This window comes from Boleophthalmus pectinirostris, unplaced genomic scaffold (assembly GCF_026225935.1).
Source record: "Boleophthalmus pectinirostris isolate CB_2022bp ecotype Guang Dong unplaced genomic scaffold, ASM2622593v1 HiC_scaffold_2, whole genome shotgun sequence".
In the NCBI taxonomy this organism is placed as follows: Eukaryota; Metazoa; Chordata; class Actinopteri; order Gobiiformes; family Gobiidae; genus Boleophthalmus; species Boleophthalmus pectinirostris.
Genome location: NW_026571152.1, coordinates 8335816 through 8407904, shown reverse-complemented (window position 1 = coordinate 8407904; position 72089 = coordinate 8335816). Strand labels below are relative to the sequence as shown.

Genomic DNA, 72089 nt, shown 5'->3' with positions numbered 1-72089 from the left:
GGGCTTCTTTGTTTTGAAATGTTGCTGCTAAAATGCCAATGTTAAATGAAACTTAATTTCATCAGAAACTTAAAAAAAAAAACATGTGTAGCTGCAATTTAATGTGTTGTTGGAAGCTGTTAAATATATTGATAGGCAGGAATAAGATATAAAATATATGAATACTTGTCAAAATAATTACATTGTAGAAGTCAAAAGAACAGAAAGCCATATCCATCCACATACCTCTGAGACTTGAACTCTTTCATTATGTCCAGAAAGTCATTGTAGACCTGAGGCTGGTTTCCAAACTGCAGCTTCACTTGGTCCAAGTAGGACAAAGCATCTTCCACCTTTGGGAGAAAAAAAATTAAGTTGGAGTTACATAAGAAATTCAATTCATTATACCCAATTATCTGTCTAAGCTCTAGGTGCAAGGCTTTGTTTTAAATTACATAGTTTCAAAAGTAAAAGAAAGCAGTGTGCTTAATTCTCCCCCATGAAAATTTTCTGCTCACCTCAAAACGTCAAACTATTTTGAGACTGACAAAAAGGTTTGACACTCAATACTACTTTTCTATAACCAGAGTAAGTTTAAAAAAAAAATATTATCATTTATACTAGTACTGATACAGATCTAGACAATTCCAAATCTTCAGAAGAGGTGACATCTAGGAATTGATTTTTTGACAGTCCTAACCTGTCAGCAATGCATTCATACACAGGGAGACCATACAAACGAGAATGACCCCACCCAGCTCGGGAATTGAACCCAGAATCTTCTTGTTGTGAAACCAGACAAACGACCACTCAGTCACCATACTCTTCATGCGAACACTGAGCGCAGAATAAACTTTAAAACTGCAAAATCATCCAATCAGCCTGTTTGTTCTCATCCCTCACAATAAAAAATAATGGCTCTATAAAGTAAAATAAATCTATAAAAGTGATATAGAGAGGATGCCATCTGTTCACACACGTCAGTCTGACCTTGAGCCTCTGAAACTGCTGCTGGCCCTGCACGGAGGCCTGGGGGGGAGCGGTAGGATGGGTGTGCCCAGAGATGAGAGCTGGGCCGTGGGATTGGACCGCAGGGCTATGGTGGTGAGACCCGCTGTGCACCGCGGGGCTGGGGGCGTGTCCATGTCCACCGCTGTTCTGAGCCACAGTGGGCACCTGGAACAAAAGTGAAACAAAAGATTAAGTACAAGGAGGTGTATATTAGGGCTGCACAATATATATCGGAATCAAAATAGTACTTTGAGTTTTGCGCAATTGCTGCAGCTCATATGCCGTTTGGCAGCTTGTGGCTTTGAGACTATTGTGCAACACACAAGTCTTAACTCAAACAACTGATTTGGCATTTCTGCAAATTAAAAGCAAAAGAAAAACAAAAACATTGTGCCTTGTTGTATTAAATGGCTCTACCGGCTTGTCACAACCTGATCTCGTCAGATCTCAGAAGCCAACCAGGGCAAGGCCTGGTTAGTACTTGGATAGGAGAATGCTGGGAAAATTAGGTTCCACAGTGGGAACAAGCTCTTGTTGTGTCCTTAGGCAAGACACTTCAACCACATGAATGTGATATGTGTGTTGGTGTTTGCTGAAGGGCCGATAGTGTAGATTGGATGCCTTGTTTCCGTCAGTCAATAGTAGCTTTTCACCACTGAGTGTAAAGTGAATTAATAATTCTTTGAATTTATTCAAATGAGCTATATAAGTCCAATACATTATTATTATTAAATAAAATACATGACACAAACACCACGGTTACCTGGTATCCTTGAGGGACGGAGTACTGCACTCCGGCTGTGGGCTGCATGTTTTCAGACACTGCCTCATAAACAGCAGGAGCAGGTGGAGCCGGGGCGAGGGTGCGATGCTGGAAGGCCTCGGCGTTACCAGCAAGGCGCCTCTGCTGGGACGCAAAAACTGTGTCCTGATCCTCCAATCGCCTCTTCATTATGAACTCATACTCGTGAGAACTGTCAGACCTACGACAAGGAGAGACAAATGGTATTTTATTAGTACACTATAAGTACATAATTTGATTTTTAGAATTAAGCCTGTCACAATAACTAATTTTGAAGTGTGATATATTTCTTAAGTAAATAAAGACAATATATGATAGTAATGAAACCAAACCATAAAACAGAATTATCCCACAAAACATATTCTAAATATTATATATTATATAATTATGCCTTATTTGACACATGCCTCTTGCTATCTTTTTGTTACTTATTTACAATTTATTATTACTGTCTATATATGTTTTTTACTCTTTATTATATTACATTGTGATGAGTGAGCTACTGTGTCCAAATAATTTCCCTTGTGGATCAATAAAGCTTGTCTAAGTCTAAGTAATTTTCTTCCTCTTATTGCACCAAATGAAATCCAAAATTGTGGCATTTGTACTTCTTGTGATAAAGGCATCACCAGCAAAAAATAAAAGGCCAAATCTGACACTTGTTTCAACTTTAGAGTCCTGCAGGGTCAACAGAGTGATCAATGTCATCACATGATAAATGAGGAAAGATCTCACGTTATTGTTCAAATTAGTCCTTTAACTTTGTTTTACTGAATTACATTGATGAAATAGGCTTTTGGGGACAACTTTATTTAAGACATTAAAAATAGTTATTTTGTGTTAATTTTAAAAATACTTGTATTTGTTCATATCAAAGTCCTTAAAATCATGGCACAGAAAAATGTTTGATTTTGTCAAAATTTCTGCAGACAAATTATTATGTTATCACTAATTCTACATGTGACCCTTTCACTGAATGATACTTCGATGCTTTAAACCTATAATATACTTTCAAATTTGACTTCTTCATCTGAATGCATATTGGTACAACTAAAGTGATATAAAACAAATAAATGTAAACAAACAATGTAAACCTTTATACATTAATAACTAGAACTTTTGTGGCTTTTGGACACAAAAATGTCTACGTAAAGTCACTGGCCTTTATGCGTTTTGTAATGACATGTTGCTCCACAAATAAAATACACAAATTCATTAACAAATAGCATAAATATACATATAAATTAAAAATAAAGGAGAAAATCCAGTGCAGTGCGTAAATCTGTCTTCAAACCCAGCTGACAGGGGAGGGCTGACCGTCCGAGCTGCAGCCAATGGAATCTATAGCAACCTTACGTCACCATCTCAACAAACAGGTGCTGAGGAGCTCCCTTCGCCATTCACAACTTCCTCACGACAACAGCCGCTTCTGAGCCGCTAAATCCATGACTTAAACCACACCAAAAAGGTAGTAGAGGGGTTCAAGCGTCCAATCGAGCAAAGTTACTCAAAATCAATCCGAAATACGATGGTTTGGCAGGTCCTGTTTAGCTCCTGACAGTGAAGCTATGCGCGGTGACGAATGGTCGCTCCGAACTGCCACAACCAGCGATCAAACTATGGTTACTCCTTTCAAAACGCACACAGACACGGTATAAGTAGTTTCTGTGTTATAGTAATCATATACACTACATTTAACCAGTCTTACGCCGTGCATTACTTGTTAGAACGTCTCGGAGGCCTAGCACAAGCTCCGACCTCGAGGTAGCGTAGTGACTCCCCGCCCGCCATTTAGCGTGGCAGAGCCGTAGCCAACATGTCAGAAATGTAACCACGTCAAATGTATCTAACATTTGCACATGACTGAGGTTTTTTATCGGCACTTTCCATTCTGAATGCACACATATAAACAGTTTGAGAAGTTTTGCAGCCAGTTGTTTTGTCAGACGCGGCTGTATGTTGCGTGCTAAGTGCTAGCTAATGTAAACAACAAGCAGTGTCCACGGTTAGCTTCCAAGCACATGCAGCTAAAGGCTAACGCTGCAGCTGAACGGGCGATCTGCAAACACTGTTCTCACTTAACTCTGCTCTTTTCAGATGAAGATACACACGCAGGCCACAATGTAATGACGGGAAACATATTAAGAAAACACAGCCTCAGATTTGTCATTAGATCGCTTTGATTACTGAATGAATTCTTGTGAACTCACCCCTCTCCTAAATGGCAAAAACTCAAGTTAGTAGATTAACCTTCGGTAACAATGCGATCTGCGGATGGATGCCCGAAAAGGAAACCGCGACGTCGGTGCAAAAAGTTTGGTAGCGATTAGAGATGTATTAAATAAACATTTGAAGCAGTGGGCTGTGAAGTAAAGACCTCCTTCGACAGAGGAAAACAATCTCCGTTCGGTTAGCTGTAGGGGCGTGTCATCCGCGCAGGTCCCGCCCGTTCGAGAAGTCAATTGGTTAATTTAAGTTAGAAGAAGGGGGGGTGGATGCTGACTGGTTATTTAAAATGTCAATCGAGGCATAATCCCACAGTAGTCCCGCACACCCATTTTGAGTTGAAGCGCGACCGTGGCTGAGTGAGTGTGTGAGTATGCTTTCATAGAGTGACCAGATGTACCTATTTACCCGAGACAGCCCCAGTTTTGAGGCCTGTGCCCCCTGTCCCAGCAAATTTATCCAAAACCAGTGATTTGTCCCAGTTTTATACAAGAAATGACCCAGGTGTCCCTATTTTTGACCAATCTGATACCTGCCAACAGTAAAGAGAAGCAAACATTGACATTTGTTTAGGTAAAATACAGGTAAAAATAAGCAAAAGCTAAGAAAATGTGACTGTACTGACTCACATGTTAGTCATGAATGGTCTCTGCATAACAATTTTCTTAAATTACAGGCTCATTTCACAATTTAATTATTACCAACCACCAGAAAACTGGGGATGTCCCAGATTTTTATTTTGAAATTCTGGTCATCCTATGCTTTCATAATCAGAAAACATGTAATGTCGGGGATCTGTTAGACTTTCATACAACTTCTGACAGTATATAAGAACATACGTCAACAATGGTAAAATATTGATTTACAGATACAGATAGCACTGCACTCTAAACTTTGATTGTTCCCTTTATGATAGACCAAACAGGCAAACTCAACGACTGCTACATTTAAGTCTGAAATGGTAAACATCAACTTACATTGTTAGTTTACAGCACGCCAACCTGTCACAATCCTCTATTTTATTGAAAGAAGCATGTTTAATTTCTCATTTGAGTACCAAATGCAAAACTGTACAGGCAATAATATAGTTGAAATGTATTTAATTTATTGTAAAACTGTCCCTGTGCAGGTGCTGCCCTACGTGCATATTTTTCATTTTGATTTAGAAGTATCACAGTTTGAGAAAGTGTCTCAGACAAGCAAGAAAGATCACTGAGAATAAAAACTGTAGAAAAGAGCGCAGTATGTAATCACATTAATCTTGCACTGAATGACGTTGCATTATGAGAAATTACTGAATAACATATCACATTTTACATCTCTGCAATGCATTCTCTACATGTTGCCTACTTCCTGGAGTTTGGTGACACGTGACACCGAGCGTCTTGGTGCTTTACGCGTTTGCCACGCCCATTTGAGTACACAGTAGCCAATCATTTGACATAGTCTTTATTGCAAATCCAGAAAAGGTGGAACTTCCAAAATAAACCCTCGCCCACGACAGGCGGAGCTGTGCAGAGGCAGCCCGGGATTCCTCCTCAGAGAACCAGGCGCAAGACTCAGCGGCGACCGACAGCTGCGACGCACGGCAGCCGTCTCCTGCGCTTCGTTCGACGGCTTTCCCACCTATTCAAGCCCCGCTCTTTGCACACACAGGCTGCAGTGTCGTTTTAACACACCGCATACGAGCGTTTGACAGCTTTGAATCTTGTTTAATGCAAAACAATCCAAGAGACAACGCAGTGCGGGCAGGAAAACCCACTGCTCCGGACAAACGGCGAGGAGGAGCTAGCGCCAACTGCTCCCTTCGATCGACGTGGGCTCTACTCTACCCCCTCCGTACATCCAAATAACACGATCAAAAACACTTAAACCGAGTAGCCTGAACATGTCGCTTTGTTGTCGCGAGGGATCAATGCACTGGGGGCTTTAGGAGCATCTATTCGTGCTGCAAAGAGCTGATCCAGTTGCCCTTTCCAAACAATGCCAAAGTCAAACCGAACGGAACTGTGGCTACGCAAAGGCGCCGCGGAGCCACGCCAACCTCCCCGACCCCGAAACACCGACCAAACAGCCGCAAATCCCGTCGTTTGAGTGTGCACATGTGCGCCTTTCGGTACATATTCTTTGTTTACCCCTTTAGCGGGGAGTAAAATGTCTAACCTGTCTCTCACCACAACAACTCTCCCTCCCCCTACATTAGCCAAGCAAGCAGCGTTACATGCACCGTTCACACTAACACCACACATGGTCACAAAGCACATTTTAACACTTCCAGAGAGCGGGATGCTGCAAAATGTACCAATAAATACATCGTTAACAACCAACATTTAGCCCTTTACGCGCCCGAGCTGTGCTGGTGTTTACGACGTGAAAAACCTCCCTCCAATTCATTTAAGGCACCGTAATACACAGAAAGCCACTTGACTCAAAATGGACGCCGATCGTTTACAAATGCAACCCAAACGATACGATTATTTAGTTTAAACAGCTGTTACATACCCAGGAAAAAGACTTCTTACTCCGGATTCGTGTTTGTAACAAAATAGTTGGAGACGCCCCCCTCCGCTGGCATTGGCGCACGCTCCGAGAAGCGTCACGTCACTTTGAATATAACCCGCTAAAACTCAGGAGGAGTCAATTCAACATGCACTGCTTAAAGGTTCTAGATTACGCAAAATTGACTCTTGGGAACTTAAATCATGTTAGAATGTTGTTACATCATCAACAAACATACTAGGGGTTGTATTTTGTTTGATTCATCCATGTTATCATTTATTATCAGTCTGTCTCCAAAGCTCAAAATGCTCTGTTCCACCTTGTGATGTCATGAAGTCGTAGTTTTCAAGTTAACAGCTACATTTTACCTTTTATTCAGTAGAGATAGGTAATTCCAAGGCTGAAATTCTAGTGATGGTGTATGGAGTTTAAAAACATAGCAGATCACTTCCTGTAAGTCTATTATCACATGACATCACAAGGTGGAACAGAGTGTTTTCCATTGGAGAGACGAACTCAGCCTAAATATGCAGGATTTGTGTGTTAAACGTGTGAATAAAACAAAACACAACACCAGGTCTGTTTATGGTGAGAAAACAACACTATGGCAATGCAATATGAGCCTTTAAATGCAAAAAATACTTTGTACTACAATTCTTATTTCTGTAATATGAGAATGCTTTGAAACTTTAACATGTTTCTAGAGAAAAAACTTTTTTTTAAAATTCCAAATAGCCTATTATATGAACTATATGACTATGAAGAGTGGCCTTTATGATGGCCTTATCTAAAACCTTGTACAGACCAGAGTTTATTTCTTTGTTGTGTTTGGTAACCTGTCATTCTTTATGGCCTACACTAACTAATGTATTTGTTAATGTTAAGCAGGTTGCCTTCAATTCTTGAACTGAACTGCTTTTTATTTTAATGGGCATGAATAATTGATGCTATAGGCAAGTGTAGTCCTGGTTAAAGGTCCTACGTATATTACCCAAAGTGGACTCTCGTGAGCTTTTAGCCGTGTTAGAATGTTGTTACCTCATCAAAAGCTTAAACAGAGTTGTGTTTAGTTTCATTCACAAATGTTTAAGTAATTCTACATTGTAACATAGATCAGAAAATGGCGTAATATGGGGTCTTTATCAAGCTCCAGAAAGTTAGATACTGTAGCTTTAAAGTTAAGAGCATACTTTCTCCAAGAGTTTTATGCCAAACTGGAATTATTTTATGATTTTTATAAAGGACAGTACATAAAAAGCATCATCAAAAAATCTAAAACTGGTGGCATAACGTTTTCTAGTGTAGACCTATAGACTGTATATAGCCTGTGGACATAACTAACCTGCTAAATGTCACATTCCAAAAAGGAAGTGAGCATGGGCACGCTTCTGCACTGAAAAAAAAAGGTTGCTGGATTTGCATAAAAAAGTTCTGGAAAGCGGTTGCACACAATAAAATTATGTTTAGGCTTTGAAACTTTTTTTGAACCCCTCTACACATATTTATCTCAGAACATGAACATCACTTTTTCATGTTGATGAAATTTGAACAAATCATGCTGAATATGCATATTTATCTTATGGTACCTTATCATGAAATGTATAAGTATGTATAATTTAATTTAATTGATCTAATTCTGTAAAAGAATAAAAAAACAGTCTTTAGTTTTCTACAGATCTGTATTGTCTTAAACAGAATCAAACACAAAGAGAGCACAGGGACAGAGACACACAGTTTGGAGCTGGACAGTGTGAAGATTTATTCCAGTGAAGACGCTGTGCTGCTTTTCTTCCTCTAAACGCAGTAACAGGGAGGGCATCTGATATAAAGTCCTCCTAATGCCACATCACCCTGTAGAAGCACGATAACTGTTTCAATAGGAAGTTCATTTTGAAAAATTTTAAAATAATTTTAGTTGGTTTACTTACTTTGTTCATCTGTGCTCTGTGTTTTGTTGGTTCTCAAACATCTTCCTTTTTTCTGAAACATCAGCTGTAACATTCATGAACTTCCCCACAGCTCCAGCAGAGCTCTGGACGTCACTCTTTGTTTGTAGACGAGTCTGGAACAAACACATTCAAATCTGAGTACAACTGTCACACTCTTGTAGATGGACAGTCAAAGACAATTTGTTTCAAGGAGTCCTTACATTAACTCTAATTTCAAATAAAACACCACAAACATGTTTTAACAATGAAAACATTCTAGGCCGGAGAAGCACATAATAAAATCTTTAAAAAGTCTTACCTCCAGATCAGCTCTCATAATCCTCCTGCTCCACACTGTGTGTCTCTGCTCCTGGATCTGTCCTGTTACATTTGAATTTTCCCTCCAAAAGTTTTGGGGAGGAGGATTCCAGAGGGAGGAGCCTCACCAGAGATTATAATAAAGTCATGTTTCCTCAACCTGATTAAAACATGCAGGTCTAACATCGGCCACAATCAAGCGACCTTTGTAAGATTTAAACATGCTTGACAGAGAAACGTAGAAAAGTGATGTTATTGTTGTCAAATTAGTTTTTGCAATTTGAGCAACCCCTCTCGGACCGTTTTTTCAGTGTGGCTCCACCTCCAAATCACTCTGTATTGAAAAAAAAACATCGCTCCTCTTTCTGTAACTGCTGCTGTCAGGTTCCTCATTTTGGTCTTAAAATGTTCTTATTAACCTGCTCTACAAGATCATGGTGTATTTATTTTGCTATTTTGTCCGTATATAAATTCCTATTCCTAATGCGAAATGCTGCTTCAAATTCCTCCTATAACCGTGAACCTCAATGAGCTTCATTTGACTGGCTGAGTGACGTCGTGGTCCCTTAGTCCACTTCATTATAAGCTACAATAATCACCGTTCAGGAAGTTCTGTGGTGGCCTGTCTCGGTTTTACCCACCTCGTAACTGATTTAAATGTAACAGTTAAGTCTTCCCAGAGTGTCAAAGGGAAGTGTATATCTCCTGCGCTTTATAACAACAACTACAATGCCTATTCACGTATAATCGTATTTCACAAGTGAGAGTTCCAATGGTATGAGCGTTTCCCCCGAGGACACCCACACCCACAGATCACACACCGCACTGGAACGGGAAGACACTTGGCTTAGGTGTCTGAACTGTCTATTGTTTCCATTATTTTTACCTTATAATGCACTTGTAAGGCCCCATTATGAGCTAAATGGCACATAATGTAATGGATACTATATGAAAATTGTAATCAACTTCATCTTTATTTTGGACACATGGTCCATTTTAAAACAGATAAGGACAGTGACAATACAAAACAATAAACATTTATGTTTTTAAAAGACAGTCATACCAGTGTCTCCACATATTGGACTGATATCTTATTGCACTGAATCTCATATTTGTGAGTGACATTATTATTCTTTTTCCTAAAAACTTTATTTAATAACAATTTCTAAATATCAGCATAAATATATTCACCAACTCATGATAAACATGTACCAGACCAGATTGAAAAAAGACAGATAGACAAAAAGTGAGATAGGAATCAAAGACAAGAGTGAAAAACATCAATCTGGAACCGAGGGAAAATGAACAGACTCAACAAACTGAAAAAATGGAACCCATGTTTTCTTGACAGTCTTCAATGACCCCCCAAGAGTACATCTTACTTTTTCCATGTTCACAAAATATAGAATGTGGGTGGAGCAGGAGACTGAGTGACATTATTATTTCATGGTCTGATTTGTTCAGTCTGTACATTAAAATTCTAAGTGCAGCTTGCAAAGTGTCCACTCGTGCAGTAACAAACATCTCCGTCGCTCTCGTCCAGCTTGGCCTCCTCAAAAACATCCGTAAAGCGTCTTGGGAAGCCACCTGCGGTCTTTGCAAACTGGCTTTTTTATAATTAGTCCAGAGGTGAGCTGTGTACAATGGTGTACAGTATGATTTAAACAGTAACAACTTTACATCCTTTGTACAAGAACCAAACTTACACAAACATAAGAGTATTTGCCTGAGCATAGAGCATCCTACACTGTCTTTACATATCATCATCATCTGTCATATCCACGGTGATGATATGCCCAAGATATTTGATTTTTGTTGGAACAGACAACACAACATTTGAGAGGCAAAAGTGAGGAAATCTCATGTGTTTATCTTCTTTGGTTTTACAGATCATGACCATACTCTTGGTTGCATTACACTTTATATCGTGCTCCACACCGTAAGCTGAAAAGATGTTGAGTAGCTGTTGGAGACCAGCGGTGCTTGGGCTGATGTAATGTTTCTTGTTGTGTATTGTTCCATTTGCACATGTTTAACACACAAACTCTTCATATTTAGGTCGAGCTCTTCGCTCAAACTGAAAACACGCTGTTCCACCTTGTGATCATGTTATAATACAAGAAGTGCTCCACTGTGGTTCAAACTTCTTACGCCTTCACTAGAATCATTCGGATGATTTCAGCCATGTAATTGCCCATCTCTACTGAACAAAAGGTAAAAAGTAGCTGTTAACTTGAAAATTACTGATTCATGACTTCCAAGATGGAACAGAGCAATATGAGCTTTGGAGATATAGACAGACTAATAAAACAAAATGTGTGAATGAAACAAAATACAACTCTAGGTATGTTTCTGATGAAGCAACAGCATTAAAACATGGCTTAAGGACAGTTTATGTAATATAGGACTTTTTAAAGAGGGGTATTATGCCAAATCTCGTGTTATAACGTTGTTCCCTCATCAAAAACATGCCTTAAGAGGTTTTCGATGTCATCCATGAATGTACAAGCCTCCCACATGACAATTCTAAAAAAATATAACAAAAGCATGATACAAAACTATACCCTGCAACTTCAGAAACCAAGTGCAGTAGTTTCATTAGAGAGATGAACGTTGAGATGAGAAGCAAGAGGATTCAGAGCTTCAAAAATGAAACTTGGACAATATTTACTACTAATAAAGTGTATTATTGAGGAAAGACTTCTGAAATTTAGATTTTAAAAAGTATTTCTTATTAAAGGTCTTTCGCTGCCTATGTGCATAGTTCTGATAACAGTGAAGATAATCAAAATACGACATGGCTATGATGTTTCCTATTGTTTGCATTATCTTTTCTTATAAAGTACAGTAAGATAAGATAAATAAGTGCAGTGGTGGAATGTAACAAATTAATAGTAGAAATGTACTGTATTTAAGTATACATTTTAAGTAGCTTTACTCAGAGATGGGACCAAGTCGTTGTTTTGCAAATCTCAAGTAAGTCTCAAGTCTTTGAACTCAAGTACAAGTCAAGTCTCAAGTCAAATACAGGAAAGTTCAAGTCGAGTTTAGAGTTACTGGTCCATAAGTCCAAGTCAAGTCTAAGTCTTCTGCTTTGAGCTTTAAGTCATTTCAAGTTTTTAAACTAAAGTACCAAAGACAGCTTAGATTTTTGCAATTTATATGAATTTTAAGCTAAACTGTGCTTAAAAAAATCATACTAATTTATATATGAGTATTTATAAAGTATGTAACAGGTGTAGAAATGTCCATTTTTCCTTTTTAAATGTCTTGACAAGATCTTAGTGTGAATCATTACGGTCAGAATAGAAAGAATTCAGATTTAAGTCTTCTCAAGCCACAGTCGTCAAGTTCGAGTCAAGTCCCAAGTCTTAATCCATTTTATCAAGTCAAGTCTCAGGTTCAAGTCATGACTTGCAAGTCCCCACCTCTGCCTTTACTTCATTACATTTGACAGCTTTGAGACACATCTGTACTTTTTACCCCACTACATTTTTGAAGTGGAATGAAAAGTAAAAAGTATTTATTATTGTCTGAGACGTACTAAAAAGGCCAACGGTTTATATGCCAAGAAAAAACAGCTAGAAAAACAAATTCAGTATTTTCTTTTAAACAAAATCAAGCACAAATCTATCAAAATTACTACATCCGAAGCCTCATTAGATTTCAAAAGCAGTGTGGAATACTTTTACTTTTCTCTTTAAATACAATTTAAATGGCACTTTGATACTTTTATTTTAACTTGTTTTTGTTTTTTTTGCTCCTGTACTTTTTCTTGAGTTCTTTTTCCATCACTGCCAGTATGTATGTCAAATCCTAAATTTCTGGTTGCTGCAGGTTGATAAAAACACAATGACAACAGTTCACTTTCACAAAGTTTGTATTTAATAAGAGTATAGCTTGATTCAATAGTCATGACTAAACAATAAAGTAATAGGTTATAACAAAACACATATAAAATAAATGTAAATAACTGTATAGCTTGTGTAAATCTAAGAAACTTGAATAGAAAAATAAAAAATAGGGCATTGCGTCCATCGTCGAATGGACAACACACGGCAGACTCAACACTTCACTACCAGCAAATTCAATATGAATTTTGTAGTAAAGAATTTTTTACCCAGCAACATAATGACACAAAGACTAAAGGCTCTGTACATGTTTTATATATATATAGACAAATGACAGACAGATTTCAACCACATTCTAACATGATTTTACAGATTTTATTTTGATTAACTACGCTGTGCAGAAAGTTGAAGCCAGACTTGAAACAGCTGTTAAAGGGTGTAATAAGAACACTTTTTATCCAGAAAATGTCAAAATAGTAGGGCTGTAGTTGTTTAACCATTTTTTATCCACATTCTTCTCTCTTCTCTTTTAGTTCTATGATAAATTTATGTTCTGTTCTGTTTGTATTGTGAGTTCACGGTCTTTCTTATTCTGCAAAGCGCCTTGAATTACTTTGTGTACGAATTGTGCTGTACAAATAAACTTGCCTTGCATTTCCATCGTGGCTTCCACCAAAATCTTTGACTCTGAATGTTTGGATTTTATGTAATCATTAGGATTTAAATATGACAAGTTTAATCTGTCTTTATATAAATATTTTTCCTAGTACTTCTTCTGTATAAATAGTAGTTTTTGCATGAACTCCCGTGCAGGTGTAGTCTTGCGAGTGCAGTTTGGGTCAGATTAGATACAGAGACACTTAAGAGTTTTGAGAGCTTAGCCATGCCTCCCTTTTTGGTCAACCAATCAATCAGCAGGACATGTCTTTAGTCGACCACAGCCCTAGAAAATAAGCCAGATTGTTTAGTTGTACATCTGAAGAAACACAAGACTTGTAGGTTAGACCATTTAACACATCACATACTCAAAGACCTAGAGCTTTTATATTGTTATTTTTTATATATATATTGTATTGTATTTATAAAGATGCACTATGTAACTTTTCTGGTGAGGGGTCTACCATTTGCTTGCTATTGCATTCATTGCCTGAAATATTCCACAGTCCGGCATTATACTTATCACCATGGAGACCAAGCAGAATCTTTGGAGGCGCAAAACTGCTCGCTGCATGTTTTTTCAAAGCATATTTTTGCAATTAACTGAATGTGACTGTTTGCTTGATGCCATACTCCGGAATGTTCCAGGCAAAGCTTTAACATAGTCACAGAAACAAACAGGTGGCATACGCACTACCACAAAAGTTACATAGTGCATCTTTCAAGGTCCTATATTGCGCAAAACTGACAAAACGTGAGCTTTAAGCCATGTGATAAAGCTTCCTCATCAAAAACAGACCTGCAGCTGTGTTTTGTTTTGTTCACACTTTTGAGTAGCCCTTTATTAATAGTCTGTCTACATCTCCAAAGCTCAAAATGCTGTTCCACCTTGTGATGTCATAATGAAGTGGTAGTTTTACATCTAAAATTATACTAATTATTCTAGTGAATGTGCATGGAGTGTTTTCTGTTTGAGAAAATAACTAAATATGCACGGTTTGTGTGTCAAAATGCGCGAATGAAACAAAACAACTCCAGGTCTGTTTGTGATGAAGAAACATTATAAAATAGATCAGATAATAGCGTAATATGGGACCTTTAATCACTGAGCACATAAAGGCAATCTGTAAAAGTGCAAAGAAACCATTTGTGTTAAAAACTCATGAGACGAGGACTTGAAGGCGTACAGTTGAATTCATGGCATCTGTGGTTTGACACGATACATTCACTTCCTAAAGCGTAATCAAAGGCAATGGGTCGCTGCAAATAGGGATGTCAACATGATTGTGGCGATTATACAGATCAACAAAAAATAACAGGGGATCGCAGCAATTTTAGAAGCAAAATCAAGCTATATGTATTCAATATATATATTCTCCAAAAATGTAATTCAGTATTTTTGCTTAAGATGGATATTCAGTGTCACAGTTGGTGGTTTTCAGATTCTAGAATGCAGTGATGTTGTTTGAGCAGATGGGAGCAACTGCAAATGTAGAAAATATGAATTTCAATCTGTGAAATGGGTACTTGTATTGAATGTATTGAGTCAAAAAAAAAAAAAAAAGAAGAGAGAATTAAAGAAAGTTCTGGTTCTGAATAAGTTTAGTATTTTGTGAATGTTAATCAATATTATTGTAATGATCTATCCAGCCACAAGAGGGCACACAAGCCAGTTATTCGATCTTAACCATTTGTGCTGTAACCAGATTTGCAAAAGTTGTAGTTCCTACTAAACCAGCTCTTTCTGGTCAAATAGTTCAACTTTAATATGAGCTTTATTTTAACACAAAAACTCAGACAGAGCATGCCTACAGTTAGCATCAGTATTTTTTCCATTAAGTTTTTGTTGTAATAGCTGCTCTGGGCTTAAGGGACAGCTTAGTGTTTAAAAGCTCTGAAATAATTAGTTTTGGAATTTGTCATTTGTCATTTTTGGAGATGTATTTGCTACTTCACTCCAAGCAATAACTGGACAAGTATGTGTGAATGGGTGAGTGGTTCCTTGATGTAAAGTTTTAAGTGGCTTAAAGGTAAAAAAGCACTTTATATACATACGTACATTTTCTATTTGGCAAGACTATGGCAATACAGCAAACTCCCATTCTGGATGCGAAATTGTGCATTTTTGTGAATCTGAACATATGAAAGTGCATTTTACTCTTGTCAAATGTTAGTAACAGCTCAGAAAAGTACAAACCTGATTCTAACTAGTTGTGCTTCATTCATACATGCAGTTAATTAGAGCAAAATATAAAAGACCAGATGCCACGTTTTGAATTTGAGTGTATAAGAAGAAGGGTGTGACAGATAATAATAATTTTAAGCCAAATATTATTAGCTGTTATTTGAAGTTTAGGCATTTTTGGTATTTGGTATTGACGCTTTTTGTTTGCAGGGTTGAATATCTGGAGATTGTTACACCAGATGCCCTTCCTGTTGCGCCTAGAGTTGTCAAAAAAAGTACTCGGATAAGAACAAGAATGCAATGGTATTACCTTTTTCCACTCCTGTTTGGAATTATTGTATCTGCTAAACTGAGGGGCGTTTTACATGTATGTGTAAGGCGGAAAGTTTAGCGGTTACCATGGTGACACAATGCACACATAAGCAAACACAGCCAGAAAAGATAAGATGGTCTGAAAGATTAAGAATTAGTACTGGAAAAAAAAAAGAAAAAAACAAGACCTTTCCTGAATAGTTTCAGAATGGTTTTGACCTAACCCAGACTTGTATAAAGACCACATGATGCAATTAAAAAAACAACTCTGACCTTTGTTGAAAATCATATTATATTGTCAAAAAAAGTGTGTTTCTAAACATTATGGTATTGAAATTAGTATTAGAAACAGAATTTGAAACTTTTGTATCATCACAGCCCTAGTTGCAGCTACCTAAAGATATTGAAAGAAGCAAAGTGGGAGGAGCGCCTTGGCCAAGAGCACAAGGGCAGTACGTTGAAACAAATAAATAAAAAAGGTAAGTATGTGACACCAAAAACAGTCAAAAGTTGCATCTTTTTATGTGAATCGGTCATTTTCTGGTCAGACGACAGTATTTTTCCACGTATTTGAGCATTTATTTGGAGCAGATTTTGTACCAGAAATCCCTGAACTGCAGGCAAAGCTTTTAATCTTTCAAAGCAGAAGTAGTTTCACGACCTGATACACTGTTTTGAATCGAGATCTTTTTCCACAATTCTCCAAATCATCAAAATAAACTAGAATTCTATCAGAAGACAGTTTCTGAAGTGGTCTGTATGGAGTGTGGTGGAGGTATGACACTGATGAAGCTAAAGGCATATTTCAGGTTAATTTTCTTTTTTTAAACAAATAAATACAAAATATGTAACAATAAACTTACTCTTGTCACTCAGTGTGCTTGAATAGTTACTGCTTACTCTTAAACAGGCACGTTTCAATACATTTGAATATTGTTGGGTGGGGAAAAGATCATTTAAAGAGACCATAACTGAATAATTAACAATATAAAAACTTGTATGAATTCAATTTGTAATTATTTTAGCTTCTCTTCAGATTTTTATGTTTTGAACTAAAGGTGTACTATGGAAAGTTTTTTAATGGAGAGTCAACCACCTGCTTCTCTAAATGAAGTTGTTAAAGAGTTGTCCGAAAAGTTCCACAGTAAGACATTAAACTTATCCATCTTGTATTTATTGATGTAATAGTGTTTGAATTGCTTGAAAATCTCCAAAAATATGCATTCTTACTATAGACTGGTTTGCCTCTTCACAGATCAGATCCGTAACTTGGCCAGGTTGCATCACTTGTTCGTTTCCCTGGATATAGGTAGGTTTAATTAACCTGATTAATTAGCCGGTTTCACTTTGTAGAAACAGTCTGAACTCGCAGCATTAGAATTCGTTCACTCGATGGTAGGCGGGTACTTTTTTTAATTTAACCAGTCGCTGCTATTTAGTCGTGACATATGTAATGTGTCACTAACAGGGAAAACTGGTATATTAAGCTTTTCCCAAATCTTGTAGGAAGAAGGGCAATAACTTGATAAAATTCATTGAACATTCTCTTTGTTCCAGCTTTAAATCCTCCATCTCTGGAATTGTTGCCAGCACATAATGTATGGCTCTTCACTTGATTGGCTGGTGCCCAGACTACCACTTCCATGGTTTTTGTGAATCATCTAGTGTATTCTATTTCCTGACTTAGTCACTAGAGAGAAATTAAATTGAGAGGAGGCACTTGGTGGCGCCAGCCTGTAAAAGACTCAAGGCGTTCTTGTAAATTGGATTTTTGTCAATTCTTCTGGACCTGTTTAAATGTGTTTAAAAGCTTATCTGTAAAAATCACACTTAAATCTTTTTACCCAATCGTTCAGCTCTAATCTCCATGGAGAAAAGCAGGCAACAGATGCTCTACCTGAAAAGTTACACATTACGCCTTTAATATATTCCATACTAATTCCGATGTATCGTCACGTGCCTGTTTAATTATACTATTATATAAGCACTACGTAGACACTTAGGCTTTTTTTTCTTGGCTTATTTTTGTTCCTCATTAAAGAGCGTCCATTTTTCTGCAGTTTAAAGGTCCTGTATTACGCAAAATTGACTCTCATGAGCATTAAGACCTGTTAGAATGTTGTTACCTCATCAGAAACATACTTGGAGTTGTGTTTTGAACTCAACTTTTGCATGTTAATGGAACAAATGAAATGAATGAAACAAAACACAAATCCAGGTATGTTTGATGAGGAAACGGCATTATAACATGGATCAGAAAACGGCGTAATATGGTCCTTTTTAAAGAGTTACACGTCTGAATGCTACAGCGGAACAGCGGTGCAGTCTCTAAGAGCTCACTGATTGGTCGGCAGCAGCCCGTGTCTCTGGGCGTGCTCTAAAATGGCGTTGTAGCAGAAGTAGTACTGGTCAGGGGTCTGGATGCTGAAGGCCCTCTGTGTCCTCATCCTCTTCACCGTCTGATGCACGTTCAGAGAGCCCACGTCCTGGAGCTGAGACAGGCAGATGTCCAGAGCGCAAAACGTACCTGAAAGACAAAAAAAAAAACATACTTCAGTCATAAAGAAGGCTAGAACGCTTCGAATTGTATTTATTTTTACCAAATGGTGTGGATTGGAGTGAGACTTTGTATTTGCTTTGTATTACATGTATGTTGTCTGCTTAGATGCCACTTGTTCTGAAATGTGTAATTTGTGTTTATATATTAGTATATGTACTTTGGAATGTGCATATTATTTATTTTTTAAAAAAAGGTGCTGTACTCAATTTCAAAACGTGGAAACAATTTACAATGGTCCAAAGTTATTCCTCACTTACCTTATGTTTCAAAGCGACCTAATTATTCACCACAGTGAGTTCATGTGCCCTTTTCACAGCTCTTAGACACCAGTGCACACTTTCAAACATTGTCTTTTTAGTAAGTTTTAATAAACCACAAAGTTAAAAGGCACTGTACCTAATTTTGTACTGTGTTGAAAACAGGAAAAACAGAACTAATTCATTTTAAATAGTTTGCAGAGGTCCAAAGTTATTCCTCACTTACATTATGTATAGAGCGACCAGATAATCAAAATCAAAACTCGGACACAAAAACTGGTGGTTGGCAATAATAAAATTGTGAATCCAGTGAAGGAAAACTGTAGTACACTCGGCCCATTCACAACTAACATAATTCAGTATAGTCACATTTTCTTCGTGTTTTGGTTGTTTTTATGCAACGTTTCTGTATTTTACCTAAACAAGTGACAATTTATGCTTTTCTTTACTGTTGGCAGAGATCAGATTGGTCAAAAATGGGAACACTTGGGACATTTCTTGTATAAAACTAGGACAAATCACTGGTTTTGGATAAATCTGCTGGGACAAGGGACACAGGGCTCCATTCAGTTAGATTCCGCCCAACCTTGCAGCCCTACCAATCAGAGCAGAAGTATGTGTACACACCTGTCCTGCCGATGCCCGCGCTGCAGTGGACCACCATGGGGGGTCCGAGGGGGTGTCCGGTCCACTGCTGCCCCAGGGCCTTCACAGTCTTCTTCTGCTGCTTCTTCACGGCGTTCAGGAAGTCGATGAGCGTCACGGCCGAGGTGGGAACGCCGTAGTCGGGCCAGCTCAGGTACTGGAAGTGACTCACCTGCCTCTGCTCACAAGTCTGCACCACAGGGAGGAAAGAGGGTTTACAGGGAAATCTTAATCAGAAAAGTAGAAAAGTTACATAGTGCACCTTTGATTTACTTAAGCCAAATAGCCAAAACTTGATGTGTACGTGTACGAAAAGGTGCATTATAAGTTTATTATTACAAAGTGGGACACCAACAACCATACAGGTCTTCTTCAGGGCATTGTAAAGACATAAAAGACTGCAGGTGGCCTTAAAGAGTGGAATCATGTGACACCGGTCATGTGAGCCGACTACAAACAAAATGACACTTAAAATACTTAAAGGACTTTTATGTACCTTGACATTGTGTCTGTGATACTTCGACCTACCAGTACACAAGTTTTTGTATCTCTCCAAGCAAATCTACACATTCTTGAAAAGCACTGGACATTTTAAGTCTTATACACAACTTTTGAAGTAAATTTGAGGGGTGTAATGATATCCAAGTCTCACGATACGATATCGACACAGTATGAACCTTATGGAATGATATTTATTACAACATCGTGGGAAAGCTCACGATATGGTGGGGAGGCTCACGATTAGAGATGTAACAATATCCAAATCTCTCTGTACAATATTTTCACAATATACATCTCACGGTACGATATTTATTGGGATATTTTGTGGAGGCTAAACAACTAAAACTGTTAATATGCTACTTTTCCTCTTAAAATTCCTTGACAAGACCTAATCCAAAGAACTAAAACTTAAACGTGCTTAGAACTGTTATTTCTTCTTGTAGTCTGCATTGAAATGGAGCAAACAATCATGGTCTATGTAGTTCCCTCTGTATTTTTTTTAGCTATTGCTGCACCATAATTCTTAATTTAATAATTGTAATTTGATATACTGTGATGGTCCACGATATTATTGGGAGAACTTTGACGATACGATATCATAATATTTCGGTTATTGTTACGTCCCCAGTAAATTGTGATTAGATCAATTTTTGCCCCCTCGACACTTAGTAAGGAAGTGTCAATACAAAAAAAAAACGTCACATTCACAGGGCAAAAAATAAACCTTTCCTGAATAGCTTTTGAATGACCTTGAAAGGAGTGACAAAAAATATTGAACTCTTTCATGATACTAATCAAATACACCCACGGACCACTATGAACCTACTTGTTCGAGGGATTCTGGATATAACATGAAATGATAATATAAAAGAAAGTTCTAGAACTGAATGCTGAAAATCACATTCTGTTGTCTAAAGAAAGTGTTTATTATCATCATGGTGCTGGATTCGGTATCGACTATTGAGTCTATTCCTTAATACTGAAATAGAGTTTAAAATGTTTGTATCGTGACAACACTATGGTACAGAACAACTCAACTCAGACTGACATTGAGTCTTTAAACTCTCTTGGCAACTCACTCCAAACTCCGCCCATAACCACAACAGTAGAACACTATATAATGATATTAAAAAAACATATATGCAGTTTAGTGGTGAAAAAGTGCATTTAGGGTTTAGTTCCACTTTAAATAGATACACTCTGCCAAAGCACCTTCCAAAAGCACCTGTCCATTACTCCTGAACGGTTTTTAACTGTCTGCCAAGAGCACTCACATAATGATTTCATATTTATCATAATGGAGAGTGCCTAGTGCGTGCAGTAACAGTGACACTTAGTGGTTTAATATGAATATAAAACTATAAAGGAGAGTTCAAGATCTGACATAAAAAGTAGCTTTTGCATGAACTCCCATGCAGTTTTCTTGTCTGATACAGAGAAGCTTAATAGTTCTGAGAGCTTTCTAATTGGCAGGACATGTCAACTACAGCCCTAATACCGTATTTTCCAGACTATAAGTCGCACCAGCCAAAAAATGCGCAATGAAGAAGAAAAAAACATACGTTTACCAAACTCACAATCTCACTCCAAAGCACTAAATCCATTGAATTCTTCATCCTCACTGTCATTTCTGCGCAACCTCCGGAGGTAAACCTTAGATCCATGATGTAAAGGGAGCGCCGCTTCCTCTACTGTGTAGCTGTCCTCAGACTCAGCATCAGTTCCAGTTAGAACTATTCTGGCCTTTCTGAATCCCGACAGGATGGTTTCTGTTGTATTTGAAATTCAGGCTTTGTCGATTCATCCAGTGACTTCTAGGAAAGTTTCATGGTGCACCCACCTGGCTGCCGTGAAGCGGTGTCCTCCATCCCTGCTTTCTGCCAGTCCCTCACAAGTTTCTCACTCACTCCAAACTTTCTTTCTGCTGCTCGATTACCGTTTTTGGCTACAGGTTTCACTATTTGCAGCAAGACAGAGGCTTTTTCTACAGGAGGCATGTGCAGTAGAGTGCAAAGTGACAGTGGTACAGGAGTAATAGTAGTACTAGATACTGACACCCAAGCCTAGAACCTCTCGTGGCTGTCAGTGTGAAAATTTTAATATATATGTCGCACCGGAGTATAAGTTGCAGAAAACACCCAAACCATGAAAAAAGTGCGCTTATAGTCCGAAAAATATGGTACATGTTATTATTTTTTTTACAAAAGTGACAAGTTAATCTTTGCACTCCACTGTCTCTTAAAAGGTGCATTGTGTAACTTTTCTGGTGGAGGGTCCATCAAAATATCCATGGAGAACAGCATGTATTACTTTGTCTGGTTTCACAATATGATATTAAAACTTTCTATCATCATGGAGACAAAGTTACAGGTCAGATCTGTTTAGAGGCAATCCCAGTTTTTGGAGGTAATGTTGAGCTACAAAACCACCTGTAATTGTAAGAGCTGTTTAATGTCATACTGTGGAACATTACAGGCAAAGCAAAGACATATCCAAGAAACAAGCAAGTGACAGACCTCCAACTAAAAAGTTACATACTGCACTTTTAAGATAAATTTGTGGTCAAAGTCAAATGTATTGGGCCGTCCCTTTTTTTCTGGGTACATGAGTTGAGTTTTTAGTAGTTTTACCTCTGTGTTGTGCAGCTCCAGCGTGGTGTGGTTGTAGTGTGGGTGATGGTCCACTCTCTGGTTCACTACAGCGATGTGTCCGTAGACCTCCTGCCCTCCCTCCTCTAGAGGCCAGTACTGACCACACTTCCTCCGACTGCCCTCCTCCGTCCTACAAACAAGAAAGTACAGTTACTCTAAATGTTACTGTAAAGTTATTTCATTACAAGTACAAAACGGATGGAAGAGTTTTCAAGTGTTTGATTGATGTATTAAAGGATCAGACTAACATTTAGTCAGAAAAAAACAAAAACACAACTGATTACTGATTTAAAGACCTATATTATGGAAAATTGTCGCAGCCTAAATTTGCAGGATTTGTGTGTTAAATATGCATCAGCGAAACAAAACAACTCCAGGTGTGTTTTTGATGAAGAAACAACATTATAACAGATCGGAAAATAGAGAAACAGGAGCCCTTTATCCTATTGGTCCAGGTTTATCAGGTAGACCTACAGTTAGGAAGCTAAAGTCCCTTCCATTCAAAACAGTATGGACTGGATTTTTGCCAGGATTGAAAGGCACATTAAAGCTCCACTGCAAAAAATGTCATCCACTCATGTAAATATGTTACGAGGGCAATACATTTTTATAATTCCATTTTATTTTCTGTGGGTTTAGCTGATAAAGGCTTTTAATACTTATTGTATTGGTAAACTATTGTATTTGATAACTCTATTCTTCTGCTGTTCGGGCTGAAATAATTTCCTTTTGGAGATGACTAAAAGTGATTCTGATCCTCATCCTGAACCACAAAAATAATTATGTTTTTCAAGGTATTTTTGAGAAATAAAAACACCTGTAATTGAATAAATGCAAGATTGATACGTTTAATGCTGCAGATTCCGGCAAAGCAATAAAATATCCTAGCCAGACTGGTGCTACCTAGTGCCTCCACTCAATTTAATTTCTCTCCAGCGACCAGGTCAGGAATTGGAAGACACTAGACGGTTTGCAAGAACCCCAGAAGTTGTAGACCGCGCACTGGCCAATCAGTGAAGAGCTGAACCAACCCTAGTTGTGATAGCAGAATGCATACGCTATCCTCCTTTGGACTTCCTTTGTCAAATATAAACTTCACGTTTTTTATTGCGCCTTTGATCGTTGATAGACATGTTCACTCTCTGCTTTGTTTGCTGTTGTGCCGGCAATTACTTGGACACTACTGAGCATTACATATGTCACGAGCAAATAGCAGTGATTGGTTAAATTTAAAAAGTACCCGCCTACTGTTGAGCGAACAAATCCTAATGCTGCGAGGTCAGACTGGTTCTACAAAGTGAAACCGGCTGATGAATATGGCTAAAAATATAATAGACAGCCACTAAACACTGTTGATCAGAGTTGAGTCAAGTTTTAATATTTGTTCTAAAATAAATATAACCAAATAAAAAGTATAAAAAAATTAATAAATATAACTAAATAACTTGCCTGGTTGTCATGACGATAACCAGCACATTTTGCTCCCAGACCATTCTCCAGAAGTCTCCGTATGTCCTCTCCAGTGGCCCTTAACAGACAAGCAAAACAAACACAATGCAATTAGTTTAGGTTCAGATGGGAAGTAAAATATAACAGAGCATGGCCAGTTAATGAGACGAGGATGCTGATTTAATGAGGCAAGCATTGAATAACAAATGGTCTCACGGATGTTGTAATGTTGTACAAATAAATGACACTTGGTAGCCTAGAATACAACTACATTTACGTTCATTTTTTACTTCTATTAGGCTAAAGTCCTTACCTTGTGTACCAATGTATGCGTTTTTCTGTTTGTAGCCGTCCATGTAGCTCGCGTTAATGTAGTCGGATCTCTGCAATGAAAGATAGCCAATTACAGTTTGATTTAATACATAATGCAAATCTCTTTTTAAAAAAAATTTTTTTTATAACGAACCTCATTTCGTCGCAGTTTTAATTTGACTCTGGTCTGGTCGAGGCACAGAACGTCTCCGTAGCGATTCTTGTCCTGGTTGTACAAAGCTCTGTAGACAAGGAGGAATATGACGTTATATTTACCTTGAATAAATTTGGTCAAAACAAAGAAATCCGAAGCCTGAAGTTGCTCTGTTCTTAAGCAAGACACTTCATATACACTGCCAAATGTTGTGAGTAAGTGCTGGTCCAAGGAGTTGAATACTGCACCCAATTGAAAAGCGACTTTGAAAGCATCATTAGAGACTTACTAGGAGTAGCTTTTCATTCCCGTGTTAAAACCCTCAAATTGCTCCAACCTGGATTCACTATTAACCCAGATTTTATGATTTTGTCTTAGTGAAATTCTGAGAACCAAATGGAACGCCAAAGGGGCTTGATGTAGCTCCCAGAGCGCTTACTGATCACTGATTTTTGTGGATGAGTTTATTTCATTTCATTCACACAAATTGCACTTCCAAATTATGATACTAAAATGAGAAGATTTAAATACATTTTACTGTTGTTTGGATAACAGGTCTATGAAAACACTCCTTTCACAGTATTACAGCCAAAAGTGTATAAAGAAGTGGACTAAGGGAGTGTGACATCACCTACAGCTTTTAGCTCCAGTCAAATGAAGCTCACTGAGGCTGGCAGTTATGAGGCAAATATGGAGCAGAGTTCCATAATAGGAAAAGAAATTTATTTACAAGGAAAATAGCAAAATAAAAACAACAAAATCATGTAGAGCGGGTTAATACAAATATTTTTTGGACATAGGGCCTCATTTCCTAGTGAGCTAGGAGACGTGTGGAGACATTTTTTTCAACTATTCCATCCAGTCCTTGTATTTGCAGAGGTCACTGGTGCTAGGCTAGTGCATGTCAATGGCCATAGTTAGCCTGCCACTAAAAACAGTCTTACCCACTCCACAAAACACCCAAAGTAAATCTGTTATTACACCAGACTGTCGATGTGAATGTCTGTGTTAATAGAATACATTTTAGAAGTAAAACCAACCTTGCATTTGAAGGATTTATGTCTGAGCAGCAGCAGCGAGTTGTACTTCCTGATAGAAAGCTTGGCAGCGGCGGACTGATATATGAGAAAATAGTCCCTCAACATGCGACGATTCATGAGATGCAAGGTTAGTTCTATTTCAAACATTATTCTATCAACAGACATTTACATCGACAGTCTGATGTAATAATAGACTTACTTCGGGGTTTTGTGGAGTGGGTAAGAATTTTTTAGGAGCAGGATAACTATGGCCATTGACATGCACTAGCCTAGCACCAGCGACCTCTGCAAATACAAGGACTGGATAGAATATTTAAAAAAGTGTCTCCACACGTCTCCAACACGCTGGCTCACTTGGAAATGAGGTCCTATGTCCAAAATTCCAGACTGTCCCTTTAAGACCAAAATGAGGAGCCTGACAGCATCAGTTATGTAGAAAGGGGGCGATATTTTTTCAGTACAAGGTGAAATGGAGCCACAAGTGATGGAGCCAGAAGCGTCCTATTTGCAACACAGCGGCTAGGGGGGTTTCCTATGTCCATTTATATATACAGTCAATGATTCTAGCTTACTCCATATTACTGTATTGGGCTAATCTAATCACATCATGTATTAAACTATTATTACTGACTGTGAGTGGTGGAAGGTCCCTGGTGGTGGCTCTTTCCTTAGCTCCTCGTACTCCTGATGGATCCCTGAGCGCTGCAGCCGGCCCAGGTGAGCCATCAGCTCCTGGGGCCTCATGGACTCGGGCCCCGGCACGTGCACCGACCCTTCCTCCACTGGGATGCACACCAGCTCGTCCACGGGGTCCACCCTCCCGTTCTGACCGGACAGGAGCTGCTGGTTCATGGTGTGGGCGTCAAGAGGTAACAGCCCCCCGAGGTGCTGGGGCAGGCAGTCTCTGGGCAGGTGTTGTTTGAGCTCGGCAGTTTAACCATCTGAACCTGGAGAATGGACAGACATTATGTCAGGGGAGTACGGAAGAGCAGCGGTGAAAGAAGTACTCAGTTTGTTAAGTAAAAGTACAGATAATGGAGTAAAAAAAATTGCATTATACAAAAATCTACTTAAAGGTTCATTGTGTAACATTGTGAAGGGTCTGTCACCTGCTTGTTTCTATGGAGATATCATTGCTCTGTCTAGAATGTTCCACAGTATGACATTAAACACCTCTACCTTGCATTTACTCAATTACAGGTGGTTTTATAGCTCAAAAATACCTAGAAAAACAGACAATCTGAATGTGAGCAGGGTTGCCACTCCCCAGATCTGACCTGTAACTTGGTCTCGTTCGGTCTCCATGAAGGTAGAATGATTTAATGCCATACTACGAAACATTCTAGACAATGCAATAACATCTACATAGAGAAAAGCACTTGACCAGAAAAGTTACACAATGTAAGTACAAATACCAGACCAAATAAATACTCAAGTAAAAGTATCACAAGAAAAAAATTACTTAAAATTACTTAAAAGTGTTAAAGTATGTGTTTAAAAATGTACTTTATGATTAAAAAGTAAAAATATTTCATGGAGATTTTGAGATTTAAAAGCTTCAAATGTACTGATTTTGATTTAAAAAAATATATTTTGCTGAATTTTGTTCAACGGAAAAAATGGCATCAATGTTTATTTCAACACTGTTTGCTAATGTGTGCGTTGTGTCACCATGGTAACTCCTAACCATTCCACCATGACATCACAGCAGTGGAAAGTATCAATAAGACAGGATATGTTTTTGTTTGCGGAGGAAATTATGGTACAAAAAACTGTAGCCTTTGCCATTTTGATTTGAAATTTTAGTACAGAGAATAACACAACATAACCTTTAAACTGTAGGACATAAATATTGACCCCAAAAGTCGTTCTAGCTTTAACTTATTGAACGATGAAACAAAATTGTAATTATTATGACAGGCCTATCTACCCATCTAACAGCCTGTAGTATCAGAATAAATTTGAGAGAATGCAAACACCAGTAGTTTACTTTAAAAATTCTCCATTGGTTTAACAGTAGCATTTTTTTTAGGAAATAAAAAGTCACACTCCAAGAAACAGATAAATATATAATTCAAACGAGGCCTGTGTGAGTGAGTACTTTACCCTCTCCCTGAGTTTCTCCTTGAGCAGCAGACTGAGCAGATTATAGGGCACCCTGAACCACACCGGAGCCCCCACTATCAGCACCTTCTTCAGCCTGGCAGGGAACGCCCCCTAGAGGAGACAACGCAAACACAGATCACATTTATGTTACCATTTCTGAAATTTGCTCATTTGTTAAAAATAGCTACAGAATATATTACTGTTAATGACTATTTCAGATGGAAGAAGGATATAAAGATAAGATATTTTAGAGTTTTCATAAACTTACTATCCATGGTTTTAGACTGATGAAAATCTAACACTGTTTCCATAGCAGTTAACAAATAAAAAACAAAATTGTGTATCTTTTGAATGTTTTGAAGTGATTTAAGTCTGGCACCACTGCCATGGCAATTAACATTAAACAAAATATTAGGCTATATCTTTCAAATCAGGCGTGGGCAAGTATTTTTTCCATGAGGCCACATAAGAAACAGAAAATACTGTGGGAGGCCGGGCCAAAATGCTTAACTCAATTCTGCATAATATTAATTATATTTCTTAATAAAAAGCAGTAAATAGCAGTGTTCTGACAAACTGGTCAGACTGGTAAAAGTTTATGTTATGACTAAGCAATGAAAAAGTGATGTTGCCTTACAAAACATGTCATTTAAAAAAAAAAAAACAACAACTCTAAAATAAAAGCAATGTAGCTTTAGTCCATGCATGAGGTAAAAAATCTTAATTTTATAATTCCAAATGATCTTAAATGGGCCGGTCCAAGTCAACCAAAGAGCCACATGAGGCTGGGTCTGGACAATTGCCCGCAGGTCTGTTTTAAACTCACCTTTAATAAGTTGAGTATTTTCTTGCTGAGGTCCAGCTCAAAGTTTGTGTAGTTGGATCCTGCCATGTCATAAATGAACACCAGGCCATTCCTCTGGGTTTCAAAACTGAAACAAAAAATGTATTTAATTAAAAATTGCACATTGTAAACAAGTTCAGGAGCATTAATATTTGAGACAAGGCATATGAACTGCCAGCAAGTGGCATGAGGGGCTTTGAACCCAACTAAATATGCTGTTTGGTTATGCACATTAACCTGGAACATTCTTTATGAAATCCAATTTCTAAACTTATAAATGATTAATTTTAATTTGGGGGATATTGGAATAAGAGTTTTCATTCATAAAATGTTTTAAAATGCTTCAAGTTAGAAAGTTTACATTACAACATTACAACATAATCTGATTAATTATTTTTATCATTTAAACAGCACTCATTAGAACATAAATTGTAAATATAATTGCAATAGTAATGCTTTTTGGATTATTAACAATTACAATATTTTCCCAAATCCCGCAGCCCTGTAGTAGTGACATATGTGGTTACCTTTCCACGGCTCGGTCCAGGAGGTAGAACAGAGCCTGGAGGACTACATGGTTTCCCGTTTTATTCGGATGGTGGAGTTTAGCCGTGTATAATGCAATGGACGCTCCTGACGGATCCCGAGCATTCTGCAACAGATGAAAGAACATCATTTATAATCTGATCATATATAGTTAAGTGGCAGTTTGTGGAAAAAGTTAAGAAAACTACAAAAATAAAGTTCTTAAGCAAAATACCTTTAACTCTAATTTCATATCTACTGCGTGTGCCCAACAAGGAAGTAAAATGATTAACTTCACCAAAATGAAAAATGTACCACAACTAGGCAATATTTCTTTAGTAAAATCTTTAATATAATGATGTGAACTTTAATGAAATGGGTAGTCGAACCTGCCATATGCACTTTGACCATACAATCATCAGAGCAGTGAATCGATAGAAATTGATTTCCACTTATATACAGTGTGATACAGGCTCCATTATGGATATTCACATTTGTTAACAGGGTCTAAATAAATGTGGCACTATTTGAATGTCTTGAATCTCAGCTTGCTCTAAATGAAATATTATAATTGGCAATAAATCAAAATGTAGTATAACAGTGACCACAGGAGGGCACTCAAGATCATGTGTATTTTTCGTATTGGCACTGCTCCAGACGGGCTGAGTGGCTGTCAGGGGTGATACTGCCTCCTATGATAACTCTCCTGAAGGATCAATAAAGGCTCTGAACCTGATTATTAAGCTGAAAACATGAAGAAGAAAAAAAAGTTAATTTTAAATTGTTTGCTGCAGTTTTAACCTTTCTGTGTGGAGTTTATACATTCTCCCTGTGCCTGGGTAGATGTCCTCTGGGTGCTCTGGTTTACACTACCACAAAAAAAAAAAGGCCCCACCTCTCAGCAGGACTACCTTGTTAAATAAAGACCAATAATAAAGAATAATAATGATAAAAATGAACAACTACTGTACTTCTGTTAAAGGGGCAGTCTGGAATTTTGGACATAGGACCTCATCTCCTAGTGAGCCAGAGTGTTGGAGACGTGTGGAGACACATTTTGAAATATTCCATCCAGTCCTTGTATTTGCAGCGGTCGCTGGTGCTAGGCTAGTGCATGTCAATGGCCATAGTTAGCCTGCCATTAAAAAAAGTCTTACCCACTCCACAAAACACCCGAAGGAAATCTATTATTACACCAGACAGAATAATGTTTGAAATAAAACTAACCTTGCATCTCATGAATCGCGGCATGTTGAGGGACTATTTTTATCATATATCAGTCCGCCGCTGCCAACCTTTCTATCAGGAAGTACAACTCGCTGCTGCTGCTCAGACATAAATCCTTCAAATACAAGGTTAGTTTTACTTCTAAAATGATTCTATCAACACAGACATTTACCTCAACAGTCTGGTGTAATAATAGATTTGCTTTGGGTGTTTTGTGGCGTGGGTAAGACTATTTTTATTGGCAGGATAACTATGGCCATTGACATGCACTAGCCCAGCACCAGTGACCTCTGCAAATACAAGGACTGGATGGAATATTTCAAAAAGTGTCTCCACATGTCTCCAACACTCTGGCTCACTAGGAAATGAGGTCCTATGTCCAAAATTCCGGACTGTCTCTTTAAGCCTTTAATTCAGAAGTATACAAAGGTTTTCATCCAAGGCCACATATGGAAATGTATACAGAGCACAGACTGCAGAACAATGAAATGAATCACCCAAAAATTCCAACTTTTTCCACCACAGCTGTAATGAGTCATCAGACATTTATGTTATGTCTGTATCACATCAAAATGTAAGTAAGCATTGAAGAATTTACCTAACATTTGCAGTAAAAAGGACTACTTTTGGTCATTTGGGCCAATTCAGCAGGACGCCTGAGGGCCAACAACAACTATTCTGAGATTTAGTAAATACTTCTTAAAATCTGCCATCATTTCTTCTTATTTCCATCAAACTCGCTGATACACTGCTCCCTACAAGACTCATAAAACCCCCTCCTGGTGAGTGATGGTACTGCGTCTACTCCAATTCAGTTCATTTGACAGAATTTAGACGTAAAACTGAACCAGGGGACGTCATGAGGACCAAAGCAGAATGCACCGAGTCTTCCAAACCAATAAAAATATGAAGCCTCCCTGACTCTGAGGGCTAAAAATACTCAGACAGGAAGTGAGCGGAGACGTCAGAGCAGAGGATGTGCAGAGCCGGAGCACGTCAGCGGAGAGCGAGCACAGGGGAGGAGGAAGGGGGGGCGATGACATAGGAATTTTAACCGTGTCAGGGGATTATTGATATTTTGCAGCTGATGCCGTCAACATTCCCTGGGGTGATGCTAACTGGAGGCACTACTCAGTCTGAAGCTCTATTAGACTTTAATCTGAGCTTTAACACAATCTGACCAGAAAGTTGATTTAGGATCTACAACAAGTGAGATTGTTAAACAAGTTTCTCACACCTCCTCTACGGTGGAATTCGCCTTTTAACTGTCAGATTGCAGATTTGTTGACCTGGTTTATGGTTCATATCTCTATAATTACTGGGCCTGCCAAATGAAACAAAAACTGGCAAAAAGTCCAATGCCTTCTCTGTCAGTATAAATAAACAAAAGCGTAATCTTTCTTTTACAGTAGCTTCAGAAAGTGGTGCCATTCTTCAATCCCAATGACGCGATTGTCATCAGTTGAAAGGACATAACATTAAAATGGCAAGTTTGTGGAGCCAGTTCACAACAAATACTGACAAGTAAGCTGTATTAAGGCTGAAAAAAGACACAGTGCAGCTTTATTCATATTAGTTATATCCTTGAGGCCATGGATTGTTTTGAGAACCCAAAGAGCAAACCTATGAAAATGTTACTGCTTGTAATGCGCCGGAGTACTCTAAAAATACTTAATGTGGCGTCCCCTGCTGGAGATAGTCAAGCTTTATGCCAAATTGTGGAATAGTTCAGTCAAAACAACATCTCTAGGGAAAATAAAATGTTTTAGACCCTCGACCTTCACCAAACTTATACCACAGCAGCTTTGTGAACTGAATTGTAATATTCATTTTCGCTGATGAGAAATCGAATATAACTTCACTTGAATCGTTTCAGTAGAATATAAAAACATTAAAATATAGAGGCCATGTTTCCTCACCAGCACAGTGAACTTCCCGCTGAGCAGCTCGGACCTCAGCGGCTCCTCGTGGGGCTGCAGTCGTACGATTCCTTCTTTGAGTCGTGTTTCCTGGAACAGAGCAGGAGAATCAGGACAAACCTGGACCAATGGAAAATCATTTACCTCAACAAAACACCCACACACACACACACACACACACACACACACAAAAGTAGGGATGGGCAATACAGATATTTTTAGCCGATATCTGATATTTGGCCTGCTGCTGTGCCCGATACCGATATTTAGCTTTTAAAGTCCATAGCAAATTGATCTGAAGTTGAAGTACAGATCACAAATACAATTTTCCTGTTTATAAAATAAATACCATTTAGTTATGGAAACACAAGAGAATCGAGCTTTGCAAAAATATCGGTATAGAATATCGTTATTGGCCAATACCATCATAGACCAAAAAATGTATCAATATGGTTCGATGCCGATACTGAAACTGATATATCACCTATCCCTACACAAAAACATCACTTCTGTCATCACTTCTGTAAAATTACACAAAATTACACAAGTTAGGCAATGTAGTCATGTTTTGTTTTGTTTTTTTGCAACCCTACTTCATTGTGCCTGTAAAAGTCTTGGAGTTAAAGTTCTACTATCACACAAAACATGAATGAACCATAAAATGAACCACACATGGGCAGAAATATCACTTTATATCCTTGTTTGTTGTTTGATTACCCTAAACCTTTTCAGTTTTAAGTCATTTATAATAACCTTTAATAATAGACAATACACTTTATATTATAATTTCGCATATCTCAAAATCAGCAATTGAGATATTCTACATTTTTCAGTATACATTATTACAAAGCGATAACATCTCCATGGATATAAGCAGGTGGCAGAAAAGTTACACCTTTAACAATCATCAAGAGGTTTTCTTGACCCAGAAAGAGGAGCTAGGTGTTTAACTTGATCCACTTCTTTTACAAAAATATTCAAAACTTTAAAAGGTGCTGCATTATCCAAAACTGACTCTTGTGAGCTTTAAAACATGTTATAATGTTGTTACCTTGTGTTTTGTCCCATTCACATGCTTGTGTAATACTGGATTATTAGGCTGTCTATATCTCCCAAACACAAAATGACCAGTTCCACCTTGTGATGTCATTTAGTAATTTAATTTAACATATTTACATATTAGTATATTATCAGTTTGAAATTTTTTTTATAGTTAATTTCACCTTTTGTACAGTTGATATTGTAATTGCTGTAATTTCAAAGTTAGGCAAATCCGAGGTTGGCCGCTTAATGACATCACAAGGAGGAACAGAGTATTTTCAGTTTGAGAAAAGAACACAGGATGAATATGCGGTATTTGTGCGTTACACATGTGTGAATGAAACAGAAAACCACAACTCCAGGTCTGTTTGCGACGAGGAAACGACATTATAGCATAGATCAGAAAAGACATCTGTACTTCAGCAAATGTACTGTACAGCAGTTACCAGGAGCTTGCATTACATAAGCAACATAAGCGTAACTCTTAACCATTAGACCAGAGTTAGCCAATATGTGCAGTTTATGACGCAAAAGTGACTCCTCAGAATTTGACCGCTGAAATAAACAGACGTTTCTGTTCCCCTTTGAAATGGTACCCACAGCACTACATTACCCATTTTCACTTCTGCTTTACAGTGAGTGTCAAAATTCTTCAGATATTAAGTACATGCCCAGGTTAAATGACTACCCATGAGTAGATGTGACTAAATCATTGGAATTACATAAAAAATATATATATATATTCTTGCTTAATAAATGATAAGGTTTATAGAAGCATATATGTGCAATGTGCATATATTTCAAAACACCAAACCTGAATGTATATATTTTAAAAAGGTACACTAAAAAGCATTGGAAATCAGATATTAATGGATGCGAAAATGAGTATCTAGTTTCAATGCAAAAAAGTCACATTGGCAGGACAGAAATGAACCTTTAGAATGATCTTGAGCTGTATCAGAACAAATATAAGAGCACACAGACTAGTATATACGCCCATGGACCACTATGGAACCAACCTGGACCACTGAGAGATTACACACATATAACACCACATGGGAATAGAAAAGAAAGTACTATGATTTAATGTTGAAAATCATATTCTTTTGTCTAAATGAAGAGTGTTTTTTATTATCATTGTGGTATCCAAGTTGATATTGAGTCCACTCCTTAGAATTGAAATCAAGTTTAAAATGTTTAAAATGATTCTTGTCACGATCCTAACGTTTTAAATCAAGCTTTTCTGTGGTTGGCCCCACACTTTGGAACGCTCTCCCCCCTCACATTAAAACCATCCCTTCATTCAATTGTTTTAAAGGGCCTGTTTACACGAGAACGCTTGCGGGTAAAAACGTCAAAATATTTAATCGGAAGTGCCTTTCGTTTAGACATTGATGGCGTTTTTGGGGCTTAAAAACACAAAAATCTGAAACCACCCTCCGGAGTGGAAAAGCTGAATACGCTCCACCGTAGCATTTCCGTCTACACTGCCCAAGACGCAAAACTCTGTTCAGATCTGCTCACGTCGTGTACGCATTTACATCACATACATCACCATCTAGCTGCCTGGCATGCATACACAATCAAATTCCACACACTTTTGCGTCCGTATACACGCAGATTTCATCCCGAAAACGCTTGTCTAAAAGCGGAATGAAAAGTGACGAGACGCCACTTTTGCATCTTCTGTTCAGACAGTCAACATATAAACGTAGCCTTCTTTAAAACCACACTTTTACTCACTGGCTTTTAACACGGCGTGAGAATTGTATGCTCCTCTGACTGTTTTTTAAAATTGTTTTTATTTGCTATTTTTCTATTTGCTAATTTTAGTATTTTTATATTTTTTATTGACTTGCTTCTTTATTCATTTTATGCTTCATTTTATTTATTCTCTTGATTTATATAGCGCCTACTCTGTGCAGCACTTTGAAGACTTTGTGTTGGTAAAATGTGCAATACAAATAAAGTTGGATTAGAATGAAATGGATCAATATTATAATTAAACTGCCCATATTATGCAAAAACACACCTGGAGTTGTGTTTTGTTTCATTCACACACAAATTTAGCACACACAAATTTAGCACACACAAATTTAGCACACAAACTCTGCATATTTAGGCTGAGGAGTTGCTACCACTAAATGACATCACAAGGTGGAACAGAGCATTTTGAGCTTTGGGTACACACACAGACTAATAATAATGGATTATTCAAATGTGTGAATGAAATGAAACACAACTCTGAGTATGTTTTTGAGGAGGCAACAGCATTTATAAAGCTCACAAGAGTCAATTATGCGGAATACAGGACCTTTTTGAGGGGAAAACATAATTTTGGGCCACTGCAAATCATTTTGAATCAGTTTTTCACATTTTTCACAGTAAAAATGAGCAAAAAAATATCTGCTGTGCATCCTTGTTTTTCAAAAAACTAAATTATAGGTTTCATGATGACACACATTTCAATATACTGTATATCTTTTTTATCTTTCCAGGAACAAGGATATCGAATCATTGCGTGGATGCCAAAAACTAGGTCATTAACAAAGGAAGTCCTGCCTTATGGTTTTAATTAGCTTCATGTTTCTTTAGTTGTTTAAATAATTAAGGTCAGCATCTGGTATTCACATAGACTGTACATGCACAGAGCCATGCCATAGATCCTTATGTCTGAAGGGTACAACATGTTTTAGTTTCACATGTATCCGGTGTGGTCACGATATGAACATTTCAAACATAATTTCGATACTAAGGAATTGACTCAATACGCAATACAGATTCTGATACCATACTATAATATAACACTCTTTCTTTAGATAATAGAATGTGATTTTCAGCATTAAATCATACTACTTATTTTTCTATGTTGTCTTATATATGTGTAGTCACTCAGTGGTCCAGGTCGGTTCCATAGTGGTCCATGGGTGTATACTAGACTATGTGTTCTTATACTTGTTCTGATACAGCTCATGATCATTCTAAAACTACAAGGTTCATTTCTGTCCTGTCAGTGTGACTTTTTAGTATCACTTCTTGCTCAAATGAGTATCTAATTTCAACACTACTGGTCGTTTTTGTATAGGTAAGGATCTAATTTTTGATACTTTTGACATCCCTACATGTCCATTGATCCATCCTTTTTTTTTTTCTGCTTATCTGGGTCTGGGTTGTGAGGGCAGCAGTTTAAGCAGGGTCTCCCTGACATTTCACCCAAACACTTCCTCCAGCTCCTTCGAGGGGACCCCAAGGCATTCCCAGGCCAGCCCAGAGACATTGTCCCTCCACTGTGTCCTGGGCCTTCCCCGGTGCCTCCTCCTGGTGGGACCTGAACAGCTCCCCAGGGAGGTGTCCAGGAGGCATCAGGAACAGATGCCCTCCCAACAGCTGCTCCTCTCCACGTGAAGGAGCAGTGACTCTACTCCGAGCTTCTTCAGTGCAAATATGCTCCTCACCCTGTCACTAACGGAACGCCCAGCTACTCTGCAGAGGAAACTCATTTCGAGCACTTGTACTGTAATTGCTCTTAATACAACCCCACTGTCCCAAAACAAGAAGTGACAAACAGGAAGAAACCACAACGTCCAGAACACACGGATCAGGTTTAACAAAGAAATATTACCCATTCAAATGCATTAGGAGCTACAGATTAGATTAGGAGAAGGACACGATTACTAATGTATTCTTACGGGTTTAGGAGCACATGTCTCATACTGTCACAATACCATTTCAAACTCTATTTTGATACCAAGAAGTCAATACTTCATACTTATTTATTTTCCGCAATAATAAAAACACTTTAGACAATAGAATGTAATTTTCTATATAACTAGAAAAAAAAAACTTGACCATTCTAATGCTGTTCAGAAAATGTCAAATTTTGTCCTGTTGGTGGGTACAAGTTTTAGTATCTCTTTAAATATTTACTTTGGTTTAACAAATTGACACTAATAGAATAGAGAATGGCCATATATTACACAACATTTACTCTTATGAGTTTTAAGATATGTTCAGCTCATCAAACACATACCCAGAGTTGTGTTTTGTATCATTCACACATGTTTGAATAATCCTTATCTCGCTCCCTCTGTCTGAAGCTACAAAACTCAAAGTGCTCTGTTTGACCTTGTGATGTCATGTAGTGATAGTTTTCAAGTCAACTTTTGTTCATTTCAGTAGAGATTAGTGAATCCAGGACTGAAATTATTCAATCGATTCGAAGTGAATTCGTATGGAGCACTTCCTGTATTACTGCCTGACATCACAAGGTGGAACAAAGTGTTTCCCATTTTTAAGGAAGAACTTAAACTTAAATATACAGATTGTGTGTTAAACATGTATGACTGAAACAAACCACAACTTCAGGTATGTATGTGAAGAGGAAACAACAACAGATCAGAAAACAGTCCCCGGTCTGGTCCCCGGTCTGGTCCCCGGTCTGGTCCCCGGTCTGGTCCCCGGTCTGGTCCCCGGTCTGGTTCCCGGTCTGGTCCCCGGTCTGGTCCCCGGTCTGGTCCCCGGTCTGGTCCCCGGTCTACTACTCATTATTACTCACCCTGTAGCTGTGGAAGAGTTCGATGGCTCGGAGCACGTCAAACTTTCGGGCCATGAGAAACTTGACAGCCAGGTCCTTGGACAGAGGGGACACCCCATGCTGACTGGTCCATTTGTTGATCTCCTCCAGAAACTGCCTCGTTGCCTGAACACAAACACAAGAGTTTTTGATTCATCTGAACTGCTTTCATTTCACCCATAGATTATGATGTTAGAATTGACACATTTTAAATCACAAATAAAACTGTGGTGCCTAATAGGAGCTGACGTCACCGTAACCCCCGGTGTACGCTGACTGCAGGTACGCTGCAGTGGGCTGTGGGCAGAGGGTGGAAACTGTGCTCCCGAGACAACATATTTACAGGAGCTCACATGATAGATTAGCATGTATAGGAAGCCTTGTTGGTAAACAACAGCGACATTTCACCATATGACCACTTTCTGCCTTTGGATACCATTTTCTCATGCTTTTGGATACCTTGGCTACAATGGGGAAGTACATTTGTGAAGTACTAGGAGTGTGCAGGAATATTTTATTCTGAAAATATTCCTGGTCTGTCAGTTTTGTGCGTCTGATTTCCTGTTTTGCTCATGTGATTTTGTCAGCTTGACGTCAGAGACCGCTGCAGTGTCCGGCAAAAATAAACTTCTTGCAGATTCTTTCCGCAGGCCCACGCCCCACCTACATCTCACCGAGGTCAGTGTGGCAGGGTGCTACTGATTCTTGCAGGAATCACGCGTGTCCCAAACCACACTGCACCTACAGCCATTTACATGGGTTGTAAATGTCATCACAATAAAGAGTCAGCAACTCCTACGGATAAATTTCAGATCCTTACATTTATGTATGACATCAGCTCTCACTGGGCACCGCAGTTTTCTAAGGTGATTTTAGTTTTCTTATTCAAAACAAACACATGTGGCTTTCAGTTTTTATTTCATAATGAATATAAATAACAAGACGGGAGTTCATTTTCTTCCTCCAAAGTCTGAGCTCCAACCCTCATGCTTTTACTGACACAGGTCTGGCTGTAGCTCTGCATTAAAGAGACCCAAGCTGATCATTGACCATTTGAAATAATAAAATGTGATTCATTGCACAGCCCTATAAATCATTTCCTAACAAAATAAATAGAACATAAAAGAAATGGATCTCTGCAATTTAACTCATGCTTTGATATTCATCTTAACAAGTTTCATCTTATCCAAAGACCAATCCTCCATCTGCCACAAAATTGGTTACGGATTTGTTGATTTAAAAGCCAGATACATGAATGTAATATGTGATCCATTCCATTTCAAACACACTGCAACAGGATACAATCATAATTAAAACATAAAAAAATGAAATGATAAGAGTCCTGGTTATATTTTTCTCTTACATAAAGTCACTGAGGAATAAGGACAGGGCAAATGTACTCAAAATAATATCGCAATGACCAGATTCTCAGTAAACGGAGTTGCATAACAGTAAAGGACAGCTTGTAATAGCATGTCATTCCCATGTATTTAGCAACAGTTCTCAGGAATACTAAAACCTTTCCAAGCATAATTTCGTTTTATCATTAGTATTCCTTATCATATTTCTAAAACTCGATTAGTTCAGTGATGCAGCGGCCTGTGGATGTTTACATAATGAAATTCATGGGAAATGCGGCAGTGAACGCAGAAAAAAAGTCCAGGAAAGAAAGAATGAAAAGGTGACACTGCTGTTTAAGACCCAGGGCTTCTACAAGTGTTAAACATTAGCTTATAGTGAGATCATTTGCTTTTCTCACACTAGGGAAATGGATTAAAACTGCGATCTGAATGGACACAATCAGCAAATCACAAGGGCTGCAATTTTAAAGTACAATCATTTCATCAACAACAAAATATCCAGTCTTATCCTGCATGAAAACTGCTAACCGTGTACAAACATGTTCTGAAATGTGATTCTTGTTCTTGTTTGTCAGTTCAGATTTCAGTCTTCATGTCAATTCTTCTGCACGTGTTTAAAATGTGAACTCTGGATGGAATCCTATTATTAAATCATAACTTGTAAATCTTATTGAGACAGATGGACCAATCACATCGCAAACCAATCACATCGCAGTATTGATGTTTGTGCAGAAGCCAAAGGTGAAGCTCCCAAACAAACATTGCGACGCCCAAAGACGTACTTCAACCTATTTCAATACCTATTTCTTTTTCAATACAACAAGACTATTTAGGTTGTGAAAAACACGTAGAAGGTAAGAGCATGCGTGGACAAGGAAGATGTCTGTGCTTTTTTCTCAACTGGACGAAACAAAAGGTTGATTTTTTGGCTTGTTCTGCTGTGGTTGACATGGTCGTCATTACGCTCCATGTTTTCCGATCTCTTTCAGTGAGAGCTGTTCTTGACTGATAATGTGTAGAACTCACTTCAGTGACACACAGATTAATCTGGAGGTTAGTTTCACCCAAATTCTATTTCACTAAAACTTGTAGTTAACATAATGTTTAAGGTTTTACATTTGACCCTCCGCTTTCCTGGTGGAGAGTCCTTCAAATGCTTTTCTTCATGAAGATATGACTGCTTTGTCGAGATTGTTCTACAGCAGGGATGGGCAATTATTTTTTCCATGGGGCCACATGAGAGACAGAAAATATTGAACAGGGCCGGGCCAAAGTGCTTAACTAAAACACTGCAATATGAATTATATTTATTTATGAAAAAGCTGTAAATATCATTGTTTTGACGAGCTGGTAAGACTGGTTAGCGTTTATGTTATGACTAAGCAATGAAAGTGAGGTTGCCTTACAGAAAATGTCATTAAAAACACCTCCAAAATAAAAGCAATGCACCTTTAGTCCATGCATGAGGTAAAATTATAAAATATGTGTATTTTCGAATTCCAAATGAGCTTAAAGGGATAGTTCGGATTTTTTGACATAAATCTGTATGGCCTCCCCGTCATCAGTGTTGTGCATTCCACACCGACTTACCCCCGAAAGCGTCCGGTGAGCCGAGATACTGGCCCGTTTTGGTGCTGAGGAAAGTAGTTCAGCAAGTTGTGTGGGGACTGTATACTAAAGCGTTTTTCTTCTCAAAGCAATATGTGTTCAAAAGAGTGATACATTTGCATCACAAAACCATCGTCGCCAAAAAAGTCAGATCTCATAATCGCTTGGCGTTATTTTCTCTCCGTACGTACCACTGCGCGCGGCCGCCAGGTGACGGCCGCGCACCGATCCATCACTTTCTTCAGTTGTTCGGGAGTGTTTACATGCGCAGACCGCCGCCACGCGAGAGAGCTAACGAGAGAGCTAGAGCCATAAGTATATAAGACTGGTTCACTTTGTTTACTGCTCGGAATGTTAGCGACAACATGTCTGATTATGACACTGACAATAAAGACTTTGCCTTTACCACAAACCCAAGGGGAGATCTTTGTGAACCCGAATATACTGATGCCGAATTTCACTGATGAGGGGGATGCCATACAGATTTATGTCAAAAAATCCGAACTATCCCTTTAAACGAGCCAATAAGACTCAACCAAAGGGCCCTATGTGGACCAGGAGCTGGACAATGCCTGACAATGTACAGTATGCTATTAACCCTTTCTATCTTCATGGAGAGCAAACCAGACCAAGTTCCAGGTCAGATCTGTGGAGAAGCGATCCCACTCACAGTCAGAATGCCTGTTTTTTGAGGTATCTTGAAGCTATAAAACTCATAGTTTGACAATGTTGTGAAGTTTATCATTTTACTTCCTGCTTTGACACGGGCAGCAGATGTGACACACATGGAGGTAATTCCATTATCGTTACCTAGCAACAAAATGGAAACAAGGGCCAAAACCTGACAAATGCAGTTATGATTTGTTGTATCAACCAAGGACAGAAGTTGAGAATTAGAATTAAACTAGAATTTGGTGTACTGATGACAGCGATTCCATGTTACAACAACTCTTTTTTGCCAACATTGCTTCACAAACTGCAAATGACAAAACTATGCTGCATCTCACCAAATGAAGTCATAATAAAAAAAAAAAACTAAATTGTCATATGCACTTTTAGTTACAAAATGCAATCCACAGTCCACCCATCAGACTATTACACAATTTAGAACAATACAGCAGACCCCCCCACCCTCTCTCCTCCCTCCCCTCTGCCGGAGCTTGTTCCAGTGTTTTTCCTGGAAGTCGGAGCTGGAGTTGCGCCCGTGTCCTTGACCTGCGGATCTGGGCCTCAGTCATCGTTCCCAACACCCAGTTCTTCTCCCAACTTTTCAGGAATGCGCTGGATGACTTCAGATGTCAACACGAGCTGTGAACGAGCGCAAGTTGGACTGAAAAATGTGCCAAACGCAACAATCGTCCCCAGAGTCCAGATAAAAATAAGGAGCTTAAAATACCAGCGCCAGGACTTGGAAGTTCAGACCTACAAACTTGAGTTACTCTGAAACTTACTCTGATGAAGGTGATGAGGGGACACTGTTACAAGATGGTTAAAAGCTTAAAAGTGCATTGTGTAACTTTTCTGGTGGAGGGTCTGTCAAATGCTTTTCTCCATGGAGATGTTATTGCTTTGTTTAGATGTTCTACAGTATGGTATTAACCCTTTCTATCTTCATGGAGACCAAACCAGATGAAGTTACAGGTCAGATCTGTGGAAAGGCAACCACGCTCAGTCAGAATGTCAGTTTCCTAGGTATTTTTGAGCTATAAAACCACTTGTAATTGAATAAATGTAAAGTAGAGCTGTTTAATGTCACACTGTGGAACATTCCAGGCAGAGCAATGACATGTCCATAGAAACAAGAAGGTGACAGACCCCAACCAAAAAGTTGCATAGTGTACCTTTCCAAAAGAAAAAAAAAAAAAAAAAAAAGAACAGTGTCAAATTCCAAATAAGGATTAGAGCAAAATCTGTATGTCCATATATCAATTCTTTTGTGCAATATTAGTATTACACACAATGACTCTTATGCACATTAAGACATGTTTTAATGTTACTAGGGATGTAACAATAACCAAAATATTGTGATATCGTATCGTCACAAGTCTCACAATAATATCGTGGGCCGTCACAATATATCAAATCACAATTTCCTTTATTTAAATGCATGGTTTTACAGTAGCAACAGCTTATAAACATAGGGAACTACATATCCCATGATTCATTTCAGCACAGACAACATGAAGAAATATGTTTTTTGCTTGAATTCTTGGGATTATGACAGTAATAATTCACATCAAAATCTTGTCAAGGTATTTTAAAAGCAAAAAAGTGGCCTATCTACAAATATATCAGACTCAAAATATCACAATACTATGAGATGCATATCATGATAATATCGTACTGAGAGACTTGGATATCATTACATCCCTAGCTGTTACCTCAGCAAAAACAGACCTGGAGTTGTGTTTTGTTTCATTCACACGTCTGAGGAACCCTTTAGTCTGTCTACTTCCGGGTCCGGTCAAGTGGTAACAGAGGGAAACAGGGGCAGATTTTTTACATTCAAATCGCTCTTATTCAGAAACTAGAGGGACTATTGAAATAAGTAAAGTATCAGAATGTAGGAAAGAGTTACACTCCAACAGGGTAACGTTAAACCTGCTATATTCTTTCAAGTTGCTGACAAAAAATAAAAAAACTCATGTCGGTAACAGAGGGAATGAAATATGCAGCACTTTTTGGGCAATAAATACAAACAGTGATAACTCTTGGTTCTCACTTACATATCCTTAACAAACTGGTTTGAATATTTGCTTCATATAGTTTTCTACCATATGGTACAAGATTAGAGTGAAAAAACCTCTTACTTTTTGAGTAATGAGATTTTTTATTAAGAAAGGTCATGGTAACGGAGGGGAAAATTGTGCAAGCAAGTAGAAGGTGCATGATTTTACATAATTTGTCGCTTTTTTCTTCTAAATACTTTAATATTACTTCAAAATGAAAGGAAATTATTTCTATAAAATATGTCAGTCCTTCCAAGCAAATTTTTATCATTTTAAATATTTTTTTTTTGGAAAAATCATGTACCTTCATCAACAGTTCAAAGATGGAATAACACAAGATATGATGAAATACATCCATTTATTTACATGATTTGCAGGTCTTTGAAATTTTGGAAATAATTTTTGTTCCATGTTTCATACATGGTCTGTTTAAAACGTATGGAACTTTAGAACCAAAAATGGTACAGAAAAAAGGTAAACAGTTTCATAAACTAGAGTACATATGCTATCTGCATTAACTTGAATTTTTGGCCTTGCTGTTTACTTCTGCTTGACCGGGCCCTTCTCTAAAGCTCAAAATGCTCTGTTCCAATTTGTGATGTCATGAAGCAGTAGTTTTCAAGTTTACAGCTACATTTAACATAACACATCTTGTTTAAAAGGGCCCATTATGACATTTTCTGATCTATGTTTTAATGTTTCTTCATCACAGACAGACCTGGAGTTGTGTTTTGTTTCAGTCACACGTTTAACACACAAACACTGTATATTCAAGCTGAGTTCTTCTCTCAAACAGAAAACAGTCTGTCCCACCTTGTGATATCATACAGGAAGTACTCTGCTGTGTTTTTAAACTCCATACACCTTCACTAGAATCAATTGCATCATTTCAGACCTAGAATTTCCTATCTCTACTGAACTAAAAGGTAAAATGTAACTGTTAAAATTAAAACTACCATTTCATGACATCATAAGGTGGAACAGAGCATTTTGAGCTTTCAAGATATAGAGACAGTAATAAATGAGGATCAATCAAACATGTGTGAATAAAACAAAACACAACTCCAGGTCTGTTTTTGAGGAGGTAACAACATTCTAACATGTCATAATACAGCTGCTCAGTTATGGAAAAAATAATATATATTTTTTGTCAATATTGAAATCACGATTATTAAAATTATTATCTTTTTAGTTACACAATGCAGTTTTTTTTTTAAATGTTTCTCTCTTTGTTACTGATAATTTCAGCAAAACTTCAAAATTGAAAATAAATATAGGCTACAAGTATGTACCTTAGAGCAGTTTTGTGATGTATAAAACATAAAATGAATACAAACAAGCTTTGAACATGAAATAAGGCATAGAAAAACATAAATTTATCCAAAATAAACTATATATCCAGCTGATCTATAATCTTTATATTTAAAAGTAAAATAAACATACTTATTTATACAATAAATATTAGAAAATTAACTTTGTTAAGCTTTAATCGTTTCAGCTCGATTATGAGTTTGGAGATCATTTGACACACAAATGAAAATCGTGATAAAATTCTATTATTTGCACAGCCTTATTCATTAAGCTCACAAGAGTCAATTTTGCGTAATATAGGACCTTCAACATTTTTAAAATCATTTGAATCCAATTAGAAAATGACTTGACACATGCGTTTTTTGTTTTCACTGTGTCCTAGAGTCTCCCCCGAGCCCACAGAGGAGGCACTGAGCGGAGCCGTGGGGAGCAGGAAGTCCACTCTTTGGGCTGAATACAAAATGATGAGATAGAAGAGTCCAGTGTCCCGCTCCTAACAGGCTCTTTTAACATTCAGGAGGAGCGACAGGGCTGCACCTGACAGACCCTGCACCTGAGAGAGGCTGAAGCTGCAGCTTTAAATGTGGAAAGGACTTGGGAGGTTTATGGGATTGGAAAAAGCTTAAAGATTATGACTTTTTCCACGTATTTAGTGTTAAACATCAATGAGTATTTGTATATTTAGTCCATTGTAAATCTCTTATATTAAAACTGCTTAAAGAGGGGGCAATGTGCAAAAGATATACATATATTTTTTTTAGCTTTCTACCAAGTTATAACATTGTTCCCTCATCAAAAACATGTCTGAAGGTGTCATATGTCATCCGTGCATGTTTGAGTAATTTTGCAATCTCAATCCGTGTATCATTCCTTCATTCATTTTTCAAAGTAAAACCAAAAATAAGAAAACGAAAAAACAACTGTTTTATTCACTATTTGTATCCAAAAGACCAGGACTGAGTCTGGGACCGAGACCGGAACTGAGACCGGGAACAGGTTCAGGACTGAGACTGGGCCCAGACCAGGACTCAGACCAGGACTGAGACGGGGACTGGAGACGGGGACTGAGACGGGGACTGAGACCGGGACTGAGACCGGGACTGAGACCGGGACTGAGACCGGGACTGACAATGGTTCAGTCCAGCTTCAGTCCAGCTTCAGTCCAGGTTCAGTCCAGGTTCAAGGTCAGTCCGTATGTGGTGCAAAAGTCCAGCATCGCAGTTTAAATCATTATTCATTTAACCACAAAATCGAAAACTAAAAAAATCTAATCATTATCCGTTTTTTTCATTTTGGTTTTGGAGACAAAAATGAAGAAAATAGGTGTTTATTCATTTTCTTATTTTTGTTTGTTTTGTTTAGTTTTATACTGAAAAATGAATGAACGAATGATACACGGACTGATCTCTCCTGGGCCCTATTCAAACCCTCTTTACAGTTAACTGTGAGATTCTGTACAAAGCTCCGCCCACCAGCCTATGTCGTCCATCCTCCCACACGACAATTCTCCATAAATGTACAAAAGCATGACAAAAAACTGTACACAACTTGACAAATCTGATGCACACCAGTTTCATTAGCGGATTGTGATAGCGCTCTGAAGGGGTAGTGACTTAGAAAAGGGAGGGGAGACTCAGAGCACTCAGAGCAGTTAATACTCCATAGAAGTTCAATAGCATCTCTTAAATCAAATCACTGGCCTCACAGACTGCTACATGGAAGTACAGAGCAGTGGGTGGAGATAAGTGAAAACAAAGATTTTTTTTACAATTGGATAAGATAAAAAGCAGTGTGAAAATGACCACACATAGTGCAGATTGTGAATGACAGAGTGCTTTGGAGGGAGAGTCCTGTTTGAGAGCTTGGAGCAGGTCAGCTAAATATTTATGCATTTCTATTGGATCAAATGAATCTCCTGACGACTATCTCCAAAACAAACTCCATCCTCACACTCCGGCTCTGAGCAGGAAACCAAAACAACACAACTGGTTTGAGATTCTGGAAAAACTTCTGGTGACTGCAAAGGAAGTTAGAAGACTTTTTTTTTTATTCAGTCATTTTAGATCAATATTATGATTAAAATATCCAGATGATAAACATAATGATGCACTGGTGTCATAGATTATACAGTATAAATATAGCAGAAAAAAGAATCAGTTTTTTTTTTTTTTTTTTAAATAAATTCACATTTAGATTATAGTGCACATGCCCAGACTTAACAGTTGCAATTATCTAGGAGGTTCTGGGTTTTATCAACATATTCTGTAATCCCCAATTTACATCAAAGCAGTAACAGCACAGGATACGTGCAGCATAGGTGCGGCATACGCACAGGTATCGCTTTCCATTTTAACCGGTAATTTACACCAGCAATGTCATACGTGCATCCAACGGTCATTATTAAGCTAAGGCTGCTTAAATTAGGTTAGAGTTTTAATTTCTCAGCATCTCCAGGTTTTTACAGGTTAAGATAGCAAATAAGCAAGTGGTGCTAAAATGCCTTTTCAAAATACGTTCTCCAAAACCCCCACAGTCGCATAAACACTGTTCGTCGCATCAGGAATGACTCGCGATTGACTACGGAAAGTTTACAGCCATGGAGGATAAATATCAAACACTTTACAGCATCAAACAGAAACTGTACAAGAACAGCTTCTGAAAGAAAAAGGCATGTGGAACAGACAGCCAAAGTGAAATGGTGAGTAGCTTAATAGAATAGAAATAGAATAGAATAGAAAGCCTTTATTTTCATTATACAATAGTACAATGAAATTCAGAGCATTATTAAATATAATATATATATTAGTATATATTATATATATATATATATATATTATATAATTAATGCAGCACCGCAGATACAGCTCGTTATCATTGCAAAGCATCAACTCTTATTGTCAATGTTTATTTTGTGATTTAAAACATAATTCATACAATCAACAACAAATACATAATGTATTGTAAAAGTTCAATGTTTAAATGTAAATATAAAAAGTTTAATGTTTAAACATGAGAAGCCACAGAGATTGGGGTCATAGCTCTGCTGCCTCTGGTGTAAAATGAAGCTTTTAAAAGTAGGTGTGTATGTAGCTCTGCCGACGTGACATGTCGCTGACGCTCCTGGTGTAAGTTCTTAAACTTTTTGAGGCCAGAGATCACTTCTTGGTATGAATATATACCAAGGACCCCCTATTAATCGTATAGTGGCGTTACAATAAAGCCCAGAAGTTCAAACCATGTTAAAACTAAATACAGATGAAAGATTATTTTCTTGTAGTATTTAGTTAATTTGTGTCATTGTTTGAGTCAAAACATTGTAATTTTGGAATTGTATATCATAGAAAATTGTAGTATTCAAGCTATGGTCCATGTCTAAATTTTTGGAGGACCCACAACACATGGTCCCCAGGGGTGCGCGGACCTCACTTTGAGAACCACTGTTGTATCACATTATTTCTCACATTATTATTATTGCTCTAATGTAGCCACAGCTGCCCAAGGGCAGACTGATCTGCAACACCTGTCCCTCAACCCACCAAATTCATACAAGGCAAAGTATAAAGTGTCTTGCCTGAGGACACAACAGCAGTTTCCACTAGACCCACTATGGCACCTGGAATTCCCATCAAATTGTGAGCCTGCTTAGCTTCAGAGATCAGACGAGATGAGGCTTTGGATAAGGTGCTATGGCTCCAGTTAGGAAACTCTAATCAAGTTTTTCCAAGTACCCTGTGTCGGCTAATACTACTTAACCTGGAAGTACCCCATTGAGGTAGTGAACCAGAAGTACTTGGCCTGTTCTCATCATGAACAATGTTCCCAGGAGGTTATTCCAACTCATTTATCCCTTCGTCAGCTTTCACGTCGTCATGTCTTCCCAGAATTAGCCCATAATGCCATTTTGATGTGCCCGGACCCACATTCCTGTCGGAGGGAGTCATCTTGATCTACGCAGGCTATTATCATCTCCGTAGAAACAAGGAGCGGTGGTTTATGGGAAGTGAAGGAGGCAGACTGCACCATCATCCGGCACCTCCATTCACAAAGCACTATTGAATTACATTATCATTTTTATGGAGAGTCGTGATTCAGGCCCTGGCATCTCCTCGTTTCCCGGGCGTTTGATTACACAGGCTGGCACTATATAAATCTATTTACAGATGTAGAGAAGCCAGGCGCTGTGGGGCTATTGTTGGCACGGGCTATCTCCGCACGGTGCAGCCCACTTGGCACGAGTCAATACCAAAACAGGAAGTCAATAACGTCACTATCTCCCAAATGAACGCTTTTACCCCAATGCGTTCTGGGAGTTCTGACAGGGGGCTGAAAATTAGATCAGATAAGATGTATTAGAAGGGATAAGATGCTTCTCTGGTGCGTGAACTTTGCGTCTGAAAGTTGAGCAACTCTTACAAACTCATCATGATGAATAAGTAAGATGCCCGGAATAAGTTTGGACGGTAAAGATCGGAATCTTTAAATAAAATTACGCAAAATTGACTCTTGTGAGCTTTAAGTCATGTTAGAATCTTGTTACCTCCTCAAAAACAGACCTGGACTTGTGTTTTGTTTCATTCACTCATGTTGGAGTAATTGAGTAAAGGTAACACTTTAGATTAGGAACCACATATTAATTGTTAGTTAATAGTAAAATGCATAATAAGTGCTTAATTACATCTTTGCTACTATTTTTAAAAGTACTTTCAATGCATTTTTGTCCAATGCCGTATTTTGCGAAAACTAACCCATTAACTATTTTCTTCCCATTAAAGTAGTGGAGATTACAATGCACTGAAATCTTAATAAGCACTGATAAGTGTTTGATAAATACCAACTAATAGCTACGTAACAGATAATTAGCATACCAATTACCACTTAGTGAGCTATTAATATGTGGTCCCTAAACTAAAGTGTTACCCCTCTTTTTGTCCTAAACATACTAAAGTGTTTTGATCTTGCTGACCCGAGTACAGCCGTAGTGATGTACAGATGCTCCCGCTTTGTATACAGGAGTTATTCGAGCACAGTGCGATTAACCTTATAGGAACAGGCATGTTTAAAAAAATAATAAAATAAAAATAAGAACTAAGAAAAAAGTGATTGTATTTCTGTTAGAGGGGTTAGTGTATGGAACAACCTGATTGATGATTTAAAAAAGACTAATACTGTAGAAACCTTTAAAAAAGGGTATAAAGCATGATGTTTTGAAAGTTATAAAGTCCTGGAATGAATGAATTATGCGTTTAGTTTTGTTTGTTTTAATTTATATTTTGTCTCTTATATTTACAGTAAGTCACAAGTGAAATTATAAATTCAAACTTGCCGTTCATGTGCTGCTTTTCTTACTTGGAATATTGCCATTGTTTAATAAGGTTTGGCGTTACAAGTACTTTTTACTTCAGCCTAAACCAGGGGTGGGCAAACTACGGCCCAGGGGCCATATGGGGCCCTTTAATCTTTTTAATCCAGCCCACCGAACTTGAATAATAATAATTTTCAGTGTTTTAAAAGTCGTTTCAATAAATAGTAAATATCGTGGGACTACTTTCAGTTTTTTTTCTCTTTGGAGATGGATTACAAAAAAACTCCATCCATCTGCTCCTGGTCCGGCCCTTCCGTCAAATTTTAGAACCCTTTGTGACCCACGAGTCAAAAAGTTTGCCCACCCCTGGTCTAAACCCTTTCGGTCATGATCTATGTTTTGTTTTGTTTTGTAGTGCTGCAAAATGACTAAAACTACTACTCCTACTCCTACTACTAGTACTACTACTAATCTTGGTTTATTAGTCTGTCTACATCTCCAAAGTTCAAAACGCTCTGTGATGTAATGAAGTAGTAGTTTTTGTCTTAACAGCTGCCATTTGCAGGGCTGAAATTGTCCAAATGATTCTAGTGAAGGTGTATGAAGTTTAAAAACACAGTGGAGCACTTCCTGTATGACCACATGACATCACAAGAACAAGTGTTTTCTGTTTGAGAGAAGAACTCAGATTAATGTAGAAGGAATGAAAATTACCTTGAAAGGTGCAGGAATATGTTTATTTTTTCCATGTTTATTTTAAAAGTATCCAGATTACCCTGTTTTTTAAAAATCTATGTTTAAATTCTTCATCACAAACAGACCTGGAGTTGTGTTTTGGTTCATTCACATGTTTAACACACAAACCCTGCATATTTAGGCTGAGTTCTTCTCAGTTCCACCTTGTGATGTCATGCCATAATACAGGAAGTGTTCCACTGTGTTTTTAAACTCCATACACCTTCACAAGAATCATTTGGATAAATTCAGCCCTGGAATTGCCAATCTCTACTAAACACAAAGGTAAAAATATAGCTGTAAAATGGCCGCTCATTCAAGTCAGTGGGTCGAGCTCAATGGTCATCAGATTCGCCTTTAGCCCGGTGAGGTACTTCCGGTGGCTCTGGGCCATTTGAGCATGCTCAGTAGTGCTCTCCCGCAGGCGCAAGCCAATGCACGCGAGCACAGGCAGGGAGCGCGGTCTCGTGTATCACGTGATCACTTTGACCAATCAGAGCGAAGCCAGAGCTAACAATTATAAAGTGTTTAAAACAACTGAAGGATTTTGAGCTGAGAAACAGTTTATGATCTAAAAACAGGTAAAAATCGTCACAAAGTCTGACATTTTTGAAAATCATAGATGCCCTGTCAGCCGAATACGAGCAGTTTGTGATTACATTGCTCTATGAGAAAAATCCTCTCTCAGCCCAGGGGATTTTTTCGCTTAAGTACCCATGAGTGGCCACTACGTCAACTGGAGGCAGCTACAAGAACCAATACCCTATCCAGTTATTTTAATAGATTCGTGCTGTTAACTTGCAAACTACCGCTTCATGACATCACAAGGTGGAACAGAGCATTTTGAGTTTTGGAGATGTAGACAAACTAATACTAAAGAGTTACTCAAACATGTGTAAATAAAACAAAACCACAACTGTTTTTGAGGAGATAACAACATTATAACATGACTTAAAGCTCAGAAGAGTAAACTTTTCATAATATTGGACATTTAAACAGTATTTTTGACAGTCCTAAATCTAAAGACTGAGGTCAAAACCAGGACTCGACCAGATTTGCAGGAATAAACAGTCTCTGGGTGAGTACGAGCAGAGGTCCTGGTTCCACGGTTTGAGACACTCTCGTCCATAAACGGCTTCTTCTTCTGTGGAAATGCTTTTAACAGCTGTCTCCTCCTCTGCTCTCCCAAAGCTCTGGAGATCTACACACAAGCACACACTCCTCCTCCCCCTCGTCCTCTCTTTCGCCTCTCCTCTTCCTCACTCTTTCACTCCATTTCTCTTTTCTCTCTCACCCCCAGGTGTAAAAACGTGCTGCTGTTTAGGACGGTTATCGCAGTGGGGATGAATTGACATGAAATCGTTTGCCTTTCTCTTTTCATCCTTTCTTTCTCCCCCCCTCCTCCATCCTTCTCCCTTGTTTCTCCCTCACGCCCACCCTCTCTCAACCCTGACCCCTCTCTCTTCCCCGCCTTCTCTCCATTTCATCTTCTTCTCTCTCCTCCCTCCAACCCGCCTCTCTCTCCTCTCCTCTCCATCTCTAATTTGCTTTTGTGCACCCTCTTCTCCTCTTCTTCTCCCCTAACTTTTGCTCTCTCTCTCTCTCTCTCTCTCTCGCTTCCCCTTGTCTCTCTTCTCCTTCCCCCTCTCCTCTCACCTTCTCTTCTTTTCTCCATCCCTCTCTCTCCCCCATTTCCTCTCCCCCTCCACCCCCCTGCCCCTCCCTCATTCTCTCCACGCCCTAGCCTTCTCTATCCCCTCTCTCTCTCTTTCCCTGTGACTCTCTCTCCCTTCTTCTCTCCCTCTCTCCCCATCTTCCTCTCTGCCCCTTCTTTTTCTCCCTCCCTCTCTCTCTCTACCCCCTTCCCATTTTCCTCTCTCCCCCTTTCCTCTCCCTCTCTTCCTCTCTGCCCCCCCTTCTCCACCTCTTCCTCTCTACCCTCCTTCTTTCCCTCTCTCTCTCCCCCTCTTCCTCTCCCTCTCTCTCCCCTTTTCCTCTTTGCCCCTCCTTCTCTCTCTATCCCTCTCTCCTCCTCTTCCTCTCTGCCCCTCCTTCTCTCTCTCAATCCCTTTCTCCCCCTCATCCTCTCTGCCCCTCCTTCTCTCCCTCTCTCTATTCCCTCTCTCCCCCCTTCCTCTCTCTCTGCCCTTCTCTCTCTCCCTCTCCCTTCTCTACCTCTCTCTACCTCTCTCTCCCTTTCCCCCTCTCCCTCTTTCACTGATCTCTCCCTCTTTCCTCTCCCTCTTCCCTCTCCCCTCTCGCTCTACCTCTCCCTGTCTCTCTCTCTCCCTCCCTTTCCCCCCCTCTCTTTCCCCCCCTCTCTTTCTCCCTCTCTCTTTCTCCCTCTCTCTTTCTCCCTCTTTCACTCTGTCTCTACCTCTTTCCTCTCCCCCTCTTTCTCTCTCTGTCGTCCGGTGCTGTGGAGGGGGCCCGGCTCAAACAGGAAATGGAGCAGCCAGATAAGGCTCTGTGAGTGGGACAGATGATCAGAGGCCAAACACGCACACACACACACACACACACACACACGCACACACGCACACACGCACACACACACACACACACACACACACACACACACACATCAGAACACACACACACAATCTCAGTGAATCTGTGCAGAGGAAATAATACTCTGCAAATAGGTTTAACATTAAGAAGAGTCCAACATTGATAAGAACACGTCCCATCCCTCCTTATTCTCTCACTTTCTTCACTTTCTTTCGGTTTTGTGTTGAAAAGAGGCTCTATCGTTTTTCCCCCGTGTAATAAAAGTACAATATGTCTTACTCCACTACAGATAGATTATATAAGCAGCTTTTTAAATCAAAATAACACTACTGCGAGTTATTTGCTTCTAATTATAAATTGTTTTGTTTAGAGATGCACTGATCCAGGTTTTTCTGTTCGATACCGATGTCGATACTGAAAACATCTTTAATTTCAACATTTCCACTTTCAACAAGAGCAGCGTATTACAAAAAAAATATCCCAATGTGTTTTATAACTACTTAACTATAACTATTTATTCAATACAGGTGGTTTTATCACTCAAAAATACCTACAAAAAATGACATTCTACTGTGAGCAGGGTCGCCTCTCCACAGATCTGACCTGTAACTTGGTCTGGTTTGGTCTCCATGAAGATAGAAAGGTTTAATGCCACACTTGGAAACATTCCAGACAAAGCAATAACACCTCCATGGAGAAAAACGTTTGTCGGACTACACCAAAAAAAGTTACACGATGCACGACGTTTTGGGCCAACAAAGGCTAGTAAAAGTTTTATTACGAAAATTTATGAATCCAAAAGGGATATCGGTATCTTGGGAGCTGATATCCGATCCAAAATGTTCAGTTTCGCCGACGTTATGCAATGCCAAACTGGAAAAAAACATTTCTAGGTAAGTTAAAACTGCTTAGATTAAGAACATTTTACTTTGAGTACATTCAACTTGACAAGTGTGTTTTTCTTAAGCAACATTCCATTTTATTTCTTATTTTAAGTGCAAAAAGTTGTTATTTTTCTTATTTTAAGTGAAGCAAGAAGTGTATTTTCATATTTTAAGTACAAAAGTCTTGTTCCACTGGCAGATCATTTTACTTGTCAAGTGAAATAAACTCAAATCATGATAAAACTTTCTAAATTCAAGTCATCTTTAACTTGACTAGATTTTGTTTTTCTGAAGTACACCATCATATTAATGCAAGTTCTAGTTCTAGTTCAGCCCTAGTTCTAATGTCAGAAAGGAAGTGCGTGGTTTACATGCTAATTGTTGTGAGCAAAACACCTCAAGCTGTCAAACTCATCATGGTGAATAATTAGGACACTCGGAACGCAGAAGGTAAGTGAGGAGTAACTTTGGACGTTGTGAGGTCTCGGTACAACAGGGATCTCCAACTTTTAGCGTCTAGTGAGCTCCCTTTACAAAATAAAAATGCCGGAGAGCTACTTATTTTAGTGACCACAAGAAACTGAGTCGATATAAGAGGGCAAGTGTTAGATGGTGTAGTTAGATGCCTTTAAAACATAAAACCATTATCCATTTATTAGTGTACAAAGTTCAAAATAACACTTTTACAATTAGGAGTGTGCAAAAATATTTAAATACTGAAATATTGATATATCGTATTGTTTAATTTGATGATACAGTATCAATATCGTGGGCTGCTGTATCGAAATATCACTAAGCATAATTTTTGATATATTTTATTAAATTATTTTGTGTAAGAGCTACAATTGTGATGACATTTTCACTGTTTTTCGTAAAATGGGTGTAACTTTGAACCAACTTAGTAGACGTAGTAGACTTTTAGTATCACAGCCCTGATTTAGCATTTTTTCACTGAACTGTATCGAATCGATCTGAAATATATCATATCAAATTGTTTTGAATCGACAGGGCACGATCGATACCATACATTTTCGATACATTGCACTAAGTATCGAGGTATGTATCGTATCGTGGCCCTATGTATCGAAGTATGTACCGTATCGTGGCCTATGTATCGAAGTATGTACCGTATCGTGGCCTATGTATCGAAGTATGTACCGTATCGTGGCCTATGTATCAAGGCATGTATGGTATTGTGGCCTATGTATCGAATCATGGCCTATGTATCTATGTATGTATGGTATGTGGGTATGTATCGTATCGTGGCCTATGTATCAAGGTATGTATGGTATCGTGGCCTATGTATCAAGGCATGTATTGTATTGGTAACTTCTTAATGATACCTAGTCGTATTTACAATGGTAATTAATCAAATTTGAGTTATTCAGTATAATACATAATTCAGAAATCCTACGAGCTACTTATTAGTTGGAGAGCAACTGGTAGCTCCCAAGTTACAGGTTGTAGAACCCTATGGTACAGATATATTAGCATGCTAGTTGTTGTTAGCATTACCATGATGATAAAACTCCACCCTGAAAGCTGATGGTGCGTTCACACTTGTACTTGGTCTATAGTCCTGGTTTAGTTCTAAGTGTAGTCTCAGTTTAGTACCAATTCTGATGTCGTGTAGGCGCAAATGTGAACGCAAGCTTAGGCTATGTTCATATGATGACGGTCTTAACAGAAGACGCAAAAGTGGTGTTGTGTCTTCACTTTTTATTCCGCATTTAGTTGAGCGTTTTCAGGAGGAAATCTGCGCACACACAGTGATGCAAATGTGTGGAATTCGATTGGGTATGCATGCCAGGCAGCTAGGTGGTGCTGTAATACACTAACACGCACAACACCGCTATGTCCGCATGTGTAGAATCTTCCTTCTTCTCATCTGCGCCATGTGTATGTGACGTAAACGTGTACGCGACGTGAGCAGATCTGACCAGAGTTTTGCAGCTTGGGGAATGTAGACTGAAACGCTACAGCGGAGCGTATTCAACTTTTCCACTCTGGAGGATGGTTTTAGATTATTGCGCCATCACTGTCTAAAAGAAAGGCACTTCCGATAAAGTATTTTGTTGTTTTTACACGCAAGCGTTCTTGTGAAAACAGGCCCTTAAGGTCTTGAAAAGCACTTATAAACTCATCACCATGAATAATTACAATGGTAAAAATGTATTAACCTATATTGTTTCTTAGTCACTTTCAAAAGGTCTGATTAGAAAATAGTGTTATAGTGTAATGTATGTACACAAATGGATTGTTCTAAGAATGGTATTTTTATTTTAGGTTGAAATTTTAGGTTTTAAATGCTCCATATTACGGTATTTAATGAGATACTTACTCAGTTTGCTAACTTATAATGTTTCCTTTTGTTTCATTCCCATTTTAACACACAAATCCTGCATATTTAGGCTGACTTCTTCTCTCAAACTGAAAACGCTGTTCCACTTTGTGATGTCATGTGGTAATACAAGAAGTGCTCCATTGTGTTTCTAAACTCCATACACTTTCACTACAATAATTTGGATTATTTCAGACCTGGAATTGTTGATCTCTACTACACAAAAAGTAAAAGGAGCTGTTCACTTGAAAAACTACTACAACTACTAATTCATGACATCACAAGTTGGAACAGAGCATTTTGAGCTTTGGAGATGTAGACAGAATGATAATAAAGAGTTACTCAAACATGTGTGAATGAAACAAAACAACTGCAGGTCTGTTTTTGAGGAGGTGACAACATTCTAACAAGAATTAAAGCCCACAAGAGTCAATTTTGCGTAATTATGACTTTTAATTTTTATTTTCTATTTAGATTTTGTGAAATATATTATCACATTTCAGTTAGATTACATAAGGCTTCAGGCAGGGTCGCAGTGGTCAGCTCATTTCAGGTCTGGACACACACACAAACACACACACAAATGCCCATTCATTCATTCATTTGCCAGTTTTTGTTTCATGTGAATAGGCCCGGTAATTACAAAGATATGAACTATAAACCAGGTCAACAAATCTGCAAATCTGACGGTTACACAGCAAATTCCAAGATAGAATTCTGACCTGTCCTGATACTTTGCAGCTGATTTCGTCAATATTCTCCTGGGGTGTGATGCCAACTGTAGGCACTGCTCTGTCTGAGGCTTTGTTACTCAAATTAGACTTTAATCTGAGCTTCAGTTTAACACAATCTGATTTAACTGGAACTAGAACAAATGAGCTGAATTCTGCTTTTAAACAAGTCTCTCACACATAAAATTACAGTTACAAGCTAGGTAGAATGAGCCAACAGTTTTTCAGTTAGTCACTCTCACATTTTTGTTGAAAATCAAACTCCTAAATAGGACTATGAACCCTCATATCAATCAAATGTGTTGTTTAAATCAATTTTTCAGACCATTTTAAAATGTTTCTGCAGTGTTTGCTTGTGCATTGTGTCACGAAGGTAACTAAACTAAACATTCCACCGTACACAGACACGTACAACACCCCCAGCTTGATGTCACTGCAAAGAAACAATAGGGAATGTTGTGATGCTACGTGACCGGAGCCTATAGACTAAAAATAAGCATGTGTAGCATATTTGCACTGCGATTAGTCAGCAGTAATAATAGGCTTGGGTTGGATTTACTAAATGACTGTTTATACTAGGCCTTCTCTTCACCTGGGTAATGTCATTCAACTGTATGTAGAGGTAGTTCATGCCAAAAAGAAAATATTGCGATTTTCAAGCACCTATAAGACTTTTGATTTAATTTTTATTACGCCCAATCGAGTCTTGTGAGCTTTAAGCCATGTTAGAATGTTGTTACCGCCTCAAAAACAGACCCGGAGTTGCGTTTTGTTTCATTCACACGTTTGAGTAATCTTTTTATTATCAGTCTGTCTACATCTCCAAAGCTCATAATGCTACGTTCCACCTTGTGATGTCACGAAGCAGTCGTTTGCAAGTTAACAGCTACCGTTTACTAACTTGATTCATCAGTCAGTTTCACTTCGTGGAAACCGTCTGACCTCGCAGCATTAGGATTCTTTCGCTCGACAGTAGATGGGTACTTTTTAAAAAATGTAACCAATCGCTGCTATTTGGTCATGACATATGTAATGCGGCAAATCCCGTAGGAAGAAGGGCAATAATGTTTCCTTTCCCCTTCACCAAACATTCTCTTTGTTCCAGCTTTAAATCCTCAATCTCGGGAATCGTTGTCAACACAAAATGTCTGTCTTCATCTACATCCATCTCGACCGCTTTGTTTACTGTTGTGCTGTACCACATAAGGCACACAGACAGGTGCTTGAGTTTGACATCATGGCTTCACAGCTCTTCGCTGATTGGCTGGTGCGCAGTCTGTAACTTCCGGGGTTCTTGCAGACCGTCTCGTCTATTCTGATTCCTGACTTAGTCGCTGGAGAGAAATGAAATTGAGTGGCGGCACTAGATGGCGCCAGCTTGACTAACATTTTACCTTTTGTTTAGTATAAATAGGCAATTTCATGGCTGAGATAATCCAAATGATTCCAGTGAAGGTGTGTGAAGTTTAAAAGCACAGTAAAGCACTTCCAGTATTACCACATGACATCACAAATTGGAACAGAACGTTTTCATTTTGAGAGAAAAACTCAACCTAAATAAGCAGAGTTTGTGCTTTAAACATGTGAATGAAACAAAACACAACACAACTCCAGGTCTGTTTTTGGAGCAAACAACATTATAACAAATCAGAAAATAGCGTAATATGGACCCTTTAAAGTTATTTTTTGCTTTTACCAAATAATTAATGACATCTTTAGCTTTCTTTCAAATCCTGCGTAGGTGAGGTTGCAGTAGGTCAAACTGGCTAAAAATATGATAACACAGGAAGTATACGCAAATTACGTAAACGTCAAATAACAAGAATTCTTTCTTATAGACGCACAGTTTTTATGGGTTGCTATAGCCTGCCTGAAACTTTCCACTGCCTGACTACTTTGCCTGTATAAACAACAACATGCGTTCAGCCCTCACAAAATGCACGGAAATGGCAGCCTACAAACCAAAGTCTACCTTAAAAATAAGTATATGATCCATTTCCATACACTAAGGCTTTGTTATTGTGGATTTGGAAGAGGAAGCGACCTGGCACCGATGCAACAAGAGCAATAATGCGACACAAATCGATACAACATTTCCGTTTTACGCGTTTGAGGGCGATTTCGTAACGACCCCGCGACCATTACGCACGGAGAGAATCGCGTCCCGGTGCGGTAATAGTTGAAATTTTAGACTTAAAATGAAAACATAAGGACAAAATTGACTTGTGGCCTACCTGTTCTTCTTCCACCGTCAACGTAGCTGCCATGGTTAAAGTCGCAGATCACCTTTTGGCCGAGAGACGTGTCGTTTTCATGGAGTAAGAACTGGTTGGGGATGTTTTAAAAAAAAGCGTTGGATTTTGTGCGCCTTTATTTGCTAAAGGCTAAAGTCATTTGCTACAACGTTAGCCTGGTATTCCTGGAAGTTGTTGAGGAAAACACCAGGCCAATTAACCCCAAATCTCCTACATCCGAACGGGAGAGAAAGCTTGCGGATGTTGTGTCAAATTTCAACCGAGAAAGCGAGAGACAAATCGGGGGGAGACGAGAGCAGAGGAGGGATAGATAGATATGCGATGGGCTGCGGGAAAAAAAAAGGTTTGTTCAGCTATTTTTCGATGCTAAACGGATCATATCGACAGCCGAGGCTCTGTCGCACACGCCGGGTTACGTCTGCGCAGCGAATGCCATCAATCCAGCGCTGAATGTCGCCTTTATGTAGCGAGAGATCCCGGTGAGGCGCAGAGGAGAGGGAGGCTGTGACCGAGGGGGGGGCATGCCGAACGCGCTTTCCACAGGTTGCTCTACCCCCTGGCGGTGAAGGGTGATAGGACAGGCTCACGACCTCCGCCTTCATTCATAAAAATAGGAAACAAGAGGAGAGGATGCGCCATTTTGTGAGTCATCTCAGGAGAATGACATGATTTGACTACAAGTTCAAGTGGGTTTAACACATAAACGTTATGATATGTTAAAATTATGTTTCAGTTGGTTTACAAACGAGCAATTCATTTAGCATTTTGCATTTGTCAGTCAAAAAAAAACAAAAAAAAAAACTTTACTATGTCCCTATATTACACAAAAGTAACTCTTGTGAGAGCTTTAAGCCATGTAGGAATGTTGTTACCTCTTCAAAAACATACCCATGGTTGTGTTTTATTTCATCCACATGTTTGAGTAACCCTTTATTATTAGTCTACTCTGTCATCTACAAAACTCAAAATGCTCTTTTCCACATTGTGATGTCATGAAGTGGTAGTTTTCAAGTTCACAGCTTCTTTTACCTTTAGTTTAGTTTAGTAGAGGTAGGCTCTATTCACACTAACATCACAAACCAGGAAGGCGTTTGGAAACATGCAATGACAACTTGCGGCGGGTTCTGTTCACAGTAGTAACCCTGCGTTCGATTATACTAACGAATCAGTTTTCTGAGGAGTTGCTTAGCGACATGCATGACACGCCCCTTTTCCTGGGACAGTGCCACTCAGATCTCAGTGGTGGAAAAAGTAGACAGAGCAAGGATTCCGAGTCAGAAGCCAAGATGGCTGTGCTCACTGTGACGTGTAAATATGAAGTGTTTTTATTGTGTTTGGACACTTTGGTGGTTTAAATGACAAATTCAATCACTCATATTCCTTCAGTACCTTACCACGTCTGTATCACTGCCTGTGGGTGTGGTAATTGGTGTTGTGGTGAGGCTACATGCTACTCTCCAAGTCTGACATGCGAAACATAATAATAGCTAAGCTTCACGCTCAGACGTGACGTCAAATCCCATGTCCAAGTGAGAGTCAGAAGATAATCAAACGCAGGGTAAGTCTGACAAAATCTAGGAAAAATGAAAAATGGCCCCGTTTCTTCATCTCCATGTCATTGTGGCATTCCATTATGTTTGGCTATTCAAGAATTACAACCATTCCTCAGTTTTCATCATTTCCCCACTGACACACAACTCTGAGTGCTCTGGGTACATGTGATTAGAAGAGATGAGGCGCCAAATTCAAGATGATTCCAAATAGCACATACATTACCAGTCAAATGTTTTAGGACACCTTAATTTTTCCAGTCATTTATTGCAGTTCAAGTCATGCAAGTCCAGTGAAGAGCTTGAAATGGTACAAAAGTAAGAACTGAACAGACAGAGGTTAAAAAAAAAGAAAAAAGATACAAAACACAAGTCCAAGCTCTGTCAAAACTACCTCAGGAAAAAAGAACAAGATGGTAAAGCTTGAAAACATGGAGTGTCCAGCACAGTGTCCAGACTTAAACCCCATCGAGCTGGTTTGGAATGAACTGGACAGAAGAGTGAAGCAACCTACAAGTGCCACACATTTATGGAACTTCTGCAACAGACTTGGGAAGAACTTTCTGAACAATATTTGATTCCTATGTATTCACTTTCATGAATCAAAAGTCAGAATATGTTTTGGTCAACAGCAAACAGTAAACAGTAAAAAACTTTAAAAAGTGTGGTGTCCTAAAACTTTTCACCGGTAGTGTACGTCTGCAGTCTTCATTTTTCCGCTGAGTAGGTTTTATCACCGTCGGTCGGCGAGCCCAATGTTGGGAACTACACCGGAAGTTGTCATCACATTTTTCCAAATGTCTTCCTGTTTGCCTGTTGGCAATTCCAGAGCTGTAATCATCCAAATGGTTTTAGTGACAATACATGGAGTTTAAAATACAGAGTAACACTTCCTGCATCACCACATGACATCACATGGTGGAACAGAGTGTTTTCTGTTTAATAGAAGAACTCATTTATGTCTAAAGGGTTTGTGTGATAAACATGTGTGAATGAAACAAAACACAAGTCCAGGTCTGTTTTTGATGAGGAAATAACACTATAACATAGATCAGAAAATTGTTTAAGATGACCCCTTTAAAAACATGCATTAGTGTGAGTGGGTTCGCCTCTCCACAGACCTGACTTGTAACTTGGCCTGGTTGCGTCGTCTGCTTGTTTCCTTGCTGACAGAGAACTTTAATGCCATACCGTGGAGCATTCTAGTTGAAACAAATACATCTCCACGGATACAAGAAAGTGTTCTGGACTCTCCACCAGAAAAATCACATATTTGGTGAAATTGTATTTATAATTTTATTTATTTATCTATTTATTTTTATTTTTGAGAACTGCCTTGAGCATATTGAGCATTTTATACAATAACAAAAATAAAACCAAAAACAGGCACAGTTGGTGAGGAATTTAACATACATTTAGATGAAAAAAAATATATTTATACATGCATAGAGAAATCACTAATACATATGTCACTCTGGAATGGTACTGTTTTATAGGTACATAGCTGGAGCAGCACTAACCTAACTAAACTTCACTGCGATATTTAGACCATTTAGCTCACTGTCCAGACATTCCATTTTATGAGTTTCTTCAGTTATTTTTAACCAGTCTTCTAGCATAGGTGGATCTGGTTGAAGCCATTTACGAGTTGGACTGTTTAAAATCATCACTCCGATTGTTCCACAAACCAAAACCTCTACCACTTTCTTCCTAGTTCTTATCTTCTTTTTTTTTTTAAGGTACCAACTAATAATAATGTTAATGAAGGCACAAAAGTTTGCAAAATAAACGACAATGAGAATGCAAGAACGTAAGAACAATGTAGAAGCCTTTTAAAAAAGAGTATAGGGTGTTGTGTTTTGGAAAATGCGAAGCCCAGGAGTTAATGAATTGTGCATTGAGTTTTGTTTGTTTTAATTAATATTTTATCTCTTATATGTACAGTGGGATGGAGTTGTAAATGCAAACTTGTTGTTCATGCGTCTGGTACCTTTGTTTCAGCTTGGACCCTTCATGTCATGACCCATGTAGTCGTGGTCTATGTTCTGTTTTCGTTTTGTAATTCTGCAAATGATCCAAGGTAAATCAGGTATATCCCACATGTATAGTGTCATCACATTTTGAGTAATAGTAAAAACTGTTATTTGTTCAATTATTGATCCAACTTTTGTCTAAAATGTATTCATCTTCACACAGGACCAGAATATGTGGTCCGTCCAGCATGAAGAACTGTTCAGGTTCCAACTCAATTCTTGCTTAGGAGTTATGAAAAAAAAAAAAAAAAAGATTTTCCAGCTGTATTCTTGCCAAAAACAGAACAATTGACAAAAGTTGAAAGAGCAGTTTCACATGTTTTCCCACTATCCGGTTGATATAACTACATAGTGAATTTTTTAAAGATAAATACTTTAATTCAAATGTTGATAGCTAAGTAGAAGTAACACAAAGTTCAAGCATTCAAGTTAGTATTTCTTCAGCTGTTTTATTCCAACCTTTGCCCCTCAGCCTGTTGTACATTAGTCTTTTGTTTATAATTAAATGCTCCTTTGATGCTCCCTAAATAGTTCCAGGAAGTATTAAACCCATGCGTGTGGGCCGGGCCGCGGAACCGACCAACCACGACCCGGCGACAGTCACTTTCAGGAAGCCCACGTCCACGCCTTTCCCACTTTCTCACGCCTCACTATTTCTGGTCAGAGGAAGCCGTTAAAATTACCTACAGCAGCTCGGCCTATTTTTACCGAGTTGGTTTTACAAGACACTAACAAAAACACACTCCAAACTAAGTGTTAAAGATGCACTATGTAACGTCTCCATGGAGATGCTATTCTTTAGCCTGGAATGTACCACTATAGAACATTAAACCTCTCTTGCATTTGTTCAATTATAGGCTCAAGAATGCCTTCGAAACATGAATTCTTACCATGAGCAGGCTCGCTTCTCCATAGATCTGGCATTAACCAGTCTCTGTTGTGATTAACAAGTGTATTTTCATATTTTCTGATTGATTAATTTATGTGGGTCACAGGTATATTCTGATATTATTTCACAGACAGTTATATTCAACATACACAGACCGAAAAGGTGGAGTCAAAGCATCATCTTGACACCAGTTCAAATTCATAAATACAGCAAGAGGAAACAAACAAATCAGTAACAGTACAACAAAGTATTACAGAACAAACTAGGTCCCGGCCGGGCATTCCCCATTTGAAAAAAGGAACACCAAAAGGAATGCTAAAAGGAAACACCAGGGAGACTCACCAGAACACAAAAAGACAAAGCAGAACAGGAAAACCTAAAATCCGCCATATCAGAGCAGTGTAAAAGAAATAAGCACATTCTGGATTGGGACGGGGCTCGGGTCATTGGATCAGAACAGCAAGTTCAAACAGTGGATCAGGGAGGACAGTGAAATCAGGAAATGAGGCACGGACAGCATTAACTGAGATTATGGAGCGTTCCTCCTTTCACACACACCCGGGACACCCTCCTCCAGAGAACACCGGGTGACGGGAGGCGTGGTCAATCTGAGCGACCTGTCAGGTCCATCAGACTGACCACGCCCACAGGAAGTAACAACAGCTGATATATGACATGTCAACACCAACACCGGGGACAGTTCTGAAGATGCAGCGGCAACAAGGAAAATACACTTTACTGTACTGTCTTTAAAAACAACCCAAGAAGTTTAAGTATCATAATCAATGGCGGAGTTAGCAAGGTAGAGGCCCTAGGCGAACTTGAGTTTGGGGCCCTCACTATAATGCGCTGTTGTTGTTGTTGTTGTTGTTTTTAATATATATATATATATATATAGTCTATTTTTTCCCATTGTTCTTCCCATTTCCCATTTGAATTACGGTGGATTGGAAACTTCTCTTATTAGTCAGGTAGCCTACTAGAACTGAAAGTAGTTTTATTTTTTTACTAGTACAATTACATTTATGTTTACATCCATTACATATGATTATTATTATTTTTCTTATAATTATTGTTTAAAAGTAAACTACTCTCATTTAATGTCATATTGAGAGAAAATCTGATTGCTCTGAGGCCTCGACCATTAGTGGCACTGAGAGCAATTGTTTGGGGGCCCCTCCAGGTTTGGGGGCCCTGGGCAGCTGCCTACTTTTGCCTAATGGTAGCACCGCCTCTGATCATAATTCTTGTATCTGCCCAGAGTTTTATAAAATGGAAGAGAGTGGTGCACAGTTTTAGGTCTTCTGTACAGTTGTTCCAGAGCTCCACCCCTTTAACAGATAAACACAATTTCATAATGTATGATAAACTTCCCCGTACCTCTCAGCTCATATTGGCTATTTCGGATTTTGAACACATTCTGTAATGATTTTGACAAGAGATTGTTGTTTACTTTGAACATGATTTTCAAAGGTCAACTAAATGGTAAAATTTCAGAGTTTGAAGCTTTATAAATAATGCATGGGTTGGTTCATTATAAGTCCAAATCCAAATCCACTTTATTTATACAGCACATTTTATAAACAAAGCAGTTTCCAAAGTGCTGCACAGAGATCAGAAAATGAAGACAACAAAAAGGTCAATTGCTAAAAATTTGGTCATACCTGTCCTAAAACAATAAAAGCAGTCAAATCAAATAAAAGCAAAGACTGTCAAACTAAACTTTAATTTTATGCAGCTCCCTTGCCACCATTTGAAAAAGTCACCTTTGGTCTTGTGAAAATAATCAAGACAAAATGGTAAAATCTCCTAGATTCATCAGCCGGTTTTACTTCGTTTCACTTCGTACAAACTGTCTGACCTCGCAGCCTTAGATTTCGTTCACTTGACGGTAGGTGGGTACTTTTTATCATTTAACCAATCGCTGCTATTTAGTCATGACTTATGTAATGTGCTGCTAACGAGGCTAACTGGTATATTAAGCTTTTCCCAAATTCTGTAGGAAGAAGGACAATAGCGTCTTTCCCCTTGATAAAATTCACCAAACATTCTCTTTGTTCAGGCTTTAAATCCTCAATCTCGGAATTGACAACACTGAATATATGACTCTTCGCCGATGTCTGAACTTGCACTTCAGGAGTTTTTGCGAACCTTCTATTGTATTTTGATTCCTGACCTAGTGGCTGGAGAGAAATGAAATGAGCGGAGGCACTAGGTGGTGCCAGCCTGGCTAAATATCTCCCTGGAGACAAGCATAAAAGTTGCACAGCACGTTTTTAAACTCAAGAAATATGTGTTGTATTATTGATTCTTTGTAGTGTCATCATGCTGGGGGTGTTCTATGTATGTGTGTATGTGTACGGCAGAATGTTCAGCAGTTGCTATGGTGGCACACATCAGCAAACACAAACAGAAGTTTTTAGCATGTCTGAAAAATCAAGAAAATGGATTTAAACAGCACAATTTCAGGAGCCTGTGATTCATTTGAGCGTCCAACAAAAAGGTGAGAGTGTTTAACGGTAAAACAGCTCACATGGTGTAGTTCCAACTGAATCAGCTCTTTCTGGTCAGATCGTGTTGCAGGTCTAACAAAGCCTCAGACAGGACATGCCTCCAGTTAGCGTCACACCCCCAGGGAAACGTTGATGACTTCAGCTGCAAAGTATCTACTGAAATAGCCGCTTTTCTGCCCACTCTAAGCGCTTTTCTTCTCAATCAAGGGACCGTTCACGTAGTCCGACACACTGGCACGCATAGAGTAGACACTTGATAGCAGTGGGCGAACAACAACAGTATGTATTTTTCGGCGAGGTAACGGCTCAAAGCTCATAAGAGTCAATATTATATATGAGACCTTTAAGGTCTTCTTTGCCATGGATAGACAGTGTTGGGAAGGTGACTTTCAAAATGTATTCCCCTACAGATTACAGATTGCACATCCCAAAATGTAGTTTGTAACGGAATCCATTAAGTTACTTAAGGTGAGTAACGTAATCTGAATACTTTGGATTACTTGGTTTGCTGTAGAGAAGCAAAGACTAGGATATCATAACATAAGATGTTTTATCTGCTAAAAGAAAATAAAAAGCCCAGCCTTAACCAAATTAAATTAATATTGATAGAAGAAGTTTAGTCTTGTTAAATCCTGTTTGAGATATAGTTTAGACCTGGTTTTAGTCCTGGTCTAGTCCTGGTTTAGTCCTAGTTTAGACCTAGTTTAGACCTGGTTTTAGACCTGGTTTAGATCAGGTTTAGACCTGGTTTGGTCCTGGGTTTAGACCTGGTTTGGACCTGGGTTTAGACCTGGTTTTAGACCTGGTTTTAGACCTGGTTTCTATCTTTTTACCAGATCTTTGGTACTTTTTGACCTAACAACATGAAGCTTGGCACTGCACACACTGTCCCATTAGGATGACACCCTTCCAATTTGAGATCGGTCAAATGAGCAGTTCGAGAGTTACACGTGGAACAGACAAACAAACAAACCAACAAACAAATAAACACACAGAGACGTTCCTTGCACTAATCGATAGATAAAAGCCTATGTATATTTAGTTCTCAAGTAGAAACATTATCGTTATCATTTAATTATATTTTAAAATTATCTCGGAAACATATTCTGAAAAAAAAAAAAAGAAAAGACCAAAAAAAATGTACACGCTCCAAGTTGCGTTTAGAGTGATTCATGTGTGTTTGCGTAATCTTTATTCTACTGTATTCAAGACGTCACTGCTTTGATCTATCCCGATTTCACCATCACCGATACCCGCCCACACCCTGCACTTGACAATTTCATTTTTGTAATTTGTGATAAACATAAGATTCTGCAGTTTCTTTTTCATATTGTGATGTCAAATGTTTCAAATATAACATAATGATTCACAGGTGTCAGAGATTATAACGATAAATGTGTTCTTTAAATGTCCTATATTACACAAAACTGACTCAGCACCTTCTTGTTTCTGTGAATATGTCATTGCTTTGCCTGGAATATTCCACAGTGTGACATTAAACAGCTCTACCTCACATGTATTCAATGACAGTTGGGTTTATAGCTCAAAAATACCTAGAAAAACAACATTCTGACTGTTTGCGGGTTGCCTCTCCACAGATCTGAACTATAACTTTGGTCTCCATGAAAATATCACCATAATCAGTTGAAATAATCCCATAGGCCAGTGTTTCCCAAACTTTTTTTCTGTGGACCCATATTTTAAAAGTCACAAACCTTCATGACCCAAGTCAGTAGACATTATTTGTAAATCACAAAATAAAGGTGGATTTGACCATTACTGAACATTAATGAGGATATGTTATTGTTGACTGAGGGCTATTGATATGGGCGTACATAATATATATGTCAATTGTATGAAGATATTTACATATATGTATAAATGTGTGCCTTTGTGGGATTATAATTTAAAACTGTTTAAAATTGAATTGAGTCTATCTCTGAACAATTAGTATTACTCAAGTTTGAAACAAAGAAAAACAGTAATGAAGCAGCAATAAAAGGATCTTTAAGTCGCCTACTACATTAAATGTAGAACATTTCTTTTTCTTTTCAACATTCAATAGAACCAGCAATACTGGAAGAAAATAGTCAATAAAATAATTACAAAAATATTAGAAATTATACAAAACATGTCTTAACATTTCTAATGAGGTAAGTGGGCCTGTCTGTTTTTGTAGCGTGTTCCGGTCCCGGTGCAGGAGGAGAGCGCAGCAGCAGATCAGGAGCAGCATTCAGTCTGTTTTTTTATTTTTGTGAGTACAGAAAATCTCATGTCTCAGAACTGTACATGCAGATCGTTACAATCTTTTGAGGTCTAAGTTCTGTTTACTCCAAGCAGATATTTACATACTAACTGTTGAACCTGAGAGAATGACCATTTCTGACAGCAATCTGTCAATTTCTGACAGTAATTTTTTTCAGCCAAATCTGAGATGGCTGATAGGAGAGGGCAGCTGATTTCATATGGACTGACCCTGAGGCAACAGCATTATAACATGGCTCAAAACTCACAAGAGTCAGTTTTGCTCTTTAGATAAAAATATTCACACATGTTTGAGTAATCCAGGTTTGTCTACATCTCCAAAGCTCAAAATGTTCCACCTTGTGATGTCATGAAGTGGTAGTTTTCAAGTTAACAGCTACTTTTTTAGTTCAGCAAAGTTTGGCAATTCCAGGGCTGAAATGATCCAAATGATTCTAGTTGTTCCCTTTTTGACCTAGATTTCGAAATGAATGGAAACAATGGGGCCAGTTTTGATTATACTGTGACCATCTATGATTTTATTTATTTATTTATTTATTTTTTTTACAGAGAAATGTGACTCTTAGAAATCCAGTAACCCGGGTTGAACAGGGGTCAGAAAAGGGTCACTACAGAGTTATTGAATCATCAGTGAAAGAAGTCCAAGCTTTTCTCATGTTAGGTCACTACAGAAAATGATCCCATGGGAACAATGTACTAAAACATAAAACATGCAGGATTAAGTACTCCATTTTGTTACTTAACTAAAAGTACAGCTACAGACACAAAAAGTTTTTCAAGTAATAGTAAAAGTATCACATGAGAAAATCTACTTAAGTAAAAGTTTTGAAGTGCCTGTTTCAATTTTTTAGAACAATTTAAAGATGAAATGTAGTGGCTGATTTGAAATGATTAAATGGATTTTTAAAACTGTCTAGCAACTTTTTAGGCCAGATCTAAAGCATAGTGGAGTAGAAAGTACAGATACATGCTTTCAAATGAAGTGAAAGTAAAAGTAAAAGTAAAAAGTAAAGATCAGAGTTTAATCTCTACTGTGGTCGTGGGCCAAACTAAATATTTATTGAAAAATTTCAACAACATCTGCATGTTTTCTCTTCTTTCGAGATATGTAATGTTAAACCTTTTCTTATTAAAATAAATGTTTAATAATAGTTTTGCTTAAACACTGAATCCAGAACAAGCAGAATATCAAATAATATAATTTTAAGTAATAATAATAATATGTCTCTATAGTCTATCTGTAAAATGTAATTATTTCACGGGCCAAATTTCACCCCTGGGCCTGAGTTTGGCATGTCTGCTCTAGACTAAGCAAAAACATCTCCATGAAGACGAGCAGGTGACGGAGCCTTCACCAGAAAAGTTGTGCAATGAACCTGAGTGAACGAACAGTGAGGACAACAGTAGCTCAGTTGGTAGAGCGTTTGTCCACTGATCTGAAGGATGGCGGTTTGAATCCCTCTCTCGACATAAACATCATTGTTTGAATGGTCAGATCCACTGACCTGCAGGTTGGCTGGGGTGATTCCAGCTCCCATAGATGAATGCTGTTGTTGTGTCCTTGGGCAAGACACTTAAGCTACCTTTACACATAGCCGGCTATGTTGAGAAACAAATATTTTCCAAAATAGCATAGTTTTCAAAAAAGTTTATCAACCAGCATAAAAATGCCATCGAGCACATAACTACGCCAAGCCTCTGGGCGGCACCTGGATTAGATTCAAATCTGTAGCATTTATTTCAGTTACAGTTGTAAGTATGACTCAAAAATACCTTGAAAAACATGCATTATTGAGAGGGCTCGCCTCTCTATAGATCTGTTAAAGAAGAGGCAAAATTGCTGACCTCTGAGCCTCATTTGTCTCTGGTCATGAATATGATCCATCAGCTGTGTGTGCAAAAGCAAACCCATGAAAAGTGTTTACATTTGCGACTGCTGCTTTGAATGCTTCATCATCATCTTCATCAGAGCAAAAGGGAAACATGGGTGCTCTTTCGGAGCGTCAGCTCCCAAAACTCTGTTTATCTCACTTTACACACAAACGCCAAACCATAGTTTTCCAGAATCTCCACTCTAGCCGGAGTTTTTTAGAAAGATTCGTTTTCACGTGCAAATTTGACGTTTGCCTGTAAAAGATGTAAACAAACGAAGAGAAATATCAGTTTTTTGTTTTTTAAAAAATATCTGTGTATGTGTAAACGGGGCCTTAACCCAACTTGTCCCCAGTGTCTGTGTACACTGGTGTATGCATGTACAGTATATATGTGTGAATGGGTGTGTGGTTCCTTGTTGTAAAGAGCTTCGAGTGCCTTGAAGGTGGAAAAGCGCTGTATAAAAATATGACCATATACCATTTACCAAATTTTAATATGTAATTTAGGGATAGAAAAAAGTCTGAGAAACAAAAAGCAATAGTCACCGTGCAATTGGGGAAAAAGAAGGGAAAAAAAAGCAAATTAAGCAAACTTCCCTTTTTGCGATTCACACAAGTGTAACTGAAAGCACATGCAGCAAATGAAGCAAGCACGAGCCTTTTCAAGTATTTCGACGATTTCCACGAAGAGGAGATGTTGAAGCTGATTCATTACAGTCAGCGTGAAGTGGGCCAAAGCTGAAGCAGCATTCATCAGAAGTGCAGGTGTGGATAGTTCCTGGAAAGCAATCGCACCGGTGCTGACTAATACCTGGTGTGCAGTAACCACACGCCTGCCTGTAGCCTTTCACACTGCTTTGAGTCAATGTGAAAAAAAACAACATCATCTGACAGAGCTAGTGATACTTTGCAGTGACGTCCCACTGGGGGTGTTCTACCTGTGTCTCAATGGTGGAATGTTCAGAAGTTACCACAATTAGAGTGACACATTGCACATAAGCAAAAACTGTCCCAAAAAGGTTTAAGATTGTACGAAAATTCAAGAAAAAATTGGATTTCAAGGTGTGTTGTGTAACTTTTCTGGTAGAGGGTGCGTCAATTACTTTTCTCCATGGAGATGTTATTGCTTTGGAATGTTTCACAGTGTGGCATTAAACCTTTCTAGCTTCACAGACACCAAACTAGACCAAGTTACAGGTCGGATCTGTGGAGAATGACTGGAGAATGAATGGTACTTTTTGAGCTATGAAATCACCTGTAGTTGAATAAACATAAAGCTGAGCTGTATTTAATGTAAGGTGACCAGAAGTTCAAAATAAAATACAAAAAAATGGGTTTGTTGGTAATAATAAAACTGTAAAACGAGTGCGTAATTAAACTAAATTGTTCTGCACTCTGCACTAATGTGAATCAGTATAGTCACATTTTAAGCAGCTTTTTTGTATTTTACCTCAACAAATGATGTAAGTAAAAGTATTAAAGTGCTTGTTTAAAAATGTAAAAAGTAAAAGTATTTTGCAGAGATTTTTAAAACAATTCAAGGATAAAATGTAGTGGCTTATTTTAAATGGTTCAATCGATTTGAAAACATTTCTAGCTTCTTAATTTGGTTTGCTCAAAGTTGG

The 72089-nt window shown here is 38.4% G+C and overlaps 2 protein-coding genes across 2 annotated transcripts in view; both read right to left on the bottom strand.

Moving 5' to 3' along the window:
• sin3aa (SIN3 transcription regulator family member Aa) overlaps nucleotides 1-6577 on the bottom strand; it is a 30202-nt gene extending 23625 nt beyond the window's left edge. Inside the window, 4 exon segments of the mRNA XM_020923193.2 lie at nucleotides 226-332; nucleotides 970-1155; nucleotides 1754-1973; nucleotides 6521-6577. Coding sequence (XP_020778852.2) covers nucleotides 226-332; nucleotides 970-1155; nucleotides 1754-1942 — 482 coding nt within the window. The 5' untranslated portion in view covers nucleotides 1943-1973; nucleotides 6521-6577.
• A 6048-nt stretch (nucleotides 6578-12625) lies between these two features.
• On the bottom strand, nucleotides 12626-59866 carry ptpn9a (protein tyrosine phosphatase non-receptor type 9a). Its single transcript, XM_020923197.2, is given in 14 exon segments — nucleotides 12626-18295; nucleotides 19213-19420; nucleotides 22362-22512; nucleotides 23832-23910; nucleotides 24145-24214; nucleotides 24298-24385; nucleotides 25969-26269; nucleotides 26272-26284; nucleotides 27444-27554; nucleotides 28270-28375; nucleotides 28815-28939; nucleotides 31959-32048; nucleotides 37555-37698; nucleotides 59320-59866. Coding segments are annotated over 14 exon segments (1710 nt in total). The 5' UTR covers nucleotides 59353-59866; the 3' UTR covers nucleotides 12626-18104.
• Between the last annotated feature and the right edge of the window lie 12223 nt (nucleotides 59867-72089).